This window comes from Parasteatoda tepidariorum, chromosome 3 (assembly GCF_982258835.1).
Source record: "Parasteatoda tepidariorum strain Cologne lab strain chromosome 3, Ptep-v5.0, whole genome shotgun sequence".
Classification (NCBI taxonomy): Eukaryota; Metazoa; Arthropoda; class Arachnida; order Araneae; family Theridiidae; genus Parasteatoda; species Parasteatoda tepidariorum.
The window spans coordinates 12,834,188-12,898,629 of NC_141757.1; the positions used below are offsets into that span (position 1 = coordinate 12,834,188).

The following is a 64,442-nucleotide window of genomic DNA, read 5'->3' on the forward strand; positions in this document are numbered from 1 at the left end:
CTTATGATATATTCGAACATCTCTAATAAGCAAAGACACAAAATAAATAAAAATGTTACACTTTTCATTCAGGAACTTAAAATACAGCGAATGATTACACGCTGATTTATTTGAAATTTGTTCATTAATGTAATTCTTTTATGTCCTACATACAGTCGGACCCTGATTTAGCGAATTCATAGGGACCGAAAATATTATTTGCTAAATTGGGGATGATTCGTAATATTGGGGGCTGAATGAAAAAAAATTGACTTACCTTATGATATATTCGAACATCTCTAATAAGCAAAGACACAAAATAAATAAAAATGTTACACTTTTCATTCAGGAACTTAAAATACAGCGAATGATTACGCGCTGATTTATTTGAAATTTGTTCATTAATGTAATTCTTTTATGTCCTATATACAGTCGGACCCCGATTTAACGAATTCATAGGGACCGAAAATATTATTTGCTAAATCGGGGATGATTCGTAATATCGGGGTTAGAATGAAGAGAAAAAATTTAACTAACCTTATGATATATTAAAAGGAACTTAAAATACAGCGAATGATTACGCCCTAATTAATTTGAAATTTTAAAGCATTTCGTGAGTAAAGTTTACTTATTTCCTCGATTTCTTACTTTTTCTGATGCTTTGTACGGTTTAAAAACAGTGAAAACTTAGCTTCTTTTTTTCCTTCTAAGCTTGAAGTTTTTTTTCGACGTCATGAAGCGAAGAAAATATTCCTTCATTTACATCTTTTCGCTGTTTCCAAACCGTAACCGTCCCAAACCAAAAAAGCATCTGAAAAAGAAACAGTTTTCACTGGAGATTCATCATCATCGACTTCAGTGTTAAAGTTGCTGTTCAATTGTTTCCTAAAAATCTACTTCATAAAAGTTGTTATATCGAAAAATTCGGTAAATAGAGGCTCGTTAAATCAGGATTCGACTGTATATTTTTTTTCTTTTGAAGTTGATTATAAAGTGAAAGTTCTGAGAGTTTCTTGCTGTTGGCGTTTTTTTTATTTATTATTATTTAGCGTTACATTTGTGGTTTTTTTTATTATTATTATTTAGCGTAAAGTGACGTTATAAGTTCGAAATAAATTTAAAATCATGGTGGCTCTACATAACTTAAAGAATTTCAGACAAAATGTAAGAATTCATACCAAATATAGAAATAGTTAGAAACAAGTTTCTTGTTTGCGTTACTTTTATAAAAAATAAATAAAAAACTAGCTAAATCACCGCTTTTTGAACGGGGTGAATTTTAAAAAAATCAAACAGTTTCGAACATATACTACGAAATGACACGCAGATTTGACAGTATGACACAATTGAAGAGTTTAGTGGAAGAACCAGGTAAATGACATTTTACGGGGTATTTATGAATCAGTGAAAAAAAAAAGAGTCATTGCATCAATAAATGGTATGTTTAGATCGTTTCCAACTTACATGAGGCCGGGGGCTGCAATAAAAAACACCAGTCAAATGGCGGGCCGCAACTTCATATAGGACTCTTCTATGTTTGAAGGAACATTAAATATTACTGTCGGAGTTTTATAAAGTTGCACGAAACAAATTAAACTAAATAGATTTTTACCCGAGAAATAATTTTTTTTGCACCGTTGGTATGTAAATTTCACAGAAACGAAGAAATTAGTTGTTTTTTTTAACGAAATAAAAGTATTTTAAACCCACATAATTTTTTACGAAAATTGTCCGCAAAAAAAAATGACAACTAATAAATTATAGTTCGCGGGCCACCAGTTGGTAACCACTAGTGTAGATGGTATGTTATGATCAAAAGATGGGTATGTTTAATGTAACAGAATTGTTTTTACTCTCACTTTAATCTGAACATAACTAAACCCCATTAGTTTTTAGTATGCTTGCAGGATTTTTATTTTCAAATTAGGCAGCGGTAAATAAATGAAGTATAATACTATACTTCAAAATTACCTAAAAGTCACTCTCCTGGCATGTTCGAAATAAGTTTTCCTAAATTTCTACACCAACATTTCAACAATTAAAATAGTATAAGTAAACTATATTTGAAAGTGAAAAATGAATTTTTTTTTTGAATATGTCTAATTCACCAAGGTGTATCATTTTTATAGGAGAGGTGTTTCGATTTTATGGGGGAAAAAATGAGAATTTTTAGCCTCCGAAAGTGTTTATACCTACCAATTCTGTAGGAGTGCTTTGAAGATTGTTCCTTGAAGCTCTAAACTGAGGTGTGACCGTTTCAACAGTTAAACAAAAAAGAAAAAAAAGTTTTTAAAAAATATAGTGGGGATAGTAGAATTCGACACTGTCAACCATCTATGAAAAGGTAGAAACGTAGAATCGAGTGAACATGACTTATATACTAGTGAATCGGAATTGTATTTTTGTAGTGATAGACACACTACAGTACTCCCCCACCAGAATTATAGCTGTGATAGAATTCGATGAACGGATACCACTAGTTGTATCATAGCTGTTTTGTGAAAAATCGGGAGAGCTGTATTAAGATCACCGTACTTTTGCTGATCGCGAGAGCTGTATTAAGTTCACGGTCGCAGTTACTCCTGCGTTGCCATTAGCAGTCGAGTGTATGCAGGCCGAAGTTGTGTGAGATCGAGACTGAGTAGCAACAGAGTGAGGAGGTGTATACTGTCGCAGTCACAAGTACACAGTTAAATGTGGATCATCCATCGAAATAGGCGTTACTGTCAAGGTAAGCATGTTCACATCACGTCCGGGTTACCAAAGTGGGGAGTGTAGAATTCGACCATATCAACCTTCATCTATGAAAAGGTACCCCAACATAGAGTCAAGTTAACATACAGGGTGCGTAGCCAAATTATTCAACAAAAAATAAGCACCTTTTAAGCACTCAAAAATATTTTTAAGCACTTTAAAAAAATAATTAGGCAGGGTTGGAAAGTTTTTGACAATCGACGGTTTTATCTTCATAACAGTCAAGTAAGAAAATAACAGTCAAGTAAGATAATAATAAGCATAACAGTCAAGTGAGAAAAAAATAAATACCTTTTGGCATTGCTTTTGACAATTGTCAAAAATCATGAAATTTTGAATAATGCAAAACGAATAGCAATTTCATACGCCACGGGCTGACTATATGCCGAAATAGATTGGGGTTGAATTAATTATGAAAACGTTGAATGGGAACAATGTGACATGTGTCTTTTTGCATAATTCGAAACAAAAATCAATATAGTAAAGGAAAAATCTCATTTGTAAAAACACCCAATGAAAAAAGCACTTTTAAGGGCTTTTTAAAAAAGAAAATTAGCACCTTTAAGCACTTTTTTAAAACGCTACGCACCCTGTTAAATACTAGTGAATCGGAATTGTATCTTTTGTAGTGGTAGATACACTACAATAATACATATTATAATGTTCAGATTCTAATGGAAGAACTTATTTAAGTGTAAATCTGTCTTAAGAACTTAGTAGCGGGTAATTAGCAGGCAAGTAAAAAATTACATTACTATCATTTAAGTGTCTTAAAAAAATGCACTTTTAGTTTTTAAGAATTGGTGATTTGTAAATGTGTCAAAAAGTTTTTGGTCAATCCCCCCACATATTCCTAAGCCTGCACTTTATTTAATAAAGAGTGAACTTTATTTCTTTAATAGAATTAATACATTTTAATGTGAATTGTAAATATATATCGTTAAAACCAAGTTTGTTTTTTCTAAACAGCATGTTCAGATAATATTTTGTCTGCAAAATTTAAGAATAATAAATAGTTAAAATTCATTGCATAAAAATCAATTATCGGAGAGCCAATTATTATGCAATATGCAACAGGCTGAAGTGCCAGAATAATTTTAGGTAATGGGCTACAAAAACAGTTGACTACCATTTTATAATTATTGTAAAGTTGTAATTTTAAAATGTGGAGTGTATTTAGTTTTAATGTAATAGTGCCATGTATTGTTCACACATGCATAATTAATCTCTTTACTAATGAAAATAAATATAGGTACCTAATGTAAATATGCCTAAACAAGATTACAAAGCAATTTACAGTATAAGAATATAAAAGAGGGAGGAAATGAAGCCTGAAATTGAGAATATCGTGCAAAATGCATGAGAGTTGCACACGAGATTGCAATAATCTCACTGAACCCAGCTCAATAGACGTACATGCAGACTTGCAAGTATTTTCTCAAACATGTAAAATGATTGGCGCTTTCATAGGCTATGGACCGAAGGTACGCCGATATGCATTGTGTTTGAATGAATTGTTAAAACGTTGAATAAAACAATGTGAAAACCACGCTTTTGCGTGGTGAAAATCGACAGGGTAAAGAAAAAATCTCAATTTCGAAAAGGGAAAATTAAGCACTTTTTAAAAACACCCAATAAAAAAGCACCTTCAAGGGCTTTTAAAAAACGAAAATAAGCACTTTTTAAAAACGCTAGGCATTATGTACAATATATAAACTTAATACATCAAATAATTTTGAAGACTTTGGAACAAAAATTTAAAATAATTTTAAAAATATGACATTTTTGCTACAGATTTTGTGACCTAAACAAAATTTAGCATTATTTAGTCATATTTGCGGTCAACCCTTCAAACCATTAAAATTGACACTTAATGTGTAAAAACTCGATAATTAAAACAAATATTATTCAGGTTGATGCCTTTAGTTTTTAACCCTACAAAGGAGAAAAAAAAATTAAATAATAAATATATGAATCAGATTTTCTCATATTAGTTTTATTATGTATTATATTTATAATATATACATAATATTTCACATTATTACATAAATTACTTACAATAATGTTGGTACAAAACAATTAACTCACAAAAAACAAGTCAGAATTAAAATTTACTACTTGCTCGTAAAAAGTTAAAGCAGATATATTGGTATTTTAAACATTAATTAATATTTAACACAGTCAAAGTTCAACACTATCACATAAGAGATGTAAATATTATGAAAGAGCAACCATAAAAACACAAAAAAGAACTTTTAAAAAAATAAATTGCTTGATCCCTGAAAACACACTGAATAGTTGATCTTTGTGTAGTGACTGATTTTTAGGCACTTCTACGTAACAATAAAATCAACAAATTAATAAGACATTTAACCTTTACGTTAAATAAAAATTGAAAAAGAGTACAATGCCTGTAAAAAAAAAACATTTGCAGGTAGTATACCTTTCAAAGACAATGCTATTTGTATTTTTATTTTATTATTCATAGTGTCCAATGGGCTTTTGAGTACCTCAGAGAGATAAATAAACAGCCATATTAATGTGAAACTTTGAAAGAATAAAATATTAAGCATTCTCAACTTTTAAGATAGTCATTGAAACTGGTTACATTTATAAGAGGCTTTTGATTTCAAAACCAGCTTGACCACGAGATCTTGTCGGGGGTGATTGTGACACACAGTGAAAAACCGTGAATGTGTGCAAAAACTCGATAACAAGATATCAATTTCATTTAATAAAATTTTTTGAACTAAGATTTATAATTAAATTACCTACCAATAAAGACTATCACATTTTTGTTGTATTTATTTTACGAAAAAACTTATGTAATTACAAGGATCGCGATATTGGATTTTAAAATCGCGTGAATGCGAATCACGATATTGGATTTTAAGAAAGCGAAAATACAAATAACGATATAGGATTTTAAGAAAACGAAAATACAAATAACGATGTTGGATTTTAAGAAAGCGAAAATACAAATAACGATATTGGGTTTTAAAACCATGTGAATATGAATAGCGCTATTGTATTTAAGTATGCAAAAATACAAATTGCAATATTGGATTTTTAAATCGCGATGCATGATTTTTAGATCCAGTGAATACAAATAGGGACGTTGGATTTTTAACTCGAGTGAATATGAATCTTGATGTACGATTTTTAAATCACCTGAATACGATTCACAATGAATAGCTTTTAAATCAGGCATATAAGAAAATCATTGCTAGATATTAAAATCTCGATATCAGACGATTTCACCGTTGTTTCAAACATTAAAAAATGTGAAAATCCGGCAAACAAAAAAATCAAAATTGCGAAAGAGTCACATGCATGAAAACGTCTCGTTAATGTGATTTAGTAAAAGGTTTCAAAATTTAAATTATAAGATTGTAGAACTTAATTCTTACTTTAAATTTTAAAGTGGGGGGAAAATTTAATCAGATTGTAAGTTTTGATTTTCAAAAGTCCGTAAATCAATGGTCTCGAGATACACGGAATTCTGCAAAAAAATCCCACGCCTTGATCCTACTTTCTAGACCTAGAAGAATAATACGAAAAACCCGAAATTCCAGGGTACACCTGGAGTACAATCATCCCTGTCTCATTTAAATTGTTTTTAAGTTGGTGAGTTTAGTTCAAAAATAAATTGCTTTATGCTTTATTTGGATTAATTTTATCAAATAAATAATCAATATAAAAAATTGTACAAATTTAGATATTTTTTGTTTAGCTTATAAAAAGGCATAACTGCTATAGGAGAAAAAAAAGTTTAGAAAAGGATAAAGGACACTACAGAAAGCTAATCGACATGCTGCAAAGCCAGATTTTCATTAAACAATAAGCACCTTTTAAGCACTCAAATATTCTAAAAAAAAATCATAATTAGGATATGTGCAGTAATAAAACTTATATTTTTCCATCGTTTAGTGTTCTAAATTTATAAACATAAAATCAATAAAATGCAAAAACATTTTAAAAAACTTTACATAATCATGATAAAATAACTAGTTTCGGATAAATATTGCAGAAAAAATTGTGAAAATCATCATTTTTCTTTTGTAATTTAGAATGATGATCGACAGGGCAAAAAAAAAACTTTTTGAAAGATAGAAATTAAGCACTTTTTACAAACCCCGAATTGAAAAAAAAACACTTTTAAAAAAAGTAAATAAAAAATAGGCATCTTAAAGCTTTTTTTAAAAATGCTACGCACCCTGGAAGAGCTGATTTTTCAAATTAAAGACACACCTAATTTTGGAAAACGAATCGGGATGAGCTCATTTTTAAAAAGTCAAAGTGAATTCCGGACAGGAAAGCAGATGAGTCGGTTATCAAATCAAAGTCCTCTTATAAGATAAATAAAAATAGTTCAGTAATAGCTTAAAATTTAAAGGAACAGCTGATTAGGAACTTCTAAAATGCTGTTTATGCGGAGAAAACAGCAGAAATACAGCTTTTTATGAATAAAAGCAAAGGTATAGTATAAACGAATAATTGAATAAAAGCCACAAGATAATAACTTAACTATTACTTTGAGATATCACTAATGTTCAAAAACAAGTATATTTACATGTGAAAGGCCCAAAAACATAGTCTACATAATTCATGTCTCTTGGGTAGATTTGTCTTTTAAATTTATGAAAATGAAATTTTATTATTCACTATTTTTAGGTTTGTAGTACTTAAGCATTTTAAATTAGAAAGGGAAATAAAACATAAAATTTCTCAACTATTCTGAATAAAAAAATTTACCGTTTTAGGTTTCTAGAACTGATGCATTTTAAATTAAGAAACAAATAAAGAGTAGTAGGTCCTGTTAATTTGGCATGAAGACATTTAATAATTATTTAGAATCTCAAAATAATAATAATAACAAATCTATCATTTCAGGTTTCTAGATCTGGTTTTAAATTAGAAAGGTCGTTACAGAAATGCTTACAAAAAAGCTTAAAAATTATTTCAACATTCTTTGCTTTATTTTTCTTTCTAAAAACACCTCAAAGAGATTGTTATGGAAACATTAGAAAATCTTGTTTATCTATCAATATTTAAGCAGATGCTGGTCAATTTCAAAAAGCACTCTAAGCTGTTGTAATGACAAATACATCACAGATAGAAAAGCAATATTCTGAATTATAGTTTTACACACTTTTTACAATCAATAAATTTCCAAATATTAAATGTCATTCAAACAAATAATGAAATAGTTTTTTTTAATTTTAGAAATAAATTTGAAATGAAATGCGCACTTTTACAATTATATTCAGAAATTAAAATTATTATTTTATTAATAAGGACTTCTATACACAAACAACTGCAAGTAAGGCATGTACAGTCGACAAAAGCTTGAAGGAAAAATTAAAGAAAATAAATAAATGTTGCTTTGAATTTATAAGACTTACAATTTTGTAATCATAAAATATTAATATTTTTTAAACAATTGCAATTAGAACAGCAAAAAAGAAAAAAAAAATACTAATAATAAAATAAAAGACACAAACCACATTCAGAAATTATTTTGTAGCTTTTAATGAATACACAGATTATAATTAACGTAATAAAATATATGTAGTTTCAAACAGTAATTATTTCATTATAAATATACATTTCACCAGAAATTTTTTAAAAATAGAATAACTTCAAAGGACAGTTTATTTAGTAAAACATTTTTGGACAATTTATTCAATATATAGGTTTTACATTTAAGATGATAAAATGGTTAATAACCATAATAAAATATTAAGCGTGATGTATTCTTTAAAAAAATGTTGTTAACTGTGAAAAAAACATCTTATATTTTTTAATTAAAACATTCTATTAATGAACAATTAGTTACTACACATGTTAGACAAAAGCAATTAAATTGTAAAGATTTACTACTATATTTATATATATTTTGGTTAGAATGTATGATACTTGCTTATTATGTTTACAACATAATTTATCTTGTTAACAATAAAACATACAATATTGAATAAACTGTCCTTATATTTTCATTTAATATCATAGAAAACTTTTGAACTTAAATAACATGACAATTACACAATGAAAAAGGACGTTAATTTGAACAAGAAGGCATTCTTAATTTTAAAAAAATGTTTAATAATAGATTCAATATCATCATATGAGTAATAATTTCAGTGACAAGTTTTCTTTAATATATGTGCATTTATAATTCCTTTTGTTTGAAAAATCGAAAATATAATTTTCAAAAAAGAATTGAGTTATCACCAATTTCCTTTCCCTTTTTTTTTTGTTGAAGGGTTCGAATAGCTGTTTGACGTGATATGTTCTCTTTAAAAAGAATATTTACAATCCTCTAAAAAATTTATTGCAAAACAAGTCCAATCTGAAATTAAAAGAAAAAAAAAACTTATTATAAATTTTAAAATTATACATTTGAATTTTCATGAAAAATAGATCAGAATTGCACATTTCTATCTCACGACTTTGTTACTTGGATCTATTTTAATTAAATACTCAAAGATAAGAATTTATTTAAACAAATAAAACACATTATATTTTTAAATATTTTCCAAAAAGGAAGAGGGGGAAAAATGTGACAGCACATTTTATTAAATCTAAATTACAAATATAAAAACAAGAAAAGGGACAAATTGTAGAGGAGTTTCAATTAGACATTTCTCTACTTCATTGCACAGGGCAATTTAAATATTGAATACGTTTACAGCAAACAAATAAAAGGCTATTTCATTTTTACAATTTTTTTTCAAAAAAGAAAGAGAAAAATATATTACTACCTATTTTCTTAAATATAAATTATTATAAAATATTGAAATTCTTAACTATTTCTAAATTCTTATTTTTCTGTTTCATTCAGAACAATTTAAAAATTAGAGGATAAGTTTGTTCAAACAAATGAAAAACACTTCCGTTTTAAAACTCATTTTCAATAATAATAAAAAGAAAGAAAAGAGCATCACAATCTATTTTCTTAAATCTAAATTAATGACATATGAGTAACAAAAAGGAAAAAAATTCATAAGTTGCAATTTAACATTTCTTTACTTGAACATTTAGAGTAATTTAAATACAATTAAAAAATAAGATTTTAATCAAACAAGCGAGAGGGATTTTCAATTTCATACCTGCCAACATTGGAATAACAGATATTTTACTAGCGTCATTTTTTAGGCTACTAGTAAAGTTTTACATCATGCATAATTATGTAAGTCAGAAAGAGAAATTCAAACTTCAAAATAATGTAAGCACTTATATTTAATAAGATAAAAACTATGAACACAAATCTTAATCTAAAAAAGATTTTTTTTAAACTATTATTTATAATTACTTAAACTATTTTATTTTATAACTGTCGTTGAACAGAAAACCCATCTTTTGGATTTACGACTACAAACGTTCAACGACATAGCCTAGTAATTTTGAACCCAATCCAGAAGACTCCCAGGTAAAGTATTGGGAGAAATTTGCCAACATGGAGGACTTTTTTTATGGAACTAACCCACATTTGAGTTACATGGATAGGAAGACCAGGAGAATCTCCCATGGTCAATTTGACAGCAAGGAGACTCTAACCCATAATCCATCTACCACTGAGGATATTTCACATCAGCACAGTGGTCAGTGAAAGCCTGATGAAGAATTCGTATCGACCAGCCATCAGCGGGATTCGAACCAGGTTCACCTCATTAGAAGGCGAACGCTCTATCCCCTGAGCTGCTACGTCTCTATTTAAACTATTAACACTCAACATACTGCAATTCTGGCAGTAATACTATATGTTGAGGATGAAAAAGTATTTTTGCCATCAGCAAATATTTAATCACCATTTTTTTTTTTAAATTTCTTCAACAAAGACGGAGAAATTTGAGAACATACGGGTAAGCAGAAGATAGTCATAAAATACAAGAGTCTTCTTTAAAAAACAGGAGACTTGGCAGGTATGCAATTTTAAATATACTTTTGAAATGAAAGAACATCTTAATCTATTTTTTAAACAATATAAATAAGAGTAACAAAAAGTGAGTATTCTCTAAAGAAGGAAAACTCATAAGATTAGAATAATAAAAAGTGAGGCCTTACTTGATTAGGCGACATAGGCTGACATCTCCAATTATATAAATAATACTGTAAATTGCCATCTCCTATTCCAAATTTAAGAGGCTCTAGAAAAGTTTTATTCTCCATTAAATCAAGTGCATTGAATACATCATAGCCCATCTAAATGAAGGAGAAAAGAACAAAAATCAACCTTCAAGTACAATTGTTTTATATATAACATCCAGTTGAATATTATGCTATTAAATATATCAGGGGTCTGCCTAAGTTTTTCTAAGAGGTACCTATTTTATGAAAATTTAAACATAATTTGAGAAAATTAAAAATTATATTAAAAAATTAACACGAAAATATGGTAAAGAAATATTTTCAAAAATTGTCACTACAAATAAAAATCATTTATGACTGGTAAATTTCTCTATTTTTTCTTTCTTCATTTATTCAAAAATAATTTTGCTGTTGTAAAAGTTTGGCCTTAAAATTGTATCCAAATTTAAAAATCCATAAAAATTATTGTCCATAGTTAAAATTTCAACTTGAATTTAATAAAAACATGCATTTAGCAGTACTAGCACTAAAAGTTTTTTTCATTAGGAGAATATTTTCGACTAGGTCAGGCAGAAAAAAGTTTTACAGAGACAGAAATGCTTCATAAAAAATAAAGGTTAGTTAGAATAAATTTACAATGGTGTTTAAGTTAATGTTCGAATGTTTAGAATAATGTTTGAATTTCGACTTCCGTGCAGTTCATAGAGGGAGAGTCTCGTCGTTTCATTTAAAAAAAAGACCTCACTTCGATATGGTGTAAGCGACCTCTTAACCTTACCACATTGCACTATCTGACCAAACACATGATATCTTTTCATAAAAGATAGCTGGTGGAAAAGTTCCTCTTTTTCATAGATTGCAATGAGAATGGGGTTTGCAAGAGAACATGGTTTTTTAAAAGTTTTTTGTGAAAATACCTTTTCTCCCAAAGTTAAATCTGTGAAGACACCACTAAACGATAGTAAATTTACTGTGAACAGACCCGTGTAGTTAGAATACAGTTTTATATTGTTTTTAGAAGTTATTCCAAAATCTTTTTTTCATAATTTCCATTAAATCAAGAACATTGAATACATCATAGCCCATCTAAACACAGAAAAAAAAAATCTCTTTTCAATCAACCAACAGGTATAATTGTTAAATACAGCATTTATTTGAATTTTTTTTTTATTCGTATAGATATATCAACAATTTATTAGAATATGCAATTTAAATACAATTTTATATTACTTTTAGAAGTTATTCTGAAATCTTGTATTGAAAATTTCCATTAACTCTAAGAAAAATTATTTCAATCAACTGTGATTTTACTTGGCAAAAAATAAGTAAAAAAATTGATAAATCAAAGATTAACTATCAAAATCAACATAATAATAATAAAAATTGTTTTGATAAAAAAATCAAAAAAATATTCTTAAAACAACTTAAAACAAAGTTTTGGTCTATTTCAATCATTTAGAAAAATTGTACACAATTCAAAACTAAAATTTAAAATAATAAATAAAGTTTTAAAAATATTATAATAATATGTAATAATTATTAATAATGTTTGGAAGAAATTCAAAATTACAAAACAGAACAATAGTTTTTTTTTTTTTTTTTTGTTCTTTCTGAATTTTGTAAATGAGACATAGTTAACAATGGCTGAAACATTTTCAAGAATTTTATCTACAGAATTTTATTTAAAGGTATAAAATTAGTGAAACAAGCTTTTATAATTTGCTACAGAATTTTATGATCTTGTTCAAATCTTACCCTAAGACCAATCCAAGGGTTTAATGCATACATCCAAGGGTGATAAATCTTTCTGTAATTCGATTTAATATTTCTTAATCAGAATCTAATGTTCAACAGAAATGTTTTTATCTTTTCAAGTTTTATAATTATTGAAACAACAAATATCAAACATACAAAGTTTATTTTTTACCATGATCTAAAAAGAATAAGTGACTGAGCTCTCAATGCATGATTAAAAAAAGCAAATGTAATCAAGATTTTATCTTTCATGAAATTCTGCTAGAATTCTAAAAATATTGAAACAAATCAAGTAGAACACACAGAGTGCGTAGCCAGATCCTTCAACAAAAAATAAGCACTTAAAAATGTTTTTAAGCACTATATATATTAACAAAATGCCAAAATAATTTTCAAAGATTTTACATGACGGCTCGATATCAGAGGATGGAAAATGAAACCTGGATTTGAGAATATCTTTCAAAATGCAGCAGAATTGCAAGAATCTCGGAGAATTCAGCTCAGTATACGCATATGCGCATCCACATGAATTTCCTCAAAAATGTAAAATTATTGGTGCTTACGCTACAGACAGACACTACAACGAAATGAATTGTGAAAAACTTTGAATAGACCAATGTGAAAAATCAAGCTTTTTCATAATATGGGCGAAAATCTGCAAGAAAAAATTTCATTTTCGAAAAGGGAAAATAAAGCACTTTTTAAAAATACCTCATAAAAAGCACCTTCAAACAAAGGTTAAAAAAAAAAAAAAAAGCACCTTTAAGCACTTTTTAAAAACCCTACGCACCATGACACATATGAAACCTCAACCACAGTAAAGTATAAACAGCTCAAAGGAAAACTTTTTTCTCACGATTTTAGAATTTTTAACAAAGTCATTTTTAAATAAACAAATTTAGGGTTGATGCATTATAATGCTTTTTTTTTTATACAATGCCCGACCAAAGCATCAGTCTACGACAGGCAACTCAATACAATTCAAAAATAGTTAGCCACCACTAATAGCTTTAGCCACCACTGCCTTCTGAAGCCCAGGACAAGAATCCAAATTGTAGTTCTCACATTCTTCAGCTTTACATAAAAGGCGAGTTGGGCAATTGGCTGAAACAAATCTATGCAACTGTTTGGTGAGGTAGTTATATCCAGTTTTGATTCCACACAATTGCTTAAAATTTTAGGCATTTAAAACTTCACTTATTACACAAGAAAAAAGCCATAAAAAATCTTTTTTCACTTTTTTGATAATATGAAAGTACTGGAATAATTCCTTATTACATTAAAAAAATTCAAACTAATTAACAAGACAAGAGCAACATCTCCTTTTTCAAAAATAAAACTCACATTCTTAGCTTCAATGAGAACATCCTGCATCAATTCCGTGAGTGGCGTGCCTTTAGTAACATTGTAAAAAGCATAAGCAGCTTTCAGGCCTTTGTGAACAGGATGATGCATGACTGTTGAAGGAAGTGTATAAAAACTTGCAAAATCAGTAACAGTTCCATTTACCTGTAAAATATATTTTTATTTACAAATTTCAAATTGCAGTTTATACTTTTAATCATACAATAAAAAAAAATTGCTCAATGCAGCAAATTTTCATAAAAACAACTTCATGTAGATGTGCAGTTAGCATACAATAAGTATTTATTTTAAAAAAAACTTTGTAACTCGCAGGAAATTTTAGATTATAAATTTAAAATGTTGGATTGATTTGATATTGTATTGTAATACTGTTATAAGTTACAAAAAAAAATGTTTACTTGTAGTGACTTTAATAATAGGTGTTTATTTTTTTCCTATTGCGTACTATTATTTTAAATGCTTCCTTATTATGACTATTTTGATTTTATACAGGAGAAGTTTTTCTTTAGCAAGGTTCAAAGAGCTACCATGTGAAGAGAAAACTTTCCTCATTCTAGAAGTTCCATCCAATCAGCTTCGGGCATGGTTCCTAATGCAAGTTCAGATGAGTTGTAATACTAGTTCAACTTTAAACCTATGTTGTATCATTTTTTCATGGAATTTTCCTCACAACTAAATGCACAACATTTCTTCCATTTTGTTTTAATGAATATAATATTGTCGTAATGTTATTTTCTCTTCAAAACATAAAGTATTAATACTGAAAATAAATTACAAATAACAGGAGAGATTGGATAAAGATATCCTAGCACGCAAATCTGAAAGCACAGCACAAGAGAATAGGTTTTTATTCTTTTAAGGGTTACTTTTCTTTTGTGAAAACCCAGTTTCCTCACGACAGAATCTCGGAAAGACAGCAACATTGTCGCAGAACGTTACAGATTTCTTGCAGAAAGAATTTTCCTTTAGAAAGTAAAAAATTTTGGTTTTCTTTTCTGCAAAAATTTTCGAATTTTTTCCGCCTCTAAAATTATATTTAAAAGATGCCTTTTTCGCGCATCAGACGGGAACGTTCCTAATTTTTAGATTCTTATTTGAGGAATGAAAAATAAAGAATATTGAAGCAAAAAATTTCTTTTCTGCAGATTTTTTTTCCTCCACAATTATACTCAAGAGATACTTTTTTCAAGCATCAGAGTGGAAGAAATGCTCATGATTTTTTTAATTCCCTTTTGGAAAAAAAAAATAGTTTTGGTTTTCTTTTCTTTCACTGATTTTATGATTTTTAATTATTTTTTTTTATGTGATGATTTACGAAATGCAAAAAAAAGAAATAATTAAGTGTGTTTTCCTCTTACAAAATGTGAGAATATCGCCCTTGATATTAGAATTAAAAAATATTACACATTCATTTTTATAAAAATACATACAATTTTATTACATCCAAATAGGCTTTTCTATGTAAATACAATGTTTCTGTTACTTTAAATATAATTAATAACATGTATATTAGTTATTATTAAAAGTATCTTGCAGAAAGATATTAGTGCTAGAGAGGTTTGTCGCAGAAAACCCAAACAAATTCTGCCACAGGACCAAGTTTGTTTCTAAACAATTGTTCAGATAATATTTTGTCTGCAAAATTTAAGAATGATTAAATCGTTAAAACTTGTTGCATAAAAATTTATAATCGGAGAGTTAGTTATAATGCAACAGGCAAAAATGCCCCAATAATTTTAAGTAACGGGCCACAAAAACAGTTGGTTGCTATTTTATAATTATTGCAAAGCTGTAATGTTAAAAATGTTGAGTGTATTTAGTTTTAATTTAATAGAGCCACGCATAGTTCACACATGCATAATTAATCTCTTTACTAATGAAAGTAAATATAGGTACCTAATGTAAATATGCCTAAACAAGTATAGGTACAAAATTACAAAGTAATTTACAGTGACACATTTAAAAGAATATAAAGAGAGAGGAAAAAACAGAAAATTTAATTTACTCCATAAGTTTTTTTTTCTCTACTATTCATAAACCAAATTTTATAGTACAAAATTAGCACAAATATGATTGTAATAATTTATTTGTATAAATTTGTTGGAAATTACATTTTTTCTTTCTTTTAATTAAACAAAGATGAACATGAGTGTAGAGCAAAAATAGTTAATTGTAAAAAACAATACTATGATTTTGCTTTATAGAATTATTTTAATTAATTACGATATTACTTAATGGAATTGCTCTGACAGTTTTTATGTTCTTTTAAAAATAGATTTCATATCATCCCGATTTAATATTGCTCCGTGAATTTTTATTTTTTCAGTTTTCGTATTACCATTAGTACAATTAGCAAATCTTTTGCATCACTTTTATTTATTTATTTTTTTTACTGCATTTATGTCAATTCATCCCTTCAGTGGGTCGATAAATGAGTACCAAGCATGCTTGGGAACTAAACACAGGGGGTTTCGCGTTCGGCTGACCACCTAACCGGAACATCTGCTCCTGCACCCCAGAGCCCAAGAAAACTGAGATGGGCACAGTAGGCCTTGGCCCTCTATGGGCTGTCGCGCCACTGAGTTTAGTTTAGTATTTATGTCAAAGCTATTCATATACTTTTTTTTGTTGTTAAACATCAGTTCTCTGAGTAAAAACCAAACTATTTATTCGAGTGGCTCTTATAGAATTACTATTTAGTGTTGTATCAAAGTAAGGATTTCAAGCAGCCACTTGATCAGAAATTATTTAATCAGAAATTCGATCAGTGAAACTGAATGCATTCTAGAAATAAAATAATGGATATTTTATTTCACTAGAGAAATTTTTTGGGCTATGAGTAAAGTTTTGATACATCATGCATAATTATGTAAGTCAAAAAGAGAAATTCAAAATTGGAAATAATATAAGCACTTACATTTACCCAAGTAACAATTATGTATATAAATCCTAATCTTAAGTAGATTTTTTTTAAATCATTACTAATGATTACTTAAACTATAAATACTCGAGAAATTTGAGAATATACAGGTAAACAGAAGATACACAAAATACAGGAGTCTTCGTTAAAAAACAGGAGACTTGGCAGGTATGTAAATGGATTAAAATTACAATACTGTTTCTTTTCTGTTTTATATAATTGAGGTAAAAAGATGAGAAAAACATTTATTACAGGAAAGTTAAAGCAGAGATAAAAAAAAACATAGACAAAAATAAGTAAAAAATAATATTTCTAAATAACGTACTTCAACCACAAAACTGTTGACAATATCTGGACGGGGGAGAAACCAATATCGAAATTCCTCTTCGTTGAAGGTGGGAGCCAAATCAAATTTTGAAAGATACTAACAAAGCAAATAAAAAGTTTTAAAAACATTTGAAAAATTAATTTCAATTTCAGCAATTTATTAGAAACCATAAAACTTTTATTAATAATAAAATATGTTTAAAAAATATAAGCAATAGTATTTCATTAATGAAGTTCCATTTAACTTGAGCACTGGTTAACAGTCAGTGTTATTTGATAAGAAAACAATGCTACTTTTTTATATTAGGTAAGAATTTTTTTTTTACATATATCCATATATTTAAAATAATAAAGTTTGATTGTTTTAGTTCTAAAAGAAAAATAAACATAAGCTTTACTTTAATGTTTTCTTAAAAAATACAATTGCTTAAGATTTATTGGTTTAAACATATTAAACTTTTGTTATAGCATTGAAATCACATGTATTAAAAGAAAATTTTATAAAATTAAAACAAAATCAAAATTTTACGCTTTTTAAATTATTATTTAAAAAAAACTACACTTCTTAAATGTCAAAACATTGTCTAACTTATTCAATTAAAATAATAAACCAATAAAGTTGAATTGACTAATGGCCAAATTCTAATTGACAAAATTAACTTTGTTCTAAAATAAAGTTAGATGACTAATATCTAAAATAAAGTTCTCTGCAGTTACAAAAAATATAATAATTCAAAAATATTTTCAACTTATACATATTGAGATAAATCTTTAAAAATTAAGGAAAAAAAAACTATCTAAATTAATACTACATTGAAATAAAACTAAGTATTAAAATAAATTGTTTTCAAAACATTGCTGTTATTTTGACTTATTTAAAATAATCCCAGTAAATTTTTTAAATTTAGAATAATAAAGTTTGATTGATGGATGACCTAATTCCAGTATTATTTTTATTAACAGAATTTGTATTTGTCTACTGACTTTTCTTTTAAAGATATGGTAAATAATATAAATTCTGTAATTGTGGAGCATTACACATTTTAGTATTGACATTGCTTAAAGATTAGGTTTGCCTTAAATAAGTCTCTATTTTATAGAATAATAACAACAACAAAAAATTTATTGTGAGTCAAAGTATAATTTCCAAATGAATTTAAATTAATACTTTACCTCACATATTAACTTCAAAACCTGTTTAACATGCTTTTCTTTCAAAGTCTGGAAACCTGGTATCTTTGTAGCCTATAATAATGTAATTTAGAATACACATTTAATAATGATACAGATAAATGAAACTAATAATGATGAAGATCAAAGAATAAATTTAAAAAAACAATTACTTCAGGTAATTTATAGAGTTTTAACGTTCTCTGCATAGTCATGTTTCTACTGAGGTGGGAGAATTTCACATCTATTAATTTACGAGGATTCAAAGAACGATGCCAATATCTAAAACAAAAGAATGGTGGAATTGAGTTTTAAGAATGAAAACAACATTAAGAGGCACCAAGAGTGACACAAAATCTTGAAAACAATCTTTTATGTAAATTTTTGGGGCTTAATTCGAATAGATTATTTTGAGACCAACGTTATGGCTTATTAAGTTATTTCCTCTCCACAATTTTTTTTTTAAAAAAAAGGTACTGATTGGAAAATGAGAAACAGGTATTTAGTATTTACGAGGTTTTGTTCAAACCTTATCACAGCTAGGAGCTTTTTCTTGCCTTTGTCCAACTTCCAACAATACTCGAGCATAAGAAACTTTTCTCATCATCAGTTAAGGGTTCAATTTGTAACTATAGTTCGTTCACCAGGAGTTGGCACTCGGATCCGCCTTCATCACGTCGTATTCGACAATACCATTTCCTAATTTTTGGAAGATTGACGTGAACAAGGTTGCTATTTGGCGATCGTGTGACAAAAATATTTATTTCGCAATCTTTATGTGCATTTTTTTAACATTAAATATTTCACAAATATTTAATGATATTTCTCTCTTTTGAGTGAATAGTTTGTCCTTTTTGAGACTTTTTCTGCTGCAATATATTCAATTAGCGAGAGTAACGAAAGGTATAATAGCTGATGATAAAGTGAAGTAAGTGACGGAAAAAGAATTCATTGTTTACATTTCATGGGCATTAAGGGTTGTCACAATTTCAAGCGCGGAGACGTTTCTTCTCTTAGCACTGAAATGAACTCTTTCGTCCCAGGAGGTGGAGCCGAGTACAGACTCCTGGTGAACGAACTATACTTCCATTTACATGGAAAAACTATAAGATGATGAGATAAGTTGAGGAATGGGAAAATCCAGAAGATGCTGTTGAGTGAATGGACAAATCATCGAGAGATTTTGAAAGTAGGAATCTTTCATTCGTCACTACACACTATTTTAATGGGAATCAACATTTTCTAGTGCTTGCGACCCACCTAGAAAGGAGTTTCTCTTGTCATTTTGTAAATAAAGATTTGAAAATTGATGATATCGTGCAGAGAGCTACAATTCTAATACAAACTTTACGTGTGATACTTCACTTTGTAAATGATCAGAATTCAAACTGTGAATTCAACAACAGAAACAAGAGCTTTGTTGTTGCATTTAACCAATTTTTTCTTCGAAATACCTAGAGATAGGATCAGATATGCTGAATTTGGATATTCAGGGGTAATCTAATGAATTAATCATCAAAATATTGTTTAAAATTTTAGTTTTATTTCAAATAGGCAATTGCTACAAATGTTCTAATAAAGATTTTATAAAATGTGGATATCTACATGCTTGGGAACTAAACACTGGTGGTTCTGCGTTGGACTGACCAAATAACCGGAACATCTGCTCCTTCAGTCCAGAGCCCAAGAAAACTGAGATGGACTTAGTAGGCCTTGGCCCTCTATGGGCTGTCGCGCCACTGAGTTTAATTTCAGCATATCTGTCACGAATCACTCTGCATAAACCGTGCAATAAGACGTTTTCCATTATCATTATTAAAAAAATATAGTATTTATCTTAAAAAATATGAACAGTCAACACTTTGATAACACAAAGTTTTTGATATCACGAAAAAAAAAAAATTTTTTTTGTGTTTGCTACATTGCTTAATGGAAAAGAATATATAATTCTTTTTACCGAATACCTCAGTGATCATCTATTTTATTTCCCCAAAATATTTTTGGTCAGTAATTTTTTTTTCTCTTTCTGATTTCTAAATAATTTAAAATGCTTTCTTAATCACAATTCATAAAACCATTTGTTAAGTAATTTAATGAATCATTTCTAGAAGAGATTGGAATGTTTAAAAAGAAATGCCCTGTGAAACATCCCCCTTAAAGAAGTAGACATGCAAAATATGTGCAGAGATAAGAATATCTGCTTATTAAAAAGAAAAAAACCTGATAATTTAATAAATCCAAAAGAAACTGATATTTATGAGAAAATAATGACTGCGGACAAAAATATCTCTGTGTGTGGTGAATGGTAAGAAACAGAAACATTAAAAGAGGTTACAACAACTGGAGTTATATCAGACAAGAAAGACCTTCAAATAGTCAACTTAAATAAATGAAGTCAATATAATAAAATTATTCAAAGTAATTGATTTTTGAAGGAAATGTTATAAAACTTGAAATTTAAGCACTGATTCAACTTTAACTAAATTATTAAAAAAACATTCAATTTTTGATATCACAACAATTTTAGAGACTGCTTTTGAGTTTGTAATATAGATATTTAAATGTAGATTTGCATAAAAAAATATTTAAATTTTAAAACATTTAAAATTCTGCAAAAATTGTTACAAATATAGAATAATAATTTTTAAATAATAAGCATTGAGTATCACAAAATTTTTTTTTTTTTTTTTTTTTTTTTTTGCCAATTGGTTTTAAACACCACTAAATATCTTTTTCTTTCTATTATTTTTTTCTCCTTTTGAACATAAGTTATAAATGATTTAAAAGGTCCCAAAATAAAAATAAATTGCATTATCATATCCTATCCTACAAAATATTTTAAAAAAAGTTTTGTTTACTATCAAGATTTAATGTTACACTCATTATAAGTGTGAAAGCATGAATTAAATACCTGCATGTTCCAATAGGCTTTGGAAGCACTACACCAGCTGTGTAAACAGCCTGAAATATGCCTTCCCTATTTACTCTCCTAGTGATTTCCCTAATAAGAACAGGTGCAACACGTTTTGATCTAAGCTTTTTGTGTACACATAGGAAATTGATTTCTACAATTTTTCTTTTCCTGTGTAAAAAATTAATACTAATTAATAACACATTATAAAACATAAGATAAACAATAAAATCTTAAAACCTACAAAAAATATAATGCAAATTAAAATAAACTCAGCTCTTTGTGAAAACAAAGGAAATACACAAATTTTTATTCCCTATAAAAAATATTTTAATTTTTGAATGGTGACGCCTAGGGTTCACAGCAGCAATGGAAATTTAGTGGCCCAATACCAAGGTGATCCAAAAATTTAATAGGGTAGACAAACTTGAGAAAAAAATATCAATGCATGATTCATGTTATGGATCAAAAGTTATTAATTGCCATCGATTACACCTTAATCGATTACACCTTAACCCATAATGATTGAAGATTGGAATTTATTAAAAGAGAAAAAAAAAAGCTAAAATAATGTTAGTAAATAGATTCAACATACAAATTAAAATGCTGAGACTAATAAATAAGGAAAACAGAGAAAGTAAGAACTAACAAAATATTACATTAAAATTTATCTAAAAGTAAATTTTAAAAGAGCAAAAAATTTTGTTTAAATCGAGACATAACTAGAACGATCGCAAAATCAACTCATGATAAAATACCAGAATTAATGGTGCCATGTAAAAGAAATAGGTCTGTATATTATAATTGTTGATCTCACATATGTCAAAAAGCGACATAATAAAAGTTTAAAAATAACAGTTATTCCATTGAAAAAATCTTAAAACTAAAACGTACACATAGAATAAAATTAGTACATTTTTTTTTTAAACGTGTGGATTTCTGAAAAAAAGAAAAACTATTTTATTACTGTTTCGTAATTTCCAAACACATTTCAAGACAACAATATTGTAGCCCATGCGTATGATATTAGCGATATTCATAGAACATTTAGCGACAATTGTCGCGATGCTGCCCTATTGGCTTGAATCCTAGTGATGCCTATCATTCTGGTCAACTTGTTGTACCAGTCATAAGCAAAGGGTTGGTGTAGGAGTAAATAGGAACCGCAATGTGTGATTTTTAATCATGTGAATGTTAATTATATCATGTTTGCATTGGTAAGAAAAGGTGCAAAAACTAGTATTTTTTTTTTTGGTAAGTCGAAAAAGACAAACGTTCTTTAAAGGAGGGGATTATTTTTTTATTTTTGAATAGCAAAAAAATTTTTAAAATCAGGACAATTAATGAGTATGCCTTACTTTCCATATATGCTAACATTAGCAGGAACTGCACTTATAAAACCTACGAGTTTCGTACTTTTTGTAACTCTTACTCCACAGTGCCATGTCTTTTTCCACCCAGGAGGTTGTAATGCCCTAGAAATTAAATAACAAAATATAATTTGAGTTTCAATAAGTCACATTACAAAAAAGAAACAGTGAAAACCATAAAAGGACATCACATTAGAAACATGGTGGCTGAGTGGTTAGTGCTTCACACTCCTGTGCAACAGGTCCTGCATTCTATTCTTGCACCGGGCAAGGTCGACTCAGTTTTTGATTCCTTTAGTGGGTCGATAAAATTAGCACTAAGAGTGCTTGGGGACCAAAAACTAGAGGTTCTGCGTTCCCAACATATGCTCCTGCACCCCAGAGTACAAGATCAAGAAAACTGGAATAGGCACAGTAGGCCTCGGCCTTCCATGGGATTTTGCACCACTGAGTTTAGTAATAGCATTAAAGAAATTAACTAAATTTATAATCCAGCTCTAATTAACATTGTTCGAGAAGAGGAAATATTAACTTCAGTATTTTTAAAGCAAGTAAAACTGATACAAATTTACTAAACTGGATTCACATGATCTTTTTTTTTTTAAATCAAATAGTTTGCTATTAAAAACCTAAGGGGTAAATGTTAATAAAAATAATTAATTTTAGCTTGTAACATTATGTCCAGTGACAGCATTAAATAAGCCGATCAACTGTTGTTACCATTATTTAGAAATGTTTGGGTGAACTTGAAGTTATGTTTCCTAAGCAAAGTTATCGAATGCAACATCATATAGCATTAAGTGACAATTTCAATTTTGTTTACAATTGGGATTTTTGTTTACAACTATTCAAATGAACTGTTCAGTTTTTCACAACACATCAAATATGTAGAATGCAACATCATACTGCATTATATAATGTCATAGCTCAGAATTTGCATTTCTTTTAAGTGTACAATTAGTTATAAAGATTGTGTTGCGATCAACTTTATGTAAAACGGGATAGGATATCCTATCACTATTGCTCTTACGTAATACTGAGAATGTTTTATTTAACTCTCCTCATTGGTGACACATCAAAGCAACAAATATTTCGTGTTTACATATGAAAAAAAAGATAAAGAAAACATTTAGAATATGAGAGCTTACCACTGTAAAAATCCAGGTGAGTAATCAAATCTAAACATATTATCATCATCTTCTACATAATTTTCATTGAGAAGAGTATACAGCTCATTTAACTGTAAGTTGGGGTAAAAAAAATAATAAGTTAATGTTATTTGAATAAAAAAATTAATAAATAAAATTTATATCTAAAAAAATGGGAAAATGCAAAATTTTGCTAAAGAAACTTGATCTGAAAGAGATTTTTTTCATCAAATATTATCCTTAAATGAATACTATTTTAAAATGACAAACAAAAGAAACATAATAATAAGCAAGCAAAATTTTATGGTAATATTTACATCTATCACACACAAATAAAAAATATATATGTGAAGCTAACAAAGCATATAAAAAACAGATCATCAAGGAAAATAATTATTATTATAATTAAGAGGTATTTCATGCTCTGCTTCCATTTAATTATAATTTTTTTCTTCTTTTAATTCAATACAAAAAGCTTCAGTGGCGAAAAAAAAAAAAAACTTTAATAAAAAGACAAAAGCAAGAGGTCCTTCAGTCAAACTTTAATAATTCATAAAAACTTATTAAATAAAGTTTAAAATCAACAGATTAATACAGAGTGAGATCAGTTGCTAGCCAATTATACTTTTCAAAGTGAATTTTTGGAAAATATGCAAAAAAATTAGTTTTGTAAAGATATAAGTTTTGCGAATTTAACTGAAGCTCTAATATGAAGTTAGCAAATAACTTAACATTAATTTGGTAACTTAACATTAATTAGTTAGCAAATAGCTTACATTAATTTAAATAAAAGATAATTTTTTTTAATTTTTATTAATATAAGCATGCAATAGACATTAATATTTATAGATATTAAGTACATCACATTTAATGTTAAAAATAATTAAATCTTGAACTTTTTAAAATGTATTAAAACTAGCAAACTATAACTTTAAATCCATCGATCGTAAAGATTGGGAAAAGGGGTTAAGAATTCAGGTTTCTCAAAGTTGCTTACAAGGATATAATTTAGCTGCTTATTTTTATAATTCTAGATATTTCATATTTAAGTTATTAGTTTTATTTTTTCCTAATTTATTTAAATATTAGTTTTATTTACTTATTAATTTTTATTGAACTTGGTGACTTTAGATTTTAAAAAGTATAGGGCCACGTGACATAGACTATAAGAGAGAGAGAGAGAAAGAGATTCTAATAATTGCATAAATAGCTATTTTAAAGAAGTGAAAAGTAAATCTTTCATGATGAGGGGAAAAAAATAAAAATTTCATTGGTAATTAATTCAATAATTATTCAACAACGAATTAAAACAAATTAAGCTTTTTAAAAACTCAAAATCAGCTGAGCTTTACCAAAGATAATTAAGAGATTTCTTTTTCATACCTAAACATTCATAATACAAATTAGGTCATTTAAAATTACACTTCCCTAAGTACAATCAGTAGATATACTAATTATTCAGTTATCAAGAAAATGAAAATAACTGGCATATCAGCTGAAATGCAATTATCTTAGAAATTATTTACAAAATAAAAAAGGGCAAAAAAGATCATGTCTTAAAACACAGTTCACTAATTAGAAAAGAAGTAAAAGAAAGATTGTCCATGTAAAAAAAGAAATCTTAGTAATTTATTTTTCAAAATAGAGACAAAGTCGGAAAAGATTTGGGGAGAAAAAAAAACAATAAGTTATAACATTAAAATTTCAAAATGTAAAGTATTTCAAAATGGGTGTAAAAATTTTATGAATTAAATTTTTCGACATTTCATTTTTTTAAAAGAAATTTTCATAAACAAAAGCGTGTTTATTTGTAGTCTGTTTGTGTTATGAAGATTTATTTTAAAACTATAATTATTATTAAATTTATTATAATATTTTAAGCAGTAAAAAAAATAATAATAATAAAATTTATTTTTATTTAATTTAAAATAAATTTATTAATTTTTGTTTAAAAATAAAAAAAAATTAAAAATTATTTTAATAATTTTCATTTTAATAATGGAGAGAATTAAAAATTTACTATAGTTTAATTTTATTAAAGGAGACAAGGTGTGAAGATGATAAAAAACTTCAAATATTTAAAATAAAATTATTAAACATACACTGTCTCTTAAATAAAAAAAACTATTATTCTAATTACACCATGGAATAGTTATTTTTATTTAAAATAAAAACTGAATATATTGCTTTTTAAGAAAGCAAAGGCAGAAAAGAAAGCACCTTGAATAAACAACAAAATTCACAAAATAATAACAATTATAAAACCTACAATGATAGGATTATCTATATCAAGAGTATCCCATTGAAAGCCTTGTGGCAAAGAAAGTGGCTCTTTTCTGATTTCCTCTATAGTTTTGTCTGGTTCAATAGGCTCATTGGCATTGGCCCCAATTTCATCACCTTTAAGAATAATTGATACATGCTTCATAAAACTCCAAGTTTTATCAAAAAACAATATTGTCAGTCAGGAACATCACCCAAAAAAAATAATGAATATATACAGTAAGTGTGTGTAGCCCAATTTTTCAGCAAATAATAAGCACCTTTTAAGCACTCAAAAAATACTTTTAATCACTTTCAAAAAAAAAAAAAAAAAAATCATAATTGTGCGGTAATAATAATTATTTTTTCTATTGTTTAAAGTTCTTTATTTATAAACATAAAATCAATAAAATTCAAAAACTTTACATAATCATGATAAAATAACTAGTTTCTGATAAATATTGTAGAGAAAATTGTTAAAATCATGCATTTTCTGCAATTTAGAACGACAATAGACACAGCAAAGAAAAAAATCTCTTTATAAGAGCTAGAAATTTAAACACTTTTTACAAACCCCAAATAAGAAAAAGCACTTTTAAGGGCTTTTAAAAAACATAAATCAAAAATAAGCACCTTTAAGCACTGTTTAAAAATGCAAGGCAGCTTATAAAAAGAATCACACTCTAAAAAATATATTTATTAATTATATAAAAAAAACAAGTCATTTTATTGTAATAATGACTAATGAGAAGTGGCACTATTTTTTTTAATATTTATATGATTAATTACAATAATTAAAGAGGACAAAATATAAAATGTTTAAAGTATATTTTGTTTACTTATTTCAAAATACATAATATTTGAGGAATCAACAAAATTAATTAATTTTTGAAGTGAGATAATTCTATTTCGATAAGTCCACCATAATTTTCGAAGTGAGATAATTCTATTTCAATAAGTCTACCATGATTATAAACTTCAGTTTTGATAGCAGAAATTTTATAATATTTTACTAACATTTTGGCCACTAACATATAACCTTGGATAATCTCCTCATAAAAACAGGAAATATGATTATTAACTTTAAAGTACATTATTATAGCTACATAAAATACAGTTAGACCTCGATATAAGGTCTCCCTAAGGGACATCGCAAAAGTGACCTTATAAGCAGGGTGACCTTTTAACCGATTCATTAGCAGTTTGTAACTAAGCACTTAAATAGTACACATTATGATTTTTTAAAAATGGTAATACAAACGAAAACGATTGGCCATACATTAAATATTTAAGTCAATAAATTTTAACAGAATTCAAGAAGTTAGATTTTTTAAAAATTTTTAATTTAAAATAAAGCTGTTTACAAATTTCCTCAAAGTGTACATATATACATTACATTTTACCTTATTTAAAATAAATTATTTACGCAAGTCTGTCTCGTTTTTGGTTACATTTTTCGAACAAAGTTTTCTAGATTTTGTAACTTCCCAAAATGTTTCTCAGCTCCCTCATGGTTTGCAAAAAAATTTTGTATGACATTTATTGCATTGAAGGCTTCCACTTGGGTTACAGCTACAGTCTCAGGATCACTGTCATTTTCCTCACTGTGGAACAATTTCAAAAATTGTACCTTGTTCGTTGGTTGCAACACTTTCATAGAACTCAAAAGGGGTAATTGCCTTGTAAAGAAGTTAAACAGTTTTTTGTTAGAAAAGAGCTCCCCTCGCCTCAGATAAAAATGACCTTATAAGCGATAACTATTTTTAAAACTTGACCATATATCCGATAATCTGTAACAAAGAATTCCTATTCAGTGAGCCAGGACTTTGGAAAAGTGATCTTATATGCGGGGTGACCTTATATTGCGATCTGACAGTATTTAGACAGATAAAATACAAACAATCAATTTAAAGTTGATTCAGTCAAAAAAGGACAATCAATTTAAAGTCATGTCAAAAAAGGAGAGTGGAAAAAAAGAGAGATTTACTTATTTTTGGTACAGGCTGGGTATCCCAAAACTCAAAATGCTTTCTAATGGCTTCTTCGTGGGTTTTTGCAGGACCTTGATGAACCATGTTTAAGTTCAGAATTTCCATGGCTTTCTTAATTTCTTGCAATTTAGTAGCTGACAAACCCTTCAAGTGTAAAAAAGTAATTAAATTATTGCAACAAACACAAAAAAAAATTGAGAAACTTTGTCTGAGCTCAGCTCAGCTCAATTTATGAATCTGTATTGCTTGTGCTTTTAAAGAAGGTAACAATTAAGCTTGCTGTAAGGCAATTGAGCCTGTTTTCAAATCCATAAGGAAGAGACAATTAATCATTATCAAATTAAACAATAATAAACAATTGTGAAAGTTTCTTTTGATTTAACATGTTTCATTATTGAGAGTTAAAATTTTCATTCATTTAAATCAGTGCAGTAACTACTTCACAGGGTTCTCCGTCAATTTTAAAAATAAAATTCCGACTTTTCCAGGAAAACTTCGATACAATTCCCGATTTCCCTTTTGCTATGCATGACAATATTTCCACACAAATATTATATATTTTTTTTAAATTCAATAAGCAATGAAACTTACATTTTGATAGCAAATATGTCATATATTGCAAATATGTCAAATATACAAATTATAGATAAAAAAAAAATTCTCCCACAAAAATTAGAACTTAATATCTGAATGAAACATAGTTTATTAAGAGTCAGGTTAGTCATTATGTTCAAATTATTAACCAAAATTTATTCAGAAAGCTTAATTTTTTATTACTTAGTACTATTTAACTGAAAATATGGTTGCATTTAAGAAAAAAATTTGAAACAAGACAATATAGAGATGTTAAATTTATAATATTAAAAATATATGTTATTTTGAACATTAGGTACTTATTGTGCTCAACAATTTTAGAATTGGCCATCTTCTAGATCAGGGGTTTCCAACTGGCGGCCCGGCGGCCGCATTCGGCCCGCGAAGTCCTTTTTTGTGGCCCGCGAACTAAAATATATTAGTTGTCATTTTTTGGGGACAATTTTCGTAAAAAATCTATATGGGTTTAAAATACTTTTCTCGTTGAAAAAACCTAATTTCTTCGTTTCTGTGAAATTTAACATACCAACGGTGCAAAGAAATTTATTTTTCAAGTTTTGCATCCAAGAAAATATTTATTCAAATACAAAAATATTCGTGCATGTTGCTCTTTTTTATTTTATTTTTTATGTTGTATTTTGCGAATATAATTTAGCATGTGCTTATCAGAAATTTTATCGAAGAAATTCTCAGATTTAACTTTTTGAAACCACTAATTTTGGACGAAAATATTTACACACACATTTGTAAATTTTAAATTTAAAATGTAAATATCTATTTTCTGGTGGATGCAGCAGACAAACCTCAATTTTCTCACTGAATATTCTGTGTGTTACTATATAAGTTTTAATACCTTAATAATTTGATATCTGTTGCACATTAATTGTTTAATACATAGGTGCACATTAAAATTATTATTGTAAAGTTATTATTGTAGCCCGAATTTTTATTATTTATTTAATATTTTTAAAAATATTATTAATAACAATTAAATATTTTTAAAAATCTACTTCTTATTTTAATTTATAATTCAATACTTTTGTTTTGCACAACTTGGTAGAACTCTGACAGTAATATTTAATGAATCAAACATAAAAGAGTCCTACAAAAATTTTTGATAAAGTTGCGGCACGCCATTTGATCTGTGTTTTTAATTGTGGCCCCCGGCCTCATGTAAGTTGGAAACTCCTGTTCTAAATTTATTATTAAATTCTTAATGGTTTTTGACAAAATTTGTTTTATTCACAGAGTTGTTTTTTTCTTCTTTTTTCTCTTAAAATCAAATTTCCAGATAATTCCCGGTTTTTCGAACCATGTGAGAAAGTACAATTTCATAAGTACAAGTTATACTTTTAATATGATAAATTGATATATTTAGTTTACATTTGACAGAAAAGTATACTTAGTAAATTTAAAAAATTACAATGGAAAACAGGTAACAAGATATGATAATACACTTCATGTAAATCTAATAACCTAATTACATATTAGAAAAAAAAGGTACATAAATAGAAAATGAATCTTATAAGATTTACCTTTAAATCTGCAGTTGACACATCAGGTGGAGCTGCTTCACTAACTTCAACAGAAGCTGCTGCATCTTTTCCTCCTTTCTTTTTGTTTCTCTTTTTAGACTTTTTAGGAGGATCTCCAGGACTAAATGTAAAAGAGAAAATATAAAATAACTGACAATCAAATATTCAACAAAAAAATTTCATCGATATACACTCTTTACATCTCTTGGCGAGTGCCGAAGTATTTTGACATAACAGATTTAAACTGCAAAATGATGAAACTGCATAACAGATTGACAATCAAAAATTTAACAAAACAAATTTCATCGATTTGTGTTTATGACTATATATGCTCATCTCCATAGCTTTGTAATTTTGAACTCAATCCAGAAGGAACTCTTGGATCAAATAGTGGGAGAAATTTTGCCTTTGTGGAAGACTTTTAGATGGAATTAACTTGCTTTCAGTTACAGAGAGAAGAAAACTATGAAAACATTCCAGCTAGCCAGGTGGCAAAGGCAATTATCCATCTACCATAAAGGATATTTTTACATCAGCACTGTAGTCAGTGTGAGCTCTTTGCAGAAAAAACCTGGTTCGCCTCATTGCAAGGCAAAAGCTCCCTGAGTCATCATGGCTCTTAAAGAGCATTTGTAATTATAGTCTTGGAGATATAATTCTGCTTTTCTGACTTGTCCCTACAATAAGATGTCATTTAAGAAAAGAGTGAGTAACGCTGATCTAGAAGTACCTAATATAATAGTTCAAAAACAGTATAATGTGATAACTTTTTCAATGTTTATGATACAGTATTTTTTGTTAGTTTTAAAGCAACAATTTAAAACTTCACATTTAACTAAAATATAAGTATTTACTTTCAATATGCATGACAAATAATGTAACAATTATAACCATTGAAATCATAAGGCTGTAATACTATGAAAATTACAACTCAGTTTTATGGCATCCGTTAAATAAAGCAAATAAAAATGCAATAATTTGGTGCTTATTGCTTTTGTCTGAGCATGTGATAAAGTAGCCACTAATAAAAACAATAATTTTAACTGTTTCTTTATAAATTTTCTTTAAATAAATAAAATTGCTCTATTAACTTGCGCTGGTGACATGTCAAATTTCTTAACTACGCAGAGGTTGCAGTGATCCAACTTAGCAGATGCAATTTTCGTAGAAAACCTATTGCAGTTCGGCTTCAACTCATCACAGCTGTACCTCAAATAATAATTCTTAGAAATAGAAATCTTGCAAAATCTATTCCAAATGGGATATTTTTCAAAAATTCGCCAAGAAATCTTAGTTTCCTTAGTAGTTTTAAAATAATAATTATTATATCCATAAGTGTGATAAATTGAAGTAGAAGTGCAGCAGAATTCGGTGCAAAAATGGCTGATTTGGTGCAGCTAAACATAAATTAGTGCAGCAATCTCAAGTACTGATTTATTATGCATCTACACCGTTTTTCGAGATTTTTTATTTGCTCGAAAAATATATGCAGAAAAATTGGGATTTAGAACCTTCATTATATTACAGTATTATGGCTTTAACTATTCACGTTAGTTAAAATGATACAAAATTCTATACGACAACATAAAATTTATAAACTGTCAAAATCGTATAACACAGCCACAACCCTTCCAGGTTTTCTTTCAAGAAGCAATTACAAAATTTAAAAAGAAAATTGCTTCAAGAGCATGCACTATAACTTAACAATTAATTTTTAATTTAAAATATTGACTTGTGAACAAAGATAATGAGGAAGTACATTTTTTTTTAAATCATTCATTAAAGGAAATTCAGAAGGTTTTAATACTCTGCTTACAGGGCAGCATTGACTGACTGTTCATCATTATTATTTTTAATGATTTCATTTGGATCATTATCATCAATCTCAGTAATTACAGGCCCATTTTCTAAAGATTTATTAGTTAGACTAGATTCTTCTAAATCGTGATTATTCATCCCCGCATCGTTTTCCGCCATGCTTGTAAATCTAAAGCACCTGATTGATGCCAATTTCGTCGTCAACTGCAGATGAAACTTCAGTGATTAATAAAATATTCTAAATTTAAAGTACTAAAATTTTACATAAATTTTCGACTTTAAATTAAAGATAGATTTACTATTAACAGAAGTTTTTTCCTCAATTATGTAAAAAAAAAAATTGAAAATATTACCCCCAAGATTTGAAAGTGAACTGAACTGCATTGTGAAAGTAAGAAAGGAAAACATCGAAAAGCTTTTTGTTTTGAATTCGGAATTTGAAATGTCAAACATCGAACGAATATATTTATTTTATATTACAGTACATTTTATATTAACTTTGTAAAAGTCTTATGATTGTCCAATTTCGTTGTAATGTTCGTTTATTTTTTTCTAGTCGCCTTGATTTTAACATCATTGATTTGGATCCATAAATTTATTGAAGATTGCTTCTATGGTAACTATCTGAAACTGTTATTTTATCATGAACATGTAGAATATTTATTACGAAAAATAAAAACTTTTTTATTTTTGTTTTTATTTTTTCAGCATTGTCTTAGGTGCTTACAAATTCATAAATTTTATTACTGTTCTTAATTATTTTAATTTATTTTGAAATATTAGATTCTTATCACGTTTCGAGATTAGAATCTGAATTGTAAAACAGTTTAAAGTTTTATGTATTTTCTCTACAAAACTATTGCATTGAAATACACTGTATAGTTATTTAAAGGAATATTATACTGCTAATTATTTTTTGAGTCCCTTAAAAATCACACTTTTTCCCCCCACTCGCATTAATTAACTTCAGACCACCACCTCGCTATCTACAGCCCATAAAGATCCTGTTTAACTTTCATAAAATTTCTAAATATCAATGCTCAAGTAATATTATTATAAATGTTATACCTTAAAAATTTAGCTCTAAAAAACAAAGAATTTTTACAAAAGGGCAAATTATCCTGGTCTTGCCTATTAAAATAAAATCGATTTTTTGTAATTTAGGCCATGCGTATTATACTATTAATCTTTACCAGCAAAGACTCAATTATACTGAAAATTACTAAGTCTTTAATGGACATTCACCATGCTTATAATTAATGTTCTTTTACTGAAAAGATGTATCATTAAAATTGCTTAACTTGTTATCATTCCTATAAAACATTTAGAAATAAACTGTGCGAAAATTGAACTATTACAAATGTATTGATCTTTTTTTATGTAAGCATATAAAATTATTTAATGATTGACAAAACTTTGATAAAGTGTAAAAAATATGGATACTTCTCTGTTTCCAGGAATTCTTAAAGAAACCTATTACCACAGTACATTATTCTAATTATATACTGTCATGCAAAATGAAAAAATAACATAAGTGCTTTATAGTAAATTGCTAGAAAAGCAGTTGACTGCTGTTTTCTTTCACTTGTTAAGACTTTCAATTGTGTAGCTTATACAAATATAAAAATTTCAATTTTAAATTTTTTTGTCGCTTTCATTGATGTTTCAATTGCAAGGCAGTATGTTGGGTACCTATTTCCCCTTATTATTATCACTATGCCAGTAGTACTTGTTACTAAAATTTATTTAGTACCTGCCCTGCTGAAATGGAATTGTGTTAAAATATATTTAGTACACTATAAATGTATTACAAGCGTCAACTGTGCAGTTAAAATCTTGTTATTTCTTAGATATTCATTAAAAAATTTTTACTTGGAAAGGGACGATTTCTGAATCAGTTCTGGCGACAAAGTGATCATCAGGTAGTGGTAATAAATAGGTATTGGCATGTGAGAAACTAATAAAAATCAGAAACGAAATTGAAAGGTTAAACTCATTGCAGCAATCTTTAAACATCCCGATATTTCAAACAATATGAAAAATTCGAATCGTGCATTTGAGTATTTACTTTTCAAAGCAATAATTCTTTCGAATTTTTGGCAGTTATTGCTGTTGATTTTTCCATAGTTTTTAAATCCGTTATTTTTTATTAAAGCTCGAAATTAAACAGGCGTTTCAGGAGTCGGATTGGTGTGATTTTGTTGTCCATCTTTTTTCTCATCAATCACTACTATGGGTTTTTAATTATTTTCTTTTTTGGGATTATTATTTACGAAATGTGACGAAGGAAATAACTTGTGCATCCCCCCAAGGAAAAATTCGAGAATAATACATATCCCCCGTAATATTAAAATAAAAAAATATTACATGCTAAATTTTAAAAAAATCATTAATATTTTTTTTCTTCTGAAACACAGCGTTTTTGTTATTTTAAATTAGTAACATATATGTTTGTTACTATTATTAAAAGCATCGTGCAGAAAGATATTTGTGGTTGAGAGTCTTAACGCAGATAGCTCGAAAAAATACTGCCACAGGGTTTTTTGCAAAGGAGACAGTTCTTATCAATTTAGGATACATTCAATATCAGTACCAAGTGTTCCACTTCCAATACCTAAAGCCTCCAAATTTCACTGCTCAGTTCTTATAATTGGAATCAATTTTAAAAATATATTTATAGTGGCTTGCCTTGTAGGTTTCCCCTTAAGTTCTACTCCACCTGAGATTTTGTTTTTCTTCTTACCTGCCACTGCCGCCTATTTCTTGATTATGTTTATTCTTTTTGTGCAGATACAGATGCAAAACTCTGCCCATTTCCAAATTTGGCTTAGTTTTATTTCATTTAAATTATTATTATTGTATGACATAAAAATTTTAAGTTAAAAGAAATGCATTTTGAATAAACTTTTTCTGGTATTTTTTTAGGTTATGATTGTGAAGATTTCCAAATTGATAGATGTATAGTTGCAGTTATATTTTCTGCATTAGTGACACTATGGGGATTGAAAAAGAAAAGCCTTGCTTTAAGTGGGGCCATTGGAGGTATTTTTACTTGATTCTTTTTTATGCATTTCTGTATATGAGCTGAGAATTGTCAGAAAATTTTCAAAAGCTGAAATGGGTACATCAGCTTATAATTCCTTCAGACAACATGGTGCTTAGCGTTTTTAAAAAGTGCTTAAAAGTACTTATTTTCATTTCTTAAAAGCAATTAAAGGTGCTTTTTTATTGGGTGTTTTTTAAAAAGTGCTTAATTTTCCCTTTTCGAAAAGGAGAATTTTTTCCTTACTGTGTCGATATTTACCACATATTAAGTAAAAGCGTGGTTTTCACTTTGTTCTATTCAGCGTTTTAGCAATTAATTCGACGACAATCCATTTTTGCTTACATTCGGTCCGTAATGTAAAACCGCCAGTCATTTTGCATGGTTGATGAAATACCATGACTTGCAAGTCCGCATGTGCATCTACTAAGCTGGGTTCGGTGAGATTATTGCATTCTCATGTGCAACTCTGCTTCATTTTGCAAGACATTCTCAATTTTAAGCTTCATTTTCCACCCTCTGATGTCAAACAAAAAAAATCTGTTGATCATTTTATAATGGCTAATATAATAGAAGAGTTTTTTGTCAGAAACTAGTTATTTTATGTTCATGTAAAGTCTTTTAAAGTTATTTTGTTAATGTATATAGTACTTAAAAATATTTTTTGAGTGCTTAAAAAATACTTAAAAGGTGCCTACCTTTTGTTGAAAGATTTGACTGGGGGCAAACTTCTTAGTTAATGTTACTGTCTCCAAAACAATGCTGGATAAAGGAATAAAATGCATTTGAAAGTTGTAGAGCATCATTAATTTAATGAAAATTAATGGTAAGAGTGGACTGCTTTTGTGTATTTATGATTTCCTACACAAACATGTGAGGAAACTATCTCGGGAAAAAAAAAAACTAATCATCAAAGTACAAAGCTTAAGGTAAGTGTTTGACACTGAAAAAAAAGAAAAAAAGCTAACATGGGAAAAAATGTGACAATTTCTAGTCAAACAAAATGTATTAATATTTTTTGAATACTTTTAGCTATTATTTGTGTAATTTAAATTTTCTGCTTTTTATTTCAGGCATATTTGTGGGTCTCATCCTTACTTATAGTAGTTACTGTTTTGTAGCGTGTCTTTTTACATTTTTCTTCACATCATCGAAAGCAACACACTTTCATTCAAGTAGAAAAAAGAAGCTTGAGGTTAACTTTAAAGAAGGTATGCTCAATATAATTATGCATTGTTGGTTTATGCCGACCAATAACCATCTCCATTAATGTGATTTATAATAACGAACCAAGGCTTCTTTTTAGTGAAAGTGTATGTAACAAACATGTATGTTACAAATTTAAAATAACAAACGTGCTGTATTTACGGAGAGAGAAAAACTATTCTTTAATTGAACATGTAATAATATTTTAATGTAATATTATTATGGGTGATATTCTGGCATTTTGTTGGGGGGAAAACGCACTAATTATTTCTGTCTTTGCCTTTTGTAAATAATCATCACAATAAAAAAATAATTAAAAATCATGAAATCCGTTTCCTGAAAAAAAAAGACCGACGACGAAATCACGCGAATCGGACTCCTAAAAAAGGGGTTACTCAAATGCGTCTTTCATTTCGAGATTAGGTTGTTGTAAAAAATGATACAGTATTAAAAATATTGAATTTAAAAGTTTTGGAGAAATCAAGAGCAGAAATAATCTGTCAAAAATTCGATAGAATCGTAGCCTTAAAAAGTAAATACTCAAATGCAGAATTCGAATTTCCCATATAGTTTGAAATATATCAGGATATTTAAAAGCCACATGAAAATCAATATTAATAACTGACGAAAATTCAATCGAAACAATACAACAATTTGCAATACTATCAGCGTACATTGAGCGCATAAAAAAAGTGATTATCTAAATGCAAGATTCAAATTTTACGTGTAAATTTCTGTAGAAAAGAAAGCGGAAAACATTTCTGCTGGATCTCTGTAACGTACTGCGACAAAGTCGCGGTGTCACTCCGATTCTGCCACGAGACGCTAAACTCTTGTCCTTTCGCAGAAAGTGTTCAAAACTGTGACATACTTTGCAGAACAGTTTAGGTGTCAAAAGAGCAATTAATGTTTGGACCTGTTCAAGTTATGATACAATTTTTATCGTCTGTTTATTTTTTTCCTCTATATTGGAAGTTATACATATTAATGTGATTTATGGTAATGAATCATAGCTTTTTTCTAGTGAAAGTCCATTGTTTTGACTGTCAAAATTACACTATAATGTAGTCCTTTAGCAGAAATTGCTTAAAACTGTGTCATACTTTGCAGAACTTATAAGGAATCTGAATTGTATTGGATTATGAAATGCTTTTTGATATTTTACGAATCTCTTTAATCTGTTAATAGAGAAGCTTCTTTAATGCCTGCAGATGTTATTGGTGCAGATTTGAAGAAGGCTGACTTCTTCCTGATACTTTTTACCAAATACGAAGATAATCAAAATATATTAAAAATGACCTAAAAAGAAAGAAAAAAATCTCAACATTTGAAAAAATGCCTGAAAATGACAAAAGTGTTCAAAAATGTATGTGTCATCAAAGTCTGATCCTTAGTGATCACATTAAAAAATTTTGTAGACATGTTACAAGTTGTGGTGTTTTCATGTTTATTTGAAAATTTGGTTGTGATATTTTAATGAGCATTGTGCATAGCGCTTATAAAAAGTGCTTAAAGGTGCTTATTTTCGATTTTTGTTTTTTAAAGCCCTTAAAGGTGCTTTTTTTCATTGTGTGTTTTTAAAAAGTGCTTAGTTTTCCCTTTTTGAAAATGAGATTTTTTCTTTACCATTTCGATTTTCCTACCACGTATTATGTAAAATCCTGCTTTTCACATTGGTCTATTCAACCTTTTTACAATTCATTCAGCCACAATCCATTTTGACGTACCGTCGGTTCATAGCACATGAAAGCACCAATCATTTTACATGTTTGATGAAATACTTGTGAGGCTGTATGTTCATCTACTAAGCTGGGTTCGGTGTGATTATTGCACTCTCATGTGCAACTCTGCTGCATTTTCAATTTCGGGCTTCTTTTACCACCCCCTGATATCGAACCGAAAAATCTCTTTAACATTTTATAATGGCTAATGTAATCAAGAACGCCCGATGACTGAGTGGTAGCGCTTCACGCTCCCGGTCCATAGATCCTGGGTTTGATCCTCGGCCCGAACAAGTTTGACTCAGCCTTTCATCCCTTCAATGGGTCGATAAATGAGTACCAAGCATGCTTGGGAACTAAACACTAGGGGTTCCGCGTTTGGCTGACCGCCTGACCGGAACATCTGCACCCCAGAGCCCAAGGTCAAGAAAACTGAGATGGGCACAATAGGATTTGGCCCTCTATGGGCTGTCGCACCTCTGAGTTTAGTTTAATATAATCAAGATGAGAGTTCTTTGTCAGACGCTAGTTATTTTATCATGATCTTGTAAAGTCTTTGAAAATAATATTGTATTTTGTTTATGTATATAGTGCTTAAAAGTATTTCTGAGTGCTTAAAAAGTACTTAAAAGGTGTTAATTTTTTTTTAAAGATTTGTCTATGCACCCTTAAAATTTATTTGTGTCCAAATTGTTTCTTGTCACCTTGTAATTGTTTTGTTCTGTTGAAATTGTCATAGGTGGACAACGAAATTGGATACAAGTTGTATGCAATGGAGGCACAGCTACAGAAATTGCCCTCATTTATATGTTAAATGGTGGATGTGGAGAAATTCCGCTAGATTTTAATAAAAATTATCTTCGCTCTTGGCTTGCGGCAGCAGTGCTTTCAGCTTTGGCTAGTGCTAATGGAGACACTTGGGCATCTGAGTTATCCATCTTGGCCCAATCAAAACCAAGGTTAATAACAACATTCCAAAAGGTTCCAATAGGTATGTATTCTTTTAATTTTCAATATATTAAATTGTATGTTTTTAATGTTTATGTTCTAATATTGTATTTGTTATTTTGTTGAAATTTTCCTTTTTTGTTTATTTATTTTCTTAAAAATAAATCCATGTTACATACCTGCCAAGCCTCCTGTTTTTTAACGAAGACTCCTGTGTTTTACGATTATCTTCTGTTTATCCGTATATTCTGAAATTTCTCCGTATTTGTTGAAGAAATTTTTTTTTTTAAAAATTGGCGACAAAATATCCGCTGATGGCAAATAAACTTCTTATTCCTCAATAAATGCTGCTGTTGCCAGTACTGTGATATGTTAAGTGTTTATAGTTTAAATAATAATAAATAATGGTTTAAAAAATCTTCTTTAGATTAAGATTTTTTACTTTGCTAAATGTAAGTGCTTATATTATTTCAATTTTAAATTTCTCTTTTCGACTTATTTCTCCTTTCGACTTTTTTAAGTATTTTTCTTAATTTTATGCTTTGTAATTTTAAATGCAAAATTTGAGCCAAAACAATCGAATAGTTCTTGAAGTAATTTACTGTTTTTTGATTCAGACACTTTTTAAATGATTTATTTCCATTTTTTTTTGGGGGGGGGGGGGTCATTTAAAATTACACAGTTAATGATAATGATGTGAACATTTTTTACACTTAACTATTCAAAAAAAAATTTTCCTTTATTATTTAAAATAATATTAAATAAATAATAAAAATTATTTTTTGTGTGGAAACTTTTGGATAATTGAATTTTATAATTATGTATGAAGTATTTTCAGTTCACTTATATGATTTTTGATTTATTACAAAATGCACAAAAAGTTAAATGAACATTAAATGGCCCAAACTTTTTGGTCACTCTCCTGACTAAACTATGGGGATTTTATTTTTCCGATTGATCTTACCCCCATATTTTGATGATTAAAAAATCTAATTCTGACAAAAAAGACTTGTTTATTGAGAGAAAGTACAGCAGTGTTCCCACGGGTAAGGGAGAACAGAGAAAACCTGGAATTGTCAGGGAATTTTATTTCAACTCCAAAGATCGGGAAATAGTCAGGGAAAGTTACAATTTTTTTAGAAAAACCGGGAAAATTAATACATTATACCTGGAAAATAACCAGCCTTAAAATTGTCAGTAACAGTACTCAGTTATTGAGATTCGAGTTAAATAATTCTAGCACCTATAACAATTATTTATTGTAAAAGTTTCACATTTTAGACCAACTGAAATGCTTTCTTCCTCATATAATGATCTTCATTTTACACAGAAAATCTAAAACTTGGCATAACAAATAAAAGAATCAAAGTTTTCTGATGAAAAATTTCGTAGTACAAATAAAATATGGTATAGATTTTCATTGAAATAAATTTACCTGATATACCTGGAAAAGTCAGGAAATTTTTTTTTTCTGAAATTGAGTGGGAACCCTGGTACTGTTTCATCTCTTAATTTAATTATCATCATATATGAGGTCATTATTATCAGCAATCACCAGCATATATGAGGTCAACCTTTCGAACAATAAGATTGATACTTATTATTTTTGATATTGTAATATTACTGTTGATACTTAATTATTATTGATACTTACTACGATGTAACTATGAAACTATGATATTTGCTGATTAGTTTTTGTCTTTTAATATGTTTATTTTATTTTACAAGGGTTCTAATTAATATATATTTAGGGAAGTTAAAAAATTAAAATGCTATGTTTTTTGCAGGGACTAATGGTGGCGTGACTTCTATTGGAGTTTTGTGCAGTGCCTTTGGGGGTCTTTTAGTTGGACTGTCTTATTTTGTAACACTGTTCTCCACTGTTCCATATTTTTCTGTTATTGAACAAGCTGTACTTTCAGCATTTATTGGAATAAGTTCTGGGCTTTTTGGTTCCTTCTTGGATTCCCTCCTTGGTGCAACATTACAATATTCTGGTACAGTATTTTTTTTATGGCCTACTTTTGTCTATGTATTATTTTTTTGTTTTATTTTTCTGTGTGTAGTGTATCTACCACTACAAAAATATAATTCCAATTCACTGGTATATATGACATGTTAACTCAATTCAATGGTGGGGTACCTTTTCATATATGACGGTTGATATGGTCGATAACTACTGACTCCCCACAAGTGTTTTTTTTTCAATGCTAATGTTGTGAATATATCCTAGTTAATACTTCAAAAACATAGATACTGACTCAAAAATTTGAAGAAATTCTAGCCATTTTTGAAAGGAAAATGCTCTGAAGTAATCTAAAAGGAACAGAAAATGTTGGAATTGGTATAGAAGAATCAATTGGCAATTGTATAAGATTTATAAAGAACCAAACATTGTGATTAAAATGCAAAGATTAAAGTTGGTAGGACACCTCATCAGAATTTAAAGAAAATCAGGAGAATCAAAATAGTTTTCATGGACAAATAATAGGGTGTACGATAAATTGATTCTACAAAATCTTAAGATTAAAGCAAGGGCATCAGATAGGTTAATATGGAAAAAAGCCACACATGATGATTGCCACACTATTGAAGAACATATGTTGTAATTGTTTTTATCAATACTTAACTAATGCTGTGATTATTTTTTTTTCAATAGTAAATAATGTTTTAAACAGTTCTAACTAATGTAGTTAATGTTTTTATTTCTAATGCTAATTAATGTTGTAAATTTTTTTCAGCGTAACTAATGTTGTTAAAAAAAAAATTTCCAGTGCTATATAATATTTCTGAGTGAAATTTTTCCCTCAAATGCAAATGTGAATTCGAGAAAGAAAAAGCAACTTTTCTATGACATAATCTCAAAAAGGTCTATATTGTTTAACAGATATAATTGTTATTGAATATTTTTATGTATTGCCAGTAAATGAGAAGTGAAGGAAACAAAGGATAAAAGAGAACAAGTCAGTCAATCCAGACATATTCATTCTCAATATCTATCTTGTAGAGTAGATTATAGTTAAGATATTTATATCTATCTCATATAGATAGATAATTAGATAGTTATAAATGTGTATATATATATATATATATATATATATATATATATATATATATATATATATATATATATATATATATATATATATATATATATATATATATATATATATAAGTTCAAAATGAAGAAAAAAACAAAGAAAAATTATAGACATATGAAAAAAAAAAAATATATATATATATATATATATATATACACTTAAGATAGTTATATCTATCTTATAGATAGTTTTCCCACCAGAAAATGGTCCTGCTATCTCTTCACCGATACATTTATGGCTCATTGTATCGATTCTAATGAGTTGTTGTTTAATTATTTTGTTTCCATGCATTCATTATTATTATCTTTTCAATATTTGCATTGTTATCTGTTTTCCCAGAAATGACTAAAGATTTAAAAATTCAATCAAAGAAATATGGGAGGAAATAAAAATGTACAGTTTGTTGCAATCTGTTGAAGAAATAGTTGCAAAGTTTGTTAACAGATAGTGCAGTGCTAACTGGGACAGTATATCAAAATAGTCACAATTTTTTAGAAGCAATGTGACCCACTCTGAAGACAAAATTAATAATTAAAATGCAAATATTTCAGTTGTTTTTATAGTTTTTCTTATCGTTAACACCATCTTTTGATGAACTTGGTAGCTAATTTTGAAACTCACTGAAAACTTGGTTTCCAAATGCAGAAATTTCATATTTCTTTCTCATTCCATTTTTCTTTAATTGAATTTTCAAATCATCAGTCACTTTTAGGACACTTTATCTAACACCTATCAATATCTTTATTTTATTTTTGCTTTTTGGTATGTATAAAATTAAAATATAAATTATCCAAATAAATATTTCATCTACTTCTTTTTCTCTTTTAATTTCCATTTTAAAAATCTAAATTTTGGTCCTGTGAGCCTTGTGCTTTTTGTCTTAACTTTAAGCTCTTTAATGATTAAGCATTTCATTGAACTAAAATAAAACAAATAATCCAACAATTACGAAGACTTCATAATTCAATTAAAAAATAATAATAAATTGTGATCTCTTTATTACGATCACTGATTACCCATTGATCAAATGCTTTTGCTTTCTGGTTTGATTCTGATAAACGCCACAACATTTCAAATCATGGTTGCAAAAACTGTCTCAATTGATGTTTGTCGTCGGATTGGTTTTCAAATCCTGCCTATGTACGTGTTTCAAGACGTCACAAAATACTTTTCCTTCGTCAGCATTCATATTTATATTAAAATCACCATCAAGACAGTAATTATAAGGTAATAATAAAATAATATGAAAATACTTTAAATTATTATTATGTAAATACATTAAAAAATGACTGCTGGTGAAAAGAAAAAGAATTTTAAAAAAAATTATCAACCAGCAGCGCCGGATTAACCTATAGGCACACTAGGCACGTGCCTAGGGCCTACGAAATTCAGGGGCCTACGAAAAACTTGGGAGAAAAAAATTTGTTGACAAAAATAATTTAGCTTTAAAAACAACAAGTGTATTTTGCACAGAATTATGAAGATACAAATAAAAATATAATATTTTTCGGTAATAAATTATTTTGCAGAATCTTACTTTTTTGCGATTTTTGGATTCAACGAAATCTTGTATCATGCTGTCGAATTCCAAACTACGCAAAATGTCGTATTCAATAGACATAAGTGCGAGCGATGCCAAACGATCTTGATTCATTGTTGAACGCAAATAATTTTTTATCAATTTTAATCTGGAGAAAGATCTTTCTCCTTCTGCATTTGATCCATGAATCGACAAATATATTCTTAATGCAATGTGAACGTTAGGAAAAGTATTCACAAGTTTATCTTTAATTTGAGCCTTCAACATTTCTTGTTTAGATTTATGTTCATATAAATTTGAAAATACTAAAAATTCATCTACAAAGTTTTTCTCTAAATCGGATGAGTAAATTTTCACTAAATTTTGCGCTTTTAGTTTAATCTCAGATTCTGACAAATTTTTGTGTAATTTCCTTGTAATTCGGGTTCGATAAAACATCGATTAATGACACTTTTTGGTCGATCCAGAAAACTGGGAAATTCAGACATCCGAGATAGCGATGGTCCCGAGCATCCCAGATAATTGGTTCTCTACTGTATAAATATTTCTTGTAATTAATCTCACTATCAATTTCACTGTTTTCTTTGCTGGTTTGTTGTTGTATTGTTGACGTGAAGTGTTTACATAGTTATCGATCGAACTAATCATAATGGTATTATCGATATCAACTGTAATATCGGCAGTAGGTCAGTATTGCAGATAAAGTTCAATAAACAAATTCGTAAATTAAAATCCATATTAATAAAAATGTAAAAAAAAAATATGCAAGAAAATTTTAGCATATATTTTGAAAAGAAGGGAGGAGTGGGGGAAGGAGGGGAGGGCCCAAAAACGGCTATGCCTAGGGCCTACGAAAGGTATAATCCGGCTCTGTCAACCAGCAACCAGTTGAAAAGTGTGGTGATGTCCAAACATGTCTTATACATTAGTGAATTGGAATTATATTTTTGTAGTGGTAGTTACTTTACAATCTGTATCCTCAAAATATCCTAGATATTCAATAGTGGCTGAGTTTAGGCTCGTCTCTGGCTACCTCTATCTGTCAAAACAATTGCACCCTTTCAAGTCCTATCTGTTTATCTGTAATTTTCATAATTACTAATCATACTTGTTAGATTAAAAATGTTTTTTTTTTTCTTCTTCAAAACAGGGCTGGATCCTCGTAGTGGTAAAATCGTGGAGAAGCCAGGACCTGGAATAAAGCATATTGCAGGAATTCCAATACTGGATAACCACTCTGTGAATTTGCTGATGACCCTAATCATCTCCATTGCTGTGCCAACTGTAACAGCCGAATTATACTCGTATTTTAGATAAATGCATTCCTACTTAATGGTTGTTTAAAATGAATATTTTTGCTGGACATTTGTTACATGAAATATATATATATATATATTTTACTTCACATATTGCTCTCTTATAGAGTGTAAATATATTTTTATTTCCCCCCCCTTTGGAAAATGTTTGTATTTTCCCCATCCATTTTACCGTGTTATTAAAGTAATATTGATTTGAAAAAGGTTTTTTATTATTTTGTTTTGTTTTGCAAGTTCATAGTTGCAAATTTTTTCAGTCCTTAAGAAAAATCTTTATTTTATTGATAGCAGCATAGCGTAAGATTTTAAAAGTGTTGTTACAAGATTGTCAGAGATCCTGTAAATTCATAATTAACAATCAATTAAGCTGCAGTTTAACGATGTTTTTAACGTCAGTTTAATTGTGGTGTTAAACTGTCGCTGTACGAATTTATATTTTAAAAAACCTCTTTATTGTCTTAATATTCTGAATGAATACAAAGAGATCACCTGAACAGTTACATCTGCAATATAACCAGCAATTCTGACCCCGATGTCCGGGACTCTCATTTACAATCCAGCGATCTTTAACAACTCGCTCTCTTTTTTTTGAAAAATTTAATTTTGGCTGTAGTTGTTCCCTATTATAATAAAAATTTTTATTTCTTTACAAATTTGTTAACAGAACTAAAACAATGCCAGGAATCAAGTTTTTTTCATTAAAAAAAATTTTGAACAATTTTCGATTGGAAAATCGCGCCCGGGACTTTGCTCCACAACGATTATACTTAATGTTTGAAAAAGTATGAAATTTCTCGTTTACTTAAAATTGGGTTAAATATCATTGAAAAGGTTCATTTTGAGCTATGTCCATTTTTTTAAACATGCTTTTTTGAGCTGTGCTCATTTTCTTAAGCACTTTTTTGAGCTGTGTCCACTTCCTTAAACATGCTTTCTAAGCTGTGCCCGTTTTCTTAAACACTCTTTCTGAGCTATGTCCATTTTTTTAAACACGCTTTTTGAGCTGTGCCCATTTTCTTAAGAACATTTTTTGAGCTGTGCCCATTTTCTTAAGCACTCTTTTTTGAGCTGTGCCCATTTTCTTAAACATGCTTTTTGCATTGTGTTCATTTTCTTAAACGCTTTATGAGCTGTGTCCATTAATTATTTCTTCCTCATCGTTAGATTCTGCATTTTACAAACTTTTGATAAGTAACATGCAGGCAGACACAAAAACATTAAAAAGTATAGAATCTATTCAGTGGTTTATATAGCAACGTTTTATTTTGATTATTTCAATTGTGCAATTAATTCAAGAAACAGTAGGAAATTTTTATGTGAAATGAATTCCACAACTCGGGTCGAGATACGAATTTTGCCTTGACATGAATTACAAACAATGGTTTTCTCAATACAATCATTCTCAATACAATTTTTCAATCAATATCAATTCTCAATACCATTTTTAAACAAATGGAACTTAATTTAATAGTTTTTTTTAAAAAATCCTTTGGAAGAGAAGGGAATTCCACAAACAGTCTAATATTTTTTTTCTGACAGCTTTAATAAAATACCAATTGAGATTTTTAGGAAAAGTTCTTCGTTATATCCGAGTTAAATGTGTAATAACAGGGTTTTATGTAAGTTTCTTAACATTAAATCAAATGTTTATTAAACTTTCCTGGTTAAATTAGGGCCCTGCCGGCATCGAACAATAAAATTTTTTGTGCTCTTAATCAGTATTTTAGGTATCTCTTTTAAATATTTGCATCTCCTGCCACGCATGTAAGGGTTTATACAAATGGAATTTTAATGCGTCTGTCTAAGTAATTCCCAATCACTGTGTAAGGTTATCATTGTAATTACTTCCCATTTATTTATTATTGTTATTCCGCGCAATTTTTTTCAGGTTCAGTTGATTATTGCTAAAATTCAGGCAATTGTTTATTTCGTTACAATTAACAAAATGTTGTTACAGCTTGCATAAAAAATTTAAATAATTATATAATTCATTTAAAAAATGATCTTTACGTTTTTGAAAATGATTAACTTCTAAGAAGAAGAGCATACCGTGATGAGTATGAAAATCAATCAAGGCGGCTGATGAGCAAAGCGAGCGTCTGTTTTGTGATGCTGGAGTGTGGTAAGACTGGATTCAAAGGAAAGAAAAATATTTCGCCCTCTAAAGGCTGGTTTTTTTTTTTGGCTTGATCGTTAAAAAAATTAAAGTTAGAACTCACTTTTTTCCTGAAATATATCTAATAATTTGGTAACAAAGTAAGCTTACGAACTGTGTAGCATTCCTTGTTTTATCTCTTTACATCAGTGCTGATGACAATCTGCCATGTGACAATTTACGATCTACAGGTGCAGATGACCGCCACTGATGACTTAGGAGAGAGAGAAAATATTAAGCAAAATTTTTGGTGCAGTGAGAGAAAACAGAACCTGGAGAATTAGAATCGGCACAACTCTGAATGACAATCAAAATACAAGGAACCTAACATAGTTTCCCTGAATAGTAAAAATGATCAAGGTTTCTCAAATGAAGAGGCTAGGACATGTATTTCGATAAAGTGATGAAAATTCTATTAAAAGAAATTACCTTCCAAAAATCAAAGGAAGACCAAGATGGTTAGAGTAGCGAAGTGGTTACAGGACTTGATAATAGATAGTTAATAGATGGAAAAGTATTGCATCGAATAAGTCTAGATGGGGTAAACTGACTGAGACGGCCTTAGCCGGTAACCGGCTGTAGTGCCTAAGAAGAAGAACTATACACGTTACTAGAGAAACTTTTTAGCCTGCAAAATGTAAGTGCCGGATTGATAAAAATCAGGTTTGTTTTTGAGCAAATATCAAGAGCAGGTATTTTGAAGATTTTATAGCTATTGGAACTTATGGAACTCTGATGGTGTAAAGTCGGGCAATTATGATATCTGAGTTAAGTATTCCTACCTTTATTCATTGAATTTTACATGATAAGTCAAGACTGCACTATGTAAAACAATTCCTGAAAAAATTACGGATAGGAGTACTTCAATCATCCACCATATTTGCCTGCCATTGCACCATCAGATTTTCATTTATTCTGATTTCTTCAACATTTTCTGGGTGACAAAATTTAAAAAACTGGATGATATTCTAAATCCCATCTGTAGATGTTTCGCCAAAGAAACAATTGATTTTTGTAAATACAGCATTTAACAAGATGCGCAGCGTTGCCATTGTTGAAGTATCTGCACTCCCCACATTGGTGACCCGGACGTGATGTGGACATGCCTACCTCGACAGAAACTCCCACTTCGATCTGAACACGCCTATCTTGACAGTACCGCCCACTTCGATGGATTTTAAAATAAAAAATCAGTTCATACCACATTTTTATTTTATTTTTTTTTAAAAAAAAGCAATAAAAACTGTAGATTTTAACTTTTTTCTTTAAATTGTGAACAAAACTTATTTTACACCGTACATATTTATTATTTATCCTTAATGTAAAAGGGCGCTAAAAATAATTTTGCTTACGCTTGAAAATCAGCTAAGACCGACACGTGTGTTGGTAGAGCCTTCTAGTAAACTTCAATCTTTAAATAAATAAATTTTTGTCTATATTTATATTCGATCTTTCTCTTTTGTTAAAAAAAAAAGAAAAAAGTGTAACCAACACGCACAATTTTACTGAATTTCCTCGTGGATAAGAAAACTAGAATACTCTTTTAACTATCGATTAAAATAACATTGTTTTTCAACTTCCTGATAGATTATTGACAAAATTGTAGGAACAGAATTTTTTTTTAAAAAATGTTAGAAGAGAAACATGTTTACAACCGCAACGATTCATAAAACTAATTAAAACTTATGCACCCATTATCTGAAGAAAATAAACAAAGTTCAGATGACATGCTGTTTTAAATAGCGTTCTGATTAAAAATGTGGGACAGTATTTATCAATCCTTTCTCGAGTGATAATAAACTTACAATCAAAGTAACAGCGATTTTATTTTCTCACCCAGTTAAGTCTCTCTCAATATGCAAGTGAATAAATTAATTAATTAATCGCGCAAGATTGATCACCTGTTAATTTCTGTAATTTGAGTCTACAAAAAAATAAATGGGTAACAGTACCTCATTTGTCTAGATGATATGTTGTCCATTTGTCCACGCTTCGAAGTAAACTCAACCATTGTACGTAAAAGTTTGATTTATTTTTTTTTTAAATTGCCATCCCCGAACAGCAGACTTGATTTTGGGTTTACGACTACTAATTTTCAACTCCGTAGCCTTATAATTTCGAACCCAATCCAGAAGACAAGGGAACTCCTGAATCAAAGTATTGGGAGAAATTTGTCTTCATGAAGGACTTTTTGAAGGAACTAATTCGCATTTGCCTTACACGGAAAGGAAGACCACGAAAACCTACCCTGGTTAGCCTGACGGCAAGGGGACTCTAACCCATGATCCGTCTACCACTGAGGATATTTCACGTCAGCACTGTAGTCGGTACAAGCCGGATGCGGAATTCGTGTCAACCAGCCATCGCTAGGATTCGAACCTGGTTTACCTCATTGGAAGGCGAACGCTCTATCCCCTGAGCCATCGCGGCCTAGTTTGATTTATTGAAAAATATTTTGAATTTTTCATTTTTATTTTAGCAAACAACTTGACACGCAAACTATATATATATACACCGAAGAGCCATTACATTATGACCACCCTACTAATAACATGTAGGACCACCTTTAGCCCTCAAAACTGCTAGCACCCGCCGTGGCATTGATTCCACAAGGTGCTGATAGGTAGTCTGAGGTATCTGGTACCAAGCGCTCACCAACTGGTCCTGCAATTCCCTCACATTGCGAGGGGGTAGCGTTGCAGCACGAATTTGATTTTCCAAGTAGGACCACAAATGCTCTGTTGGATTAAGGTCAGGTGAATTTGGGGCCAAGACATGACTTGAAAGTCACTGGAATGTTCCTCAAACCAATTCATGACGATGCGACCCTTATGACATGGTGCATTATCCTGTTGGTAAACACCATCCCCCGCAGGAAAAACTGTTGCCATGAATGGGTGAATCTGGCCTGTAATTATGTTCAAGAAGCTTACAGACTTCAGGGATTGTTCTATGAGGATTATGGGTCATAATGTAATGACTCTTCGGTGTATATATATATATATATTTCCACTCTACCATTATGATGCACAAAACTATTTTATTTTAATCGTGAAAACTTGACTAGCACAAAGTTGTTAATTTTTGTTGCGTCAGGGTTGTCAAGTAGTTTCCATTTTAATTCTCTAGCATATGATTACTGATGTTGATATTCTGATTTACTTTCTGAGTCAGAATCGTTAAATAAATAAATTTGTTTCCAAAATTTTAGATTCCATTGAAAAAACTTTTTTTTTTATTCTCTCTCTGCAATGTGTTTGTTTCTTTCTATATCTTAGCAAACAACGGGCGTATCTTTTACTACGAATTTTTAGGTTGAGATGCTTTAGGATAGCTTACTTCTGCATCAACAACCACAAAACCAATTTTAATAACCAGTGACTAAAGGCCGGGATAGCCTGGTCGGTAGGGCGCTGGGTCCATATCCAAGAGGTCGTGGGTTCGATCCTCGCCGGCTGAAGACTCCCCGTGTAGTAAATGGTGACTGATGCACGTTAAATCTGTCAAGTCTCAAAGTCCTCCATGTTCTCATAACAAATCTATACCTCTGAGGGTACTGATCCAGAAGTTTCCTTGTCTTCTGGATTGGTTCAAAATTACAAGGCTACGGACTTGAACGTAAGTAGTCGTAAACCCATGAAATTGGGTCGGCTGTTCAACGACGGTTATAAAATAAAATAAAAAACCAGTGACTAAAGCCGGGATAACCTGGTTGGTAGGGCGTTGGGCTCATGTCCAAGAGTTCTCTGGGTTCGATCCCCGCCAGGCGAAGACACCCCGCATAGTAAATGGCGACTCATGCTCGATAAATCTGTCAGGTCGCAGAGTCCTCCATGTTCCCATAACAAATGAATACCTCTGGGGGTACTGATCCAGGAATTTCCTTTGGTTCAAAATTACAAGGCTACGGAATTGAACATTAGTAGTCGCAAAACCCAGAATTAGTTCGGCTGTTCAACGACAGATATGTATTTAAAAAAAGAAGAAAAACAGTGACTAAGAGACGTGATGGCTCAGGGGATAGAGCGTTCCCCTTCCAATGAGGTGAACCGGGGTTCGATCCCGGCGATGGCTGTTTGATACGAATTCCGCATCCGGCTTGCTCATACCACAGCGGTGACGTGAAATAACCTCAGTGGTAGACGGTTCATGGGTTAGAGTCCCCTTGCCGTGAGGCTAACAGTGGGAGGTTCTCGTGGTCTTCCTCTCCATGTAACGCAAACTCGGGTTGGTTCCATCAAAAAGTCCTCCACGCAGGCAAATTTCCCCCGATACTTGATCCACAGTCTTCTGGATTGGATTCAAAATTACAGGGCTTCGGAGTTGAACATAAATAAACGTAAGCCCATAAAATTGGGTCGGCTGTTCAACGACGGTTATAAAATAAAATAAAGCCAGTGACTAAGAAACGGTCCGGAAGGACAAAAGATGGTTTATCGATATTTCCCTCACTGGAGCAATATAAACCATTCGCAAAAGAGAAGAAACCGTTCTCTTTTAGTTTCTTAAACTTTAATTTCGAATGTATGATGAAAATCAAATATGCAGTAAAAATTAAACTTTGTTTTCGTCTTTAATTCATCTACATTGAATTAAATTCTTTAAATAAGCTTGATCAATTCTATCCTTTAAAAATTTTCCATCAAAAAAAGTGGATTAATATGAAGGTTACATGAAATTTTTTTTACTTGCGATTGAAATCACTATTTGTGCAAGTACACTAGCGTGCAAAAATTTTCACTCAATCTTTTAAAGGTCTTCCTGGTCCCCTTTTTTTTCTGTTTTGAACAATAAGTCTGTTCTTAATCGAGTCAACACTTAAATTGGGAAATTGTAATCTTCTTGCTATTTAATCGCAAATTCTTCGGATAAAATTTAAATCTTTGCACGCAGCTCAGCTGAATATTCCTCTTTATGTTTTGAGTCACGTAAGAACAAATTATTCAAAAACGAATGTCAATATTATTGTATATTAATAGAATATACAGTGCCTGGTCAAATTATTAGACGCACTATAAGATACTATGTAAAATCTTACTATACAGCTTTATTTTTTTTCACGCCACTGAAACCGATTTGCACTTGTTTACGTTCGTGTATCAATGGGTTAAATGAGACGATATATAATATACATTCGACTATTGGATAAATTAGACGATATGTAATATAAATATAGAATATTTATTATATCAGGTATTATATTAGTATATTATAATAATTAGCCCAAATTATTAGACGCACTGTAGTTTTTTTAATAATGACATGTTTTGCTGGAGTTTATAGGCAATACTTTTATATTTAAACATACATGTAATGAGTTTTTATTCAGGAAATTTTCAATATACTTCCTATTTGTATTTATTTTTAATGTATTGCATTACAATGTTAAACCAATTGATACACGAACCTAAGCAAGTGCAAACCGGTTTCAGCCGCGTAAAAACAATAAAGCTGTATAGTATCACCTGATAATTAAGATTTTATATAGAATCTTATAGTGCGTCTAATAATTTGGCCAGGGACTGTACATACGATTATGACATTATAAATAATTATGCAAAACTTATTCGTTTAAATTGTATTCTAATTATTATTATAAGCAAAGAAATTCATTCAATACTTGTGTACGATGACCGCTTAACACGAAAAACACTATTCATACAATACCTGGGAAACTGTAATAGATTTAAAGTAATTTTCGAAGAGCTGATTTTACATCCTCTTTGATAAACATACTAAGAAATAGAATTGTTACTACATTTTGAATTATTTTATTACATTTCGAAACAACAAGCTATGATGTTGAGTTTGACAGTAAACTTTTGCATGCTAGTCTATATCATTCTAATTTAGAAAATTAATTTGCATCTAATCTTTGAAACCACTCACATTTCTTCCATTGGAAGTTAATTTTATAACCGTCGTTGAACAGCCGACCCAATTTTACGGGTTTACGACTACTAATCTTCAACTTCGTAGCCATGTAATTTTGAACCCAAGCCAGAAGACAAGAGAACTCCTGGATCGAGTATTGGGAGAAATTTGCCTTCGTGGAGGACTATTTGATGGAGCTAACCAGCATTTGCGTTACATAGAGAGGAAGACCACGAGAACCTCCCGCGATTAGCCTGACAGCAAGGGGACTCTAACCCATAACCTATCACTGAGGATATTTCACGTCCGCTCTGTGGTCGGTGCAAGCCGGATGCGGGATTCGTATCGACTGGGATTTGAATCCGGTTCGCCTCATTGGAAGGCGAACGCTCTATCACCTGAGTGATCGCGGCTCATCCGGCTAACTATGGGAGGTTTCCGTGTAATGTGTACTCTAGCTATAGTACACATGTACTCTAGCACCGCCACCATTCGTCTACACTAATCCCGCGGTCTATATAGTTTGTATACGGGAAGAACTCCCTCCGTCACTAAGTCTGAGGCTGTCTGTTGCTATGGAAACAAGAATGGCGCATTTCAGAGAGGGTAGCTTCTCTTCACTTTAGGGCTTACACAACAGATCGAAGAAAAAGATTCCCTTTCTCTCGGCGATCCGAACCATAACCTGTCCTGAACAGCGACCCCACACCCCTACTTGAAATAGTTATAACTCGTTACCATGGTCACCGCAACGGATCCAGACGAGTGGCTAGAGGAGTTCTTACTTTAGTCAAACTATATATGAGTTTTAATTGTTCAATTTAACTACACAGAGCAAAAGTTAGCATCAAAATAAGTAAAAAAATATACATAATTTATAACATATTTTCACTTTCCGTTGTAATTCTAAAAATAAAATATGTTAATAAGATATTAAAGAGAAAATTTGAAATTTAATTTTGCACTTTAACCGCCATTTAAAAATTTCTATAGGGTTGGGATAGCCTGGAGTTGGTAGGGCGTTGGGCCCATGTGCAAGGAGTCGTCGCTTCGATCATCGGTAGACTCCCAGCGTAGTAAATGGTTGCCGGTGCAAGGTAAATCTGTCGGGTCACAAAGTCTCCCATGTTCCCATAACAAATCATACCTCTGGGAATACTGAATTGGAGATGAATCGTTTTCTGATTCAGGTCAGAATTACGATCTGTGGATGAATGAATGGGTGTATGAATGTATCCATCCTATAAACGAGCCGTGACGTGTGTGAGCGGCTGAAGTCGTATTCTTGGCCATAGATGGCACCACTGTAAAAAAACGCACCCTTTGCCTTAGAGCAGGCTTTCTGGCATTGACAAGAGCATAGGAAACAACAACAATGAATTTCTAAAGACAAGTGATTGTAGTGAGATTGTAGAAGTGTATGTACATCTATACCATATCTCATAGAGGAAATTTGACCAATAAATAATGAAGTTATTCTATTCTAGCCCCATGTTCGCAACTTTAATCAGAAGACTCTATACTAACAGTTATTTAAACTAATGTGGAGAGATTATAAAATTTTCGATGCATGTTCTCCGACCTCTCTTAACCGAGACTCTCTTAACCGTGTTTATCACACGTTCGCTCCCGTCAAAAAATATAGTTTATTGTTTCGCTAGCGACAGTAACATTTTCGTCATCATTTCTTAAGACAGAAATTAATTCTTGCATTTCAACCATTTCTTTTTAAACATATTTCGCAAATTGTAACATAAATTATTGGCTGGTTATATGACATATTTATTATAAAAACGGCTAAAATATGAAGCTTAAACCATAATAGCGAATATTTTCTTCTGAATTTTTACGCAAAGAAAGAATATCACATCCCACTCCAATATTTTCATCTTTATAACTTTTTCAGCATTCCATTTTACTGTAGGTGGGAGAGGTGAAAATGAGCTGGCGAAGCTAGAAAACCACGAAAACATTTCACTGTTGGTCTGACGCTATTGGGACTATAACCCATGATCCGTCTACCAATGAGGATATATTACGTCAGCAATGTGGTCGGTGCAAGCCAGGTGCGGAATTAGAATCGACCCGTTATCGCTGGGATCGAACCCGGGTCACCTCATTGGGAGACGAGCGCTCTATCCCCTGAGCCAACACAGCTCATAAAAAGAAAATATTCTTTCCTTCTTTCTTTGCTACAAATAAACGATCAAATGTTTCGAAATCAAACTTATCATTTTGATACAAAATATTTTACAACGTACTATTTTTTCTCCTTTTTTTTTCAAAATAAAAATTTATATTACATTTGAATTTAGAAATTGTGAATTTGATTGGTGCATTCAAAATAGATTGGGTTGGTGCATTTAAATCTAACCGCATTCAGTAGGAACGTTTTCTTAAGTTTGTAAAAATCGTGAATTGTATTTATTATTCTTTATGATTTGAACTTTTTTATTGTAATTTAATTTTCTGAAAGAAATATTTAAAATATTGATTCGCGTGAAAATTAGGAATTGAATCAATCGAAGAAATCAAGCGTTAAATGATTAACAACCGTCAACCTTCAAATTATAAACTTGTCAAAATTTTTTATTTTATTTTTATAACCGTCGTTGAACAGCCGACCCAATTTTACGGGTTTACGACTACTAATGTTCAACTCGGTAGCCTTGTCATTTTGAACCCTATCCAGAAGACAAGGGAACTCCTGGATCGAATATTGGGAGAAATTTGCCTTCGTGGAGGACTTTTTTTGATGGAGCTAACCCGCATTTGCTTTACATGGAGAGGAAGACCACGAGAACCTTCCACGGTTAGCCTGACGGCAAGGGGACTCTAACCCAGTGTTTCCCAACGTGTGGCCCACGCCCCACCGGGGGGCAATTTGATTGTAAAGGGGGGAAATTCAAAAATGGACACGACTTGAGTTTAAACCTTTTGCTCTGGGCCATTTAAATGCAATGCGAGATTTCGGTGACAAAATCGGAAAAAAAAAGCAAGTTCTTAAATAACTGCGGTCAATAAATATTATGTTACTTAGGGATTTTTTAAGCGACAAACCTGAAATGAAGTATCTGTTTACAGTCGATGGTAAAGCATTTGTGAGTTATTTAGCCAATGTCTTTGAAAAACTGAATATATTAAATAAGAAACTTCAAGGAACAAATAAAAATCTTGTTGATGCGAAAGCGAAAATATTTTGCTTCATTACCCTTATTTAGTTATGTCAGAAATATATTAACAACAAAAACTTTGAACAGTTTCATTGGTTCCAAAAATGTGAAGTAAATGGTACCGCTTTACTTGCTATTGTCTATCATCTGAAAATTCTATCGGCTGATTTAAAAGAAAGATATTCTGATTTAAAACAAGTTTATTTTCCAACATGGATGTTGCAGTCCATGTTATTGGATTTGTCTGATATATCAAATATATCAAGAAGAACTTGCAGAAATGCAAAATGATGAGTCAGTTAAAACTTTATTTAATATGAAAGGAGTGATGGCATGGCTTCGTGAGGAAACAGAAAACAAATACCCAAATTCAATCAAATGTTCAAGAAAACTATTTTTACCGATTCCATCTTCTTACTTAGCTGAATTTAGTGCTGTAAATGATTTTATTGGTAAAAAAAGAAATCGTCTGGATATAACACAACGGGGAGACTTGAGACTGAAGCTAACCAAATTGGAACCTAAGATAAAATCTACGTGCAGCACGCATCAAGGGCAAGAATCTCACTAAATTAAAATATCAAATTATAATAGAAAAATCTTTATTAAAATTATTTCGAATTTAAATTTTAGTTTTTCATTATATGTTCTGAAAATTTACTTACTTTGTTTCGCCAACAATTTCCTAAGTTTCTTAAGTGAACAATTCGATTTTTTAATATTAAAAATTATGTATATGTTACATAGGGGGGCATAAGAATTTTAGAATGGCTTAGGTGGGGCATGGAACAAAAAAGGTTGGGAAACACTGCTCTAACCCATGATCCGTCTACCACTGAGGATATTTCACGGCAGCAATGTGGTCGGTGAAAGCCGGACGCGGAATTCGTATCGACTGGGATTCGAACCAGGTTCGCCTCATTGGAAGGCGAATTCTCAATCACTTGAGTCATAGCGGCTGTCTAAAAAAAAATTAAAGAATTTAGGATACGGCTCTAAAAACATCGTGTCATGGAACAGACCCTTTTTCTTATATATTAATATTAGAAAAGTTACTGCCGCCTATATGGAATCATAAAATAGTGTTTTATTTTTAATTAAACAAATAGAAAAAAAAAATAAAAATAAAATAATAACTTTGTTTATTAGTTACGGGAAATAATTTTAATTTTTTAATTTTTGGGAAGTCACTATTCTCACCACGGTAAAAAAGTGGATTATATTTAACCACAGCAGATGTGTCAAATACGGCTAAGGTGAAATGAGCCAGCTCAGATGTTATAGCGAATTGTTAAAAACTAAGGTTAACGAGCGTTATCGATAAAAAAATTAATTGGGTCTATTATGCATTATTGGTAATACGATGCACTTCGCCAAAAGCGATCCTGGACGCTAATTTACAATCCAACGGCTTTTAACGACTCCCCTCGTTTTTGGAGATTTTCCTCTTGGCCAAATTTTAATACAAGCTTATAATTTTTTTAAAATCTGTTACCTGAGCTAAAAAAAAAGTCACGAATCATGTTTTTCTTTATCTGCAAATATGCTCAACAGAAGAGACCCAAGTCAAAATTCTTGATGGTCCCATCAAAACATTTTGATGGTTTACGCTGGTTTCAGTGAGTATTCAGTGATGGTCCAACATCAATTGACGGTCACCATCATCCAACATTTTCCATGACGTGTTCATGGTTTTTGATATGCCAACAAACTTCAATCATTCCATGATGGAAAATGCTACTTTAATACTATGATGGTTAACCATCAAGAGAAGTTTGATTCACAATCCATGATGATCCAACAATCTATGATGATCCGTGATGGTTTCAACTATACATTTCCATGATGGTTTAATTGGAATTCTTGTTGGTTCAACATGAACAAGCCATCAAAACAAGTTTGTATTCTTATGTCGGACTATCATAAATCAGTCTGAATTCCTACATTGGGGATGATGGTCGTTCATGATCGTTCCAACATTTGATTTCTAAGAAACTGTGATGGAAATTTCTGATGGTTAAACATGAACAAACCATCAAAACAAGTTGCTATTCTTATGTCGGACCATCATAAATCAGTCCGAATTCCTACATTGGGATGATGGTTGTTCACGATCGTTCCAGCATTTGATTTTTAAGAAACTGTGATGGAAATTTCTGATTTTTCAACATGAACAAACCATCAAAAGAAGTTGCTATTCTTATGTCGGACCATCATAAATCAGTCTGAATTCCTACATTGGGGATGATGGTCGTTCATGATCGTTCCAACATTTGATTTCTAAGAAACTGTGATGGAAATTTCTGATGGTTAAACATGAACAAACCATCAAAACAAGTTGCTATTCTTATGTCGGACCATCATAAATCAGTCTGAATTCCTACATTGGGGATGATGGTCGTTCATGATCGTTCCAACATTTGATTTCTAAGAAACTGTGATGGAAATTTCTGATTTTTCAACATGAACAAACCATCAAAAGAAGTTGCTATTCTTATGTCGGACCATCATAAATCAGTCTGAATTCCTACTTTGGGGTGATGGTTACTTATGTTGGTTACCATCAAAAAATATAATGGTTCATGATGGAATTATTGATGATTACAATCAAGATTATATTGGTCCATCAACGGAAAACCATCAAAAAGCAGTTAAAGGATTTTTTACTATATCGATTTAAATCCCATGCTTGATGCGAAATTTAAACAATAAATAAAATACGACGTAAGATTTTATAATGCAATACATTTTTATTTCCCTTAAGGTTAATGAGATGCGATATGTAGCTGAGTCACCAGGTCAGCATAAAAACTTTCTTAAATCCTAACTAACATCGTTTTGTTTCGAGTTCGCTTTGTTCCCAAGTGCTTTGTTTTTTCAATTTATTTCCTTCAACTTCTCGAACGAAGTGATCTAATTTCGCCCACCGGATATTACCCCATACAATACAATCCTAAGTTCTAATTTGTTCAAAGGAAAGTTTTAACTGTGAAATGTTCTTTTTACTCTTTAAAAAATTAATACGCCTCTTAAAGTGTAGAGAGACCGATCTGTATAACAGAAGATCAGCTGATTTAAAATAATAAGATTCTTATATTTCAAAGAGTGGAGGACAAGGTGCCACTTTTCACTTTTTATCTGTCTCAAATCACTAACATTCGAAATATTTTAATTATGAAATATAGTTATAGTTTGTCTAAAGTAAGAACTCCCCGTGACATTCGACTGGATCCGCGGCGGTGACTACGGTAACGAGGTATAACTATTTCAAGAAGGGGTGTGGGGTCACTGTTTAGGACAGTTTTTGGCTCGGGTGGGCGAGAGAAAGAGAATCTTTACCTTCGTATTTCTCTAGAGTGAAGAGAAGCTACCCTCCCTGAAATGAACTATTCTTGTTTCCATAGCAGCAGACGGCCTCAGATTTTGTGGCGGGGGAGTTCTTATCGTAGACAAACTATAGTCAACTACTTAAATTATTATTTTTTTTTTGGTAATAATATTTGTACAGTAAGTACTGAAAATTAATTATTTTTACAAGTTTGTCAAGTGGTACGATTACGGAAGCCAATGGCCTAATTCGTACCACCAGCTGCCTAAATTGTACCCACACAGAAAATTTGAGTAAGAATGACTAAACAAATAAGTAGACAATAAGTAATCCAAAACAAGTGTTTAGTACTGAACTACGAGTTAAGTATTGGGTTGCTTCGAGTTCATAAAATGGTATTATAAGTCAAAAAGTTTCCAGAAAACATGATAGTTTGTTGCTAGTAACTCAAGTATGACATAATTATATAAACGTAATCATTACTTATAAACCAAATAATTAGGTTCAATAATTGATAGGTATATGGTTTGAAACTTTTGGCCGGCTTATTTTTCATGAATCCAAGTCAGACACAGCACCATTTCTTCAACTGAATGAGACTCACACACTAAACAAACCATTCGTCAGGATTAACTTCAATGATCATTGCATCCTGTAAAGAAGTAGATCTCAGGTTAAATATACACCTAACTTTTGTTTCAATTAGGATACTTACTAACTTGTTTCAATTAGATCTTGGGTATAATATACACCTCAGAATTAACTCCAATGATCACGCCATCCTGTAAAGAAGTATATCTCAGGTTAAATATACACCTAACTCTTGTTTCAATTAGGATACTTATACTAACTTGTTTCAATCAGATCTTTGGTTTAATATACACCTCATAATTAACTTCAATGATCACGTCATCCTGTAAAGAAATAGATCTTAGGTTAAATACACACATAACTTGTTACAATTTATTGTTTCGAGGAGGTATTTTTTATTATAGTTTACTGATTATGATATTCTGCACAGAGTTTGAGGGGTTTTGATCTAACTTCTATAATTTTGTATTAATATCCAGCTCTTTAACTTTTTCTTTAGCGAGTTAAAGCTCAATCAATAGTTCCAGTTTTTCTTGTACGGGCTGCTTGTTAAAATTACACCTTTTTTTTTTTTTTTTTTTTTTTGATTTAGCAGCAACGTTTTTTCCTTTCAGGTTTGGAAATTATAGAAATGGATTCTATTGAAACCTTCCGTGCAGATGATCTGTTAGAACCTAGAAGACACGTGATTACTTACATTACGAGGAGGCTCATTATTTGGTTCTGATTGATTTGCTTCCATAATTAAAATTTCAGATAGCGAAAAGTCAGTTTCATTGAAAACTGGTGGATCAATGAGCCTCACAGAAGAACAATTAAATCCTTGAAAAATTGAAGAAAATTTTCAAATTTTTGACTTTCTCTCCATTTAACGCAAATGAGGGTTAATTCCATCAAAAAGTCGTCCACGACGGCAACATTTCTCCTGATACTTGATCCAGGATGTTGTTGTTGTAGTTCATTTACGTCGCACTAGAGCTGCACAGTGAGCTATTGGCGACGGTCTGGGAAACATCCCTCAGGATGATCCGAAGGCATGCCATCACAATTTTGATCCTTTGCAAAGGGGATGGCACCCTCGCTTCGATAGCCCAACGACTTGCTCGCGAAGTCGAGCACTTTACGGTAGAACAGTTTAACGAAGACCAATACCGCACACCCTCCGTCGCTTCGTAGACTAATCCAAGTCGTCACCCACACGCACACTGACCTCAGCCAGTGATGCTTGACTTCGGTGATCTGCTGGGAACCGCGTCTTAACGATCCGTCCGTAACGATCCATTACTTGATCCAGGAGTTCCCTTGTCTTCTGGATCGGCTTCAAAATAACAAGTCTGCGGAGTTGAACATTGGTAGTCGTAAACCCAAAAATTGAGTCGGCTGTTCAACAAAAGTAATAAAATGTCTGTCACGGAACCGTGATGGTTCAGGGGATAGGGCGTTCGCCTTCCATTGAGGTGAACCGGGTTCGAATCCAAGCGAAAGCTGGTAGATACGATTTCCGCACTCGGCTTGCACCGATCACAGTGAAGTAAAAATATCCTCAGTGGTAAACGGATCATGGGCTAAAAGTCCCTTTGCCCCTTCAGACTAACCGTGGTAAGTTTTCGTCGTTTTGCTCTCCGTGTAACACAAATGCGGGTCAGTTCCATCTAAAAGTCCTCCACGAAGGCAACATTTTTGTTCCAATACTTAACCCAGGAGTTCCCTTGTCTTTTGGATTAGGTACAAATTACAAGGCTTGAACATTGGCAGTCGTAAACTCAAATTTGTGTCGGCAGTTCAACGACTGTTATAAAATAAAATAAAATTACTTGGCACAGGGAATAGAGCACTCGCCTTCCATTGAGGTCAACCGGGTTCGAATCCCAGCGATGGCCGGTCGATTCGAATTCCGCATCCGGTTTGCACTACCGTGATGCTACCGGCATTACATCTCAATAATTATACATTTAAAGTCTGCGTCGGAGGCGTGGGCTTGAATCCCACAGCTGCCAGTGTATACTATGAGTCGCGATGGCTCAGGGGATAGGGCGCTCGTCTTCCAATGAGGAGAACCGGATTCGAATCCCAGAGATACGAATTCCTCATCCGGCTTTCACCGACCACTGTGCTGACGTGAAATATTCTCAGTGGTTGACGAATCATGGGTTAGAGTCCCCTTTTCGTTAGGCTAAACGTGAGTGCTTTTCGTGGCTCTGTTCTTCACGTAACGCAAATGCGGGTCAGTTCCATCAAAAAGTCTTCCACGAAGGCAACATTTTTGTTCCAATACCAGGAATTCTGGACTAGGTTCAAAATTGCAAGGAACGTTGGTAGTCGCTAACTCAAAATTGGGTCCATTGTTCAACAACAGTTATAAATAAATTGCTGCTGTCTGAGTTGTGGTGGCTCAGAGGATAGAGCGTGCACCTCTCAATAAGTTGCCCTAGGTTTGAATCGCAGTGGTGGCTGGTTGGTACGAATTCTACGTTCGACTCGCACTGACCATAGTGTTGACGTAAAATATCCTCAGTGGTAGAATGAAAATGAGCCAGAATCTCCCAGCAATCGGGTTAACCGGGGAATACTTTACTGGCTTTCCTGTCCATGCAACGCAAGTGTGGTTAGTTCCATCAAAAGTTCCATCGCTAACCAACGTAGATTAATTCCATCAAAAGTGCTCCGGGAAGGGTTAGTTTGTCCCAATACTTGATTCAGGAGTTCACTTCTCTTCTGGGTTGAGCTCAAAATGACAAGGTTGCGGAGTTGAACATTCATAGTCATAAACTCAAAAGTGGGTCGGCTTTTCAACACCGGTTATAAAATATGAAATTGTAAGCCTCAGTCATTAGATTCGAATCTCTTTATTGATCAGTCCGGATATTTTCGCAACCACTTTTTAGCTGTTTCAATAAAGTAGAGTTTTAAGGGCTTGAATAAGGAGCTGTCAGGGCAAACCCCAAAGCCTCTAGATTTTTGAATGAGCAGGTGTGGACCCTGTATTAGGATCCTAAATCGTACCGGTACGATTTAGGGGCAATCAAGAGGTACAATTTACGCAATTTTTAAACAAACCGTTATTCCTAGCCTCAAGTGATAGTTAGTTACCAAAGAAGCAAGTAGAACATAACAGAATATGTTGTTTAACAATTATCTGATGCATTTTTAATCTACATACAACATTAGATCTGCTCTATCTTTACACAGGATGTTCAAAAATTACAATGATAACCTGTAAAACCAATAAACTTAAATGAACAATTCAAATCGAAAAAGCGTTATTTTAATTCCTTTTCTACTTATTTAATTCTATAACTTTTTTCTCTGCATTCATTATGTTAAAATTGTTAAACGTAATCTGTAAAAGAAGAAAAAAAATAAAAACTATAGAAGTTCGGAATAAAAAATAAAAATTTGAACTGGAACGCCAAAATGGAAACTCAAACTGAAACATTTAAAAAATTGAATTTAGGGGAGAGTGGGGTCAATTGTAACATTTTTTACTTAACTATTTTTAACTAACAAAAAATCCAATATATTAGTATTTATTGACAGACGTGTAAAGTAGACTATCCTCTACTAGAAGAAAAATAAATACCTGATTTTAAATATTATTATATTAGTTATTAACAATTTTTGACAGTCGTGCACTTGTTACAGTTGTCCCCACTTACGGGGTCAGTTGTAACAGTTCATAAATTCAACTAAAACATAGTTAATTATACATATTATCATAGTTGTGATATATTTTTTTATTGATCAAAATAGTAGTGATATTTTAGGAGTAAAAATAATAATGAGCAGAGACCTAAAGGGTTAAACTTTTAACTTTAAGGGGTTAAAAATTTTAATTTATGCTGTGAAAGGTGACAAATAAAATAATGCACATGCAACATAATATAAATGCTATAGGAAACTATAGGTGGTTCTTAAAGTGTTAAGTAATGGTTTGTAAACATAAGATTATTTATTTTCAACTGTTACAATCGTCCCTTTACTTATTGTTACAATTGTCCCCAAGACGCCATTTCAGCTTCATTTGTTAAAAACAATGCTAGTTAATTAACAAAACTAATCTTTTTTTTATTGAAATGTTAATTAAGGTATCCACTTACATATTCGGTTACTAATTTTTATTTGTTTAAATAAAATTACTTTGTTACAATATAGTATTCTAATACCAAAAAAAGTACTTGCGTGGCGTGAAAATATCTTTTGCGATGTAACTCTTTCAAAAGTACATAAAAATGGTTGCCCATAGGGGTGTACATGTAGATTTGTTAAATGCACCTTGTGTGCCACTTAGGAACCAAATCTAGAACCCGACACTCGAAATTTTTGCTCTGTTACAATCGTACCCTGTTACAATTGACCCCACTCTCCCCTACTCCTTTAATTTTTACTCGTTAAGCGGGCTGCGAAGCGGACAACATGATATTTTTTACAACAAATTCTAATTACTATTACTACATTC

The 64,442-nt window shown here is 30.5% G+C and overlaps 2 protein-coding genes across 3 annotated transcripts; one reads left to right on the forward strand and one right to left on the reverse strand.

Moving 5' to 3' along the window:
- Window positions 1-8,241: 8,241 nt before the first annotated feature.
- Window positions 8,242-32,177, reverse strand: Nmt (N-myristoyl transferase). Of its 2 annotated transcripts, XM_043041200.3 has the most exons (13): window positions 31,989-32,177; window positions 30,173-30,293; window positions 28,040-28,187; window positions 26,060-26,190; window positions 23,791-23,882; window positions 22,631-22,747; window positions 21,273-21,443; window positions 18,535-18,643; window positions 18,365-18,436; window positions 17,190-17,288; window positions 13,924-14,088; window positions 10,801-10,938; window positions 8,242-9,085 (listed from the first exon to the last, which is right to left on the reverse strand). In XM_043041200.3, exons 1-13 carry the CDS (start codon window positions 32,147-32,149, stop codon window positions 9,065-9,067), a joined length of 1,545 nt encoding a protein of 514 aa, XP_042897134.2. In that variant the 5' UTR covers window positions 32,150-32,177; the 3' UTR covers window positions 8,242-9,064. The 2 variants fall into 2 exon arrangements, with proteins under 2 accessions (XP_042897134.2, XP_042897135.2); XM_043041201.3 differs by lacking the exons at window positions 8,242-9,085; window positions 10,801-10,938 and adding an exon at window positions 11,824-11,910 and having other exon boundaries at window positions 31,989-32,175.
- A 181-nt stretch (window positions 32,178-32,358) lies between these two features.
- On the forward strand, window positions 32,359-45,068 carry LOC107437001 (transmembrane protein 19). The gene is made up of 6 exons (XM_043041202.3): window positions 32,359-32,606; window positions 34,916-35,032; window positions 36,107-36,244; window positions 38,700-38,951; window positions 40,696-40,905; window positions 44,700-45,068. Exons 1-6 carry the CDS (start codon window positions 32,525-32,527, stop codon window positions 44,864-44,866), a joined length of 966 nt encoding a protein of 321 aa, XP_042897136.2. The 5' UTR covers window positions 32,359-32,524; the 3' UTR covers window positions 44,867-45,068.
- The last annotated feature ends 19,374 nt before the right edge of the window (window positions 45,069-64,442 follow it).

Excerpts from the sequence above, each read along its gene's own strand:
- LOC107437001 (XM_043041202.3), top strand. The coding sequence starts at position 32,525 with ATGTTCGTTTATTTTTTTCTAGTCGCCTTGATTTTAACATCATTGATT. Across the intron at positions 32,607-34,915 it reads TATTGAAGATTGCTTCTATG|GTTATGATTGTGAAGATTTC; the intron begins GTAACTATCTGA and ends GTATTTTTTTAG. Across the intron at positions 35,033-36,106 it reads TTTAAGTGGGGCCATTGGAG|GCATATTTGTGGGTCTCATC; the intron begins GTATTTTTACTT and ends TTTTTATTTCAG.
- Nmt (XM_043041200.3), bottom strand. The coding sequence starts at position 32,149 with ATGGCGGAAAACGATGCGGGGATGAATAATCACGATTTAGAAGAATCT. Across the intron at positions 18,644-21,272 it reads AAGCCTATTGGAACATGCAG|ATATTGGCATCGTTCTTTGA; the intron begins GTATTTAATTCA and ends CTTTTGTTTTAG. Across the intron at positions 14,089-17,189 it reads TCAACAGTTTTGTGGTTGAA|GTAAATGGAACTGTTACTGA; the intron begins GTACGTTATTTA and ends TATATTTTACAG.